Source organism: Leptodactylus fuscus, chromosome 8 (genome assembly GCF_031893055.1).
Source record: "Leptodactylus fuscus isolate aLepFus1 chromosome 8, aLepFus1.hap2, whole genome shotgun sequence".
NCBI lineage: Eukaryota > Metazoa > Chordata > Amphibia > Anura > Leptodactylidae > Leptodactylus > Leptodactylus fuscus.
Genome location: NC_134272.1, coordinates 20,763,379 through 20,835,467, shown reverse-complemented (window position 1 = coordinate 20,835,467; position 72,089 = coordinate 20,763,379). Strand labels below are relative to the sequence as shown.

The 72,089-nt window shown below is 41.5% G+C and overlaps 5 protein-coding genes across 5 annotated transcripts in view; all 5 read right to left on the bottom strand.

Moving 5' to 3' along the window:
* LOC142217564 (perforin-1-like) overlaps positions 1-2,822 on the bottom strand; it is a 6,842-nt gene extending 4,020 nt beyond the window's left edge. The window contains exons 1-2 of the mRNA XM_075285855.1: positions 2,785-2,822; positions 311-859 (exon numbers count right to left, since the gene is read on the bottom strand). Coding sequence (XP_075141956.1) covers positions 311-849 — 539 coding nt within the window. The 5' untranslated portion in view covers positions 850-859; positions 2,785-2,822. The remainder of the gene's footprint in view (positions 1-310; positions 860-2,784) is intronic.
* An 11,837-nt stretch (positions 2,823-14,659) lies between these two features.
* LOC142216748 (up-regulator of cell proliferation-like) lies at positions 14,660-21,392 on the bottom strand. The gene is made up of 2 exons (XM_075284781.1): positions 21,098-21,392; positions 14,660-19,353 (listed from the first exon to the last, which is right to left on the bottom strand). The coding sequence occupies exons 1-2, from the start codon at positions 21,390-21,392 to the stop codon at positions 14,660-14,662; spliced, it is 4,989 nt and encodes a 1,662-aa protein (XP_075140882.1).
* A 6,251-nt stretch (positions 21,393-27,643) lies between these two features.
* Positions 27,644-41,227, bottom strand: LOC142216747 (interferon-induced very large GTPase 1-like). The gene is made up of 2 exons (XM_075284779.1): positions 40,933-41,227; positions 27,644-32,355 (listed from the first exon to the last, which is right to left on the bottom strand). The coding sequence occupies exons 1-2, from the start codon at positions 41,225-41,227 to the stop codon at positions 27,644-27,646; spliced, it is 5,007 nt and encodes a 1,668-aa protein (XP_075140880.1).
* A 7,649-nt stretch (positions 41,228-48,876) lies between these two features.
* LOC142216745 (up-regulator of cell proliferation-like) lies at positions 48,877-57,611 on the bottom strand. Its single transcript, XM_075284777.1, has 2 exons — positions 57,329-57,611; positions 48,877-53,594 (listed from the first exon to the last, which is right to left on the bottom strand). Exons 1-2 carry the CDS (start codon positions 57,609-57,611, stop codon positions 48,877-48,879), a joined length of 5,001 nt encoding a protein of 1,666 aa, XP_075140878.1.
* Positions 57,612-68,356: 10,745 nt separating this feature from the next.
* Positions 68,357-72,089, bottom strand: part of LOC142217544 (interferon-induced very large GTPase 1-like) — a 6,291-nt gene continuing 2,558 nt past the window's right edge. The window contains exon 2 of the mRNA XM_075285829.1: positions 68,357-72,089. This exon is cut by the window's right edge and continues 982 nt beyond it. Within this exon, the coding sequence (XP_075141930.1) occupies positions 68,357-72,089 (3,733 nt within the window).

Sequence of the window (72,089 nt, the reverse complement as noted above, 5' to 3'; positions counted from 1 at the left end):
AGCATCAGTCACTGTGATAAATCTGTACAGTATAAGACTGTCTAGTGTAAGGTTGTACTGTCTAATACTACACATGGTTAGTAATCTGTACAATGTATCATCCAGCATCAGTCACTGTGATAAATCTGTACAGTATAAGACTGTCTAGTCTAAGGTTACACTGTAGATTAGACAGTTTTAGTAAATCTGACCCATTTAATTTAGATATTCTGAAATATCAGATTTTGTTTTTGCTGTTGTCAACTGTTGGCTTGGTCAGGCTCCATATTTGTCTGTCTACTACAGTTATAGTCCTGCAAGAATTTCTTACCCATAGTAGATACAGCTCAATTGATGCCTGAGGAAGGTATATCGATCTCCACTGCTCTTACTTTGACCAAATTGTGCCAACTGTGATTGAGATCCGGCCAACACCACCTTGGCATCTGCCTTTGCGTGATGGAGCTCCAGCCCAACCTCCCAATTATTCTCAATACTGGAGGCAGATTCTTGAGCCAGTGAAGAAGTGGTCCGAGATGTCTCCCCGCTAATCTTCTTGACACAACTTGACTGGGGCTTCCAATCCACCACTCCCACCGGCAGCTTCTGCCATTCTGTGTTCATGTAAGGGTTTCTACAGACTGTGCAGGTTTTCTCAGGCGTCATAAACTTCTGTAGGTTCAATACATAGGCCCCTTTCTTTTTCATTGTCACAATGTCAAGGCCCTCGCCTAGAAGAGTGTGACCTGGTACAAAGTGGAGTTTATTGCACTCTTCACTCTTTGCTGCTCGGCAGGCATAAGTCAGCGGAGGTGGACTTTGGGTTGACACACAGAAAACAGAAATGAGAAGAATGAAGATCAAGAACATGTTCCCAGATCTGAAAAAATAAAAAATGGAAAAAGTTTACTCACTACGGATCTAGTCTATTGGTTGGTGACAACGTGGGCCTTAGATGTGCTAGTCATGTTTGGAGTATACACACCACATTATTAGTTTACTATTGTCTACCTATCCAAGGTTGTTCAGGCTCTACATCTTCCAAGTAGGTGAGTCGGTGACCAAGTGGAGAGTCCATCATCAAGTAAAGAACTTACAATGTGTAGTAGGTTACATTGTACCAACTTAGAGTCCACAGAAGCTACCAGAACCATCAATTTGTTAAACAAACCTTGTATTATAAACCAAGAACGGCAAAACTGTGTTGTCTTATTCAACTGCCAATGGATACGACCATGAATGCAGGAACTTTACATGGTCTGGGACTTCTCATACACCCAGCTAGGATGTCCTTATTATGGACAGGCTATCTTCTCTATGTTCGTTAGAAACCCCGATGGAGGATATGACTATTCACACTTCACCACAGAAATTGTTCTTACTTACTTCAGGTGTGAAAAGCGTCATCTTGTTGAGGCTTCTGAGAAAACATGACACCAGTTTGGGTTTTAGGTGGAAATTCTGTTCTTGTTTACTGATATAACATTGGGCAACCACAGAGCAGGACACCTATTACTATATACATGAGTATATACCAGCAGACACCTATCACTATATACATGAGTATATACCAGCAGACATCTATCACTATATACATGAGTATATACCAGCAGACACCTATCACTATATACATGAGTATATACCAGCAGACACCTATCACTATATACATGAGTATATACCAGCAGACACCTATCACTATATACATGAGTATATACCAGCAGACACCTATTACTATGTACATGAGTATACACCAGCAGACACCTATCACTATCTACTTGAGTATATACAAGCAGACACCTATCACTATATACATGAGTATATACCAGCAGACACCTATCACTATATACATGAGTATATACCAGCAGACACCTATTGCTATAGACATGAGTATACACCAGCAGACACCTATCACTATCTACTTGAGTATATACCAGCAGACACCTATCACTATATACATGAGTATATACCAGCAGACACCTATTGCTATAGACATGAGTATACACCAGCAGACACCTATCAGTATATACCAGCAGACACCTATTACTATCTACATCAGTATATATCAGCAGACACCTATTGCTATAGACATGAGTATACACCAGCAGACACCTATCAGTATATACCAGCAGACACCTATTACTATCTACATCAGTATATACCAGCAGACACCTATTACTATCTACATCAGTATATATCAGTAGACACCTATTACTATGTACATCAGTATATATCAGCAGACTATCCCTTTATGGGTTAAAAATACTGTAAAATGTAAAAAAAAATAATAATAATCCAGGCGTAGAGGCCGCGTACAGACACCAGTGGTCACCTTTAAAAACCCATTCAAATGAATGGAATCTAAAGTTGACCGCCGGAAAGCTGTACCCTGTCCAGTTTCCCCGGGGTTTCTCCTGGACAGCAGCAGTAGTGTTAACCCAGCCTTAGGAAAATCAGCATTGAAAGAGTTAATTGTACAGCGCTGTGGAATATATTGGCGCTATATAAATAAAATGTATTATTATTATTATTATTATTATTATTATTAATTGTGAATTTATTTATTTTTTTATTTCTGAGTGGGGTTCTATGTACCTTCAGCGTTCACTCTGCTCCTGTGCCCCCCCCCCCCCCTCCCCCCCGGTGGTTACTACAGACTGACACTCATCATCATGTAAAAAGGAATTCTCAGAGAATTTAAGACAGAATTGAAAGGAAATGTGAAAAAATCTTTAGGTTTGTGCCCCTCCCCCCCTGCACCCCTGAACAAGTATATTTGTATAAATACAATACAGAAGACATCTTTACCTTGTATAGATTCTGGAGGAGAGTTCAGAGATGTTATCTGTACAGTGGAGGGACTTGTACAGGATGTGGCGGGAGCTGATGAGTATTATATGTGCACTGTGCGGAGGAGGGAAGGTATTGTGATGAGTGATGACCATATTGTGTGACGCTACAGAAAATTATAAAGGGTAAATACATCTGTGACATTCTGTGGAGATAAACTGCAATACCAGGTTCAACCCATGGACAGATGTGGCGCTGTTTCTGGCGTTGTTTTAATAACCAAAGACCAGTAATGTAATATCCTGTTATCTGCAAATGACAAGGCCAGACAAATAAATACAAATATTTATATTCACGTTATACAAACTACACCACATGGAGCAATAGATTGTATTCACCTCCCCTACAGTCGGCCTCTCCCCTCCTGACATGGCTGATAACAGAGAATAATAGATTGTATTCACCTCCCCTACAGTCGGCCTCTCCCCTCCTGACATGGCTGATAACAGGGAGCAATAGATTGTATTCACCTCCCCTACAGTCCCCTCCTGACATGGCTGATAACAGAGAATAGATTGTAGTCACCTCCCCTACAGTCAGCCTCTCCCCTCCTGACATGGCTGATAACAGAGAACAATAGCTTGTATTCACCTCTCCTACAGTCAGCCTCTCCCCTCCTGACATGGCTGATAACATAGAGTAATAGATTGTATTCACTTCTTCTACATTCGGCCTCTCCTCTCCTGACATGGCTGATCACCTGGTCATATAACATATTTACTGCAGGTGTATACTTTCACTGAAAGTGAAAGTAAGAAGGAAAGAAAAAAGCGCCAAAAGAGACGTCCACAGTCCAGTCCCTGGAGGGTGCAGGTAAAGCAGCACAAGGACAGCATGTCAGATCCTATACGGTCAGCTCGGTGTTATGGTGAGGCGCTCCCTACCCAGACACTGTTATATAGTCAGTAGTAAAGACTAAAGAGCAGCCCCACAGGATCAAGCCTGGAGTGTAGAGATTCGGGGTATAAGATAATGTATGTACAGATGAAGCAGAGCTGACCTGGACATTGAAAACCTTCTGCAGGGCGACATCTTGTCTCAGGACACAGGAGGACGCTGACTTGAAGGTGATGTAGAAGTAATGCATGAACAATGTACCCATCTTTCCCAGGTGTCATGGCTCTGTGAATAGTCATCATTATCTATTCTTATATCTCAGCTTCTCAGAATATTCCAGGTTTTCCACCTCTATTGCTTGGGCAGTGGGCATAAAACGTGGCAGGATAGAGATCAGTATAGATGGAGAACTACAATACTGCATAGTTCGGTGACATACTCACATTGTATGGAAGAGGCCACACTATGCAACAGAGATCGAGCAATAGGGTGAACCCAGCCGTAGTTATAATACTTAGTATGGTTTTGTTCTGCTGCATTCTCAGATGTTCTTCTTCTTGTTTAATGCCTCTGTCCAAAAAAAAACATCAAAAAAACTATAGTAGTCCTTGCAGTGGTGTTACTAGGATGTCCAATCTGCTCTGTATTTCTCATTTTCTCAGTGATTCAGTCTAGAAGATTCCACCTGGAGAATACCCGTGAGGACCAGGAGGGTCTCTCATAGTGACCGTGACCAACTCTCGAGAGGTGAGTAATTCTTCTTTACCTTTGATCTTTCTCCATCTCCCGTCTGTTGAAGGTTGTAGCACACATCCTGAGGTCCAACAGATCCTGAGGTCCTTTAACTGCAGTATGGACTGAGGGTTGAATTATAGAGATGGTATTTGGGGTATCCACCACTTTGGGGACCTCCATGTAGCCGTTTAGTCCTCCTATCCAGTGGAGAGAATGCAGACATCTTCATCTTTCTTAAGGTGTTAGACCCATTTTTCTTTGGGAGAGAGTTGTGGGCATGCTCAGTGATATGTATAGAGGTGCTGACAGAGGAGGAGCTGAGGTGTCCCCATCACCTGTGATCAGTGGTGCGTTATCTTCTTCCAGGTCCATATTAGAGATACAACCCTTTCATTATATCCCTGATGATAAGAAGATGACCGATGACCCTGCCCTTTGTGTACACAGCCCAAGCTGAAAAGTGACTAGAATAGAGGTCCTATTTGGAAAGGTCAAAACTATGAAACCAAATTCAGTTAGAATCATTTCTGTAAGATCATGCCCCGATATCATCTCCTCCTCTAAGGGGCTGTGAATTTATTGAACTAACTACATACCTTAAAGGTTGTCCATCCAACATCTATGAAGCCCATGAAGAAAGGCAGTTCCTTCCATTGTTAGGCTCCAACTAGAGCAGTTCTAGATATTGTGGAGTCTCCACCACTTTTGGGTCAACAACCAACAAGCTCCCTCCACCTTTCTGTCCTACAAAGGATGAGATCTTCTTCGTCCTACATCACCCTGTACTTTTTGTACCCTACATATGTTATAAGTATATTGAAATATATTGTGTCTTTGTAACAGGATATACAGACCCCTGATAATGGATATAATGGTACCAATAACAAAATTCATGACCGATGCGCTGCAAAACATAAACAGTGAGTCGCTAAAGAGCTTCAAGAGGAGCCTGTCCTCACATAAGAAGATACCATCAAGCGTATTGGATGGAAAATCAGCAGAAGAAGTAGTTGACTGCATTATACGTTATTATACCATCAACGATGGACCTCAGATAACTGTGGAGGTTCTACGAGACATCAATGAGTGTCAGATCAGCCACGACCTGGATCAAAAAATACAGAGAGGTAAGAATGACCTAAGATCTGTCCTGGACTTTCATATAGTTGAGGAACATTGGCACCATGGCACATGTTCTCTAGAAGTGAGAGAACCCAATATCTGTGCTAACAAATTGGTGTCTGAAGCCGGAATCGAGACCAATACAATGGGCAAACCTCAATCTATTGCAATCTTCCAGCTACACCTATGAAGAACGTTAAACTAGGAACATCTCTTGCCAAAACTTAGTCATTATTTTTAGCACTAAACCCACTCTAAAGATACATATCCTCCAAGACGAGATCCACCATGCAGGATAAATCAAGGATAAGTCTTATTTATGAGACGCCCATCAATCTGAGTGGTGAAACGTTTGCAACTTTTTGAAAGTTGAGAAAGAATCTTTATGTAGATACAGTAGTTTTCTGAACAGTGCCTTGAGGGTATCAATAATCTAAACCTTGGATTTTTAACTACTTGTCTGAGATATGACACATTTATGGGGTCACCATGTCCGTAAAAGATCAATGTCCTTGGGTTTTAGTCCTGTTAATGCTATATATTAAACACATTCACATTGGTAATCTCATAAATAGGTGATACTTTGTGTTTTATTTTTCATTTAGAATTTGCAAAGAAGCTGCAACTGGGAGAAAAGACACCGAGGAAAGGTAAGGAAGTGATGTGTAAGGTCCTGCTGTAGAAAATCAGAAATGAGTGAAAGTGATGACCATGGAAATAGATTGTTTTCATTTTAGGATCAACCTCTGGTTCACTCCAACATTTGAAAAAGTTTACTTATTTTTTTGTTTTTTATCTGGGGTCTCAATTTCAAAGTCAACAGGACCTGTTTGTCTAACCACTTTATATGGCCCTTGCCATCTGGCCAACAACTTATTCTGATCATACCATTTCTTTTGGACATTATCATGGGCGACCTTAATCAATTTCACTAACCTCTCTATCATTTCCAATACATGTTCCACCACATTTTTCTGATGACCATCTCTAACTTCCGGCAAAGTCAGCGTCACATGTGTTTCCATTCATTTCTATGGGTGCGTGCTGTTCGGATCGGCTGATCCGAACAGTGTTCGCTCATCTCTAACAACTAACTGTTGCACTTGTCCTCCTGTTTTTGGGTGACTACACACTCTATATAAAATATTGTTTTCAATCAGATAATAGGGTGTAGCCAGCTGCTTACCAGTTTCTGCAACCATTTTACAGTTAGTTAAACCTTGTTCATACAATGCATATGTCAATGTCCTGTTTTTGTTCAAATGTAATATCAGTGTCCCACAAGTCAGCATTTTTATACTTGCCATCCAGGGAAAGTCTTCTCCTAGAGACATCCTGCTGTCCTGGAACTCTCTTTGGCTTTGATGATGGCGGCTCCATGATGTCCTCATGAAATGGAAAAATGTCCTCCAAAGTCTTATCTCCTTGATGTGCCTTTGCTTTAGCTCTGGTAGTCACAGCAGATAATTGGCTTTTCCCCACTAGCAAAGTCTCAGAGTATATTAATCGGAGACCCAGGGAAGGTGAGGGAACATAAAAAAAACACTATTACTTATCTCTCCTGCACTCCAGCAGGTATCAGGCCTATTTGGTGACATCCCAAATGTCACGTGGGTCGGGCCTGTGTCATTATGTGTTGCGAGGCCTGGCTCATGTGACGTCTGTACCAATATTGAAGATGGCTGAAATCACTGGGAGTGTGCCGGAGTGCAGGAGAGGTAAGTAACATTGTTTTTTATGTTTGTATCCTCCCTTGGGTCTCCAATCATTATACTCTGAGATCTGAAAAGACCCCAGACTATAATAATTGTTCATGGGTGGTCTAAAATGGGGCATAATAGTGTGTACAAGGGCCACTATGGGGCATAATTCTGTGTGAATGGGCCAATGTGGGGCATAATAGTGTGTGCAGGGGTCATTATGGGGCATAATAGTGTGTGCAGGGGTCAAATAGTGTGTACAGGGGCCACTGTGGGGCATAATTGTGTGTGCAGGAGTCACTATGGGGCATAATAGTGTGTGCAAGGGCCAATATGGGGCATAATAGTGTGTGCAGGGGGCCACTATGGGGCATAATATTGTGTGCAGGGGCCACTATGGGGCATAATAGTGTGTGCAGGAATACGGTTTGTGCAGGTGGAGGGGTCAGTTTTGGGTCCTATGTCAAATGTTCACCTTAGGGCCCAGCCAATTTTAGTAATGTCACTGGGGTGTTCTATATAGTAAAGATTCAGAGGAAACCCCATTAATGCTGTTAGGCATTTGGGATGGGTAACTGAGCATAATATTTGGGTGACTCAATGAAAGGACTTACATTTTGAGGTACAAAACAAATATACTGAAAGTGAAATCCTAAAAAATTGGGGAAATGTTGGATGTCTTCTTTTTTCCTCACATAATGGTTAATGGTTCCCCATCTCTTGTTGTTTCATCAGTAGCCAGCAAGCTCACAGACGTAACAAACAGAATCTCTTCTCGACCTCATCATAGACAACGCCAGAGACGAGAAAATGAGAGTGAGAATCTTCAGGAATTCGGGGAAACATCAAAATCTAGAAATGGAAGGAGGCTTTTCAACCTGAGCATTGCTGTGAGAAAGAAGCCCAGGGGACAATGTCTGCCCGATATACAACTGAGGGACCTGACCGAGACTGACATTGCATGTATGACTGAGAACCATGAACAAAAGGCTCACAGATTTGCCTGTCTTCTCTTTAAACACTTTGTCCCCTTTGAAACATACCAAACATGGACTAACAAAACCAACTTCGATGGACATGGAGGGAAAGACGCTCTGCCAAATAACGTACGACATGTTATACTGAAGGAGGTGCGGAAAAAATTTGAATTGACTCCAAAAGATAAACAACAAATTAGACATGCATTAAATGAACTTTTGAGTAAACCAAGGCGGAGTGGATGGCCCATATTGATATGAGCGCCCTCACGGGTCCTTGTGCAGTACAAAGACGTAGTATCAACACGGCCCAATAACCAGGGCAATCATCATGGACAATCGATTGTCACCAATAATTGCACTGCTGATCACCCAACCAAGGAGCAAACATTCAATGGCCAACCAATTGCATCTTTTATGGATTATAAAAAGTGTAAGATTATCACTAGCACCCCACTCCTCCTATATCTGGGTTCTGTAAATGGGCCCTGCAAATGAGAACCAATCCATGGGTTTCTAGTCGATCAGCTGTCGATGCTTGTCCTCAACAGGATCGGACTGTGTAAATCTAGCCTAACAAAGACAGTATGGGGATTTATGGAAAACTTTCCAAGTAACCGGTTGGTGGGAATTTGCATTTGTTGAGCTGGGTGCTTCTGACAGATGAGGTGTCACAATATTTGCCGCTCTACCAATAGCCTTTGGGGTGGCCTTACTGCCCCTCTTAGAGCTAAGCTACATACAAACCTCTTCCTCTTTGTGGCAAGACAGTCCCCCTGCCACAAACCCAGCCACCATTCCTTAAGTTGAGTTTTCAAGGATGGTGCTTCCATAGCTTCACTTCTTCTGTGCCCCTCTAGCAATAGGCTTGGGGATGGACTTTTTGACCCTTAAAAAACTAAGTTGCCCCCAAACCTCTACCTCTTTGGATCCCCCCACAGCTATGAATGTTCCCTCCCCAAATCCTTTTTATCTTGTGATTTTTTTTTATTGTTTGACATATCAGTCGATGTATTGTTGGTTTTTAATTTTTCTCTCTTTCGAGATGTCATAGCTCGCAGTTTTGGAAGATCTTGTCCCGTTCTGTTCTGAGTGACCTAAACTATCTAATGTTTCATTAATGTAATGGACAATAAATTGTGATTCTGGTTACAATGATCTCCCCAAGTATATAAGAATATATAGAAAAATCAGATATTATTATACAGAGTGTAAGAGGAGTGTATCCAAAATGAATCATACAGAATGTGGCCCCTGGGCATCATGCACACAACCGTGTGTGTAAATTGCGTTCCACTCAGTGTTCAGTTTTTGAGGTCCGTGTCTCATCAGTGTGTCTTCAGCATCTGTACTGTATATCTGTAAAAACAGTCCGTATTGCATCAGTGTCTCATCCGAATTTGCGAATCTACAAGAAAAATCCCATCAGTAGTTAGGGAACTGTTTTGCAAATATGGATGTCACCCAGATGTAATCCAATAGTGGCTGTTGTTTTCTGTCTCCCATAGGCTTCTTACGGGCTTGTCCATGTCTCAAACACTGAGCAGAATACGATATGCTCTCACTTTTGTGAGACAGACTCTAGGCTCACACATGGACCTGTGGAAAACACAGTAATGTGCATGGGCCCATTGAAATGATTGGGTCAGTGTGCTAACCAGGATAGCACACGGTCGCACACGGTCTCCTCAGGATTGCCCTCAAGACTTCTTCAGGGTAATTTTTTGAGTTGCTGTAAGGTTTCTTAATGTAAAGAAAAATAATATTTTTTTTAAGAGGTGGCTCTGTCTTAAAGGGGTTGTCAAACACTAGATAGTTAAGGCCTAGCTACTTCAATATCATATGAGTTGAGGACTGATCAGCTGATTTCTATACTCCTACCCTTCCCACGTGTCATCAAGGCTGTGGAATCAAAAGGCCAAATCACCGACTCCAACTCCTGAACTGATTCCGACTCCACAGCCCTGTGTGTCAAAGAGGAGTCACCTTTTATAGAATATAATAGAACACAATGCTTTATTAGTCCCCTTGGGGAAATTTTTGTATTCTGTAGATCCAGAGTATGACAACCAGGAGGGTAACTGGCACATCAGACATTAGCATTATATTATTATGGCAATAGGGAATGTAGGAGAACGAGATTGCAGAAGGTAGAAAGGACTTTCCAAGCCTATCTTTTCGGCAGCTCAACTGGATGAACCTTTGACTGAAGGAGATCTCTTATTTCATGATGGCATCCTACAAGAGATACAAGAGGTTCCTACAAATGACTAGAAAATTCTTTGAGGTCCCTTTCTCTACTGTGGTTTCCCAATCACTGACTTCCTAATCAGTACGTTGATTTTTGTGGTGTCCCTTTTTTTGATATTGTCCCCTAAACTGTGACCCCTTAGATTAAGGTTCCAGCTATCACTGATGGGAAGAAGACTTGATAGCCAGATCTTTATTCTATGGGGCCATGGATTGGGGGAAAAAAACAGAAAAAGGGACACTTGGAGCCGGAGAATGTGCTTTTAATACTGTTTTATTTATTGAGCATGTTTGTAATCAAAAATGATACCAACATAATACATTTTGATGTCATTATTCCTTTTTCCCTACTAGTACAACTAGGATCACAAATCACAAATATGGTATTATTAAAGACAGACCTTAACGGCTACAGACCTGTAGCATTGACATCCCACCTGATGAAGGTCCTAGAAGGACTGGTTCTGAGACATCTCCCCCCCTCTAGTAAGCTTTGCCTAGCTTCTCCCCCCCCCCCCCCCTCCAGTTTGCCTAGCGGACGGGCATCGGGGTTCTTTGGTTTCTCCAGTGCTTTTAACACCATTCAGCCAGGGCTACTGAGAGACAATCTAGACATTGTTGGAGTGGACCATCACCTATCCAATTGGATCCTAGACTACCTCAAAAACCGACCCCAGTATGTGAGAGCCTGGGGTTGTGTGTCTGACACTGTGATCTGTAGTACAGGGGCACCACAAGGAACAGTTCTTGCCCCATTCCTCTTCACACTGTACACTGCTGACTTTAGATGCAACTCATCCAGCTGTCACTTGCAAAAGTACTCCGACGACTCTGCAGTAGTAGGCCTCATCACTGACAGAGACAACAGGGAGTACAGAGACTTAAACCGGAATTTGTGGAATGATGCCAGCAGAACCACCTCAGGATTAATGCTGGGAAGACCAAGGAGATAGTGGTGGACTTTAGTAAGCGGAAATGTGCCCCGAATCCAGTGCACGTCCAGGGGACACGCATTGAGATCATCAAGACCTATAAGTACCTGGGTGTGCTCCTCAATAATAAACTAGTCTGGGCTGATCACCTGGAGGCGCTGCACAGAAAGGGCCACAGCAGACTCTACCTGCTCAGGAGGCTGAGGGGCTTTAGAGTCCATGGCGCACTTCTTAGGGAATTTTTCAACTCTGTGGTAGCATCAGCCATATTCTTTGGAGTGGCTTGCTGGGGGAGTAGCATACCAGCCAGGGACAGAAGTAGACTTGACAGACTGATTAGAAGGGCCAGCTCTGTCCTGGGGAGCCCCCTGGACCCAGTACATGTGGCGGGTGACAGAAGGATACTGTCCATGGTGACCTCCACGCTGGAGAACAACTCCCATCCCATGTATGAGACCGTGATAGCACTGGGCAGTACTGTCAGTGACCGACTGCTTCACCCCAAGTGTGAGAAGGAGCTATCGGAGATCCTTCTTCCCAACTGCAGTCAGGCTGTATAATCTACATCAGGCTAAGCGAAGATCACTCCACACAGAGAACTGAAGTTTTTTTCTTTCTTTACTATGACTTCTTTTTATCTTCTATTCTGAGCTTTGTATGTGTTTTTGTTTCTTGTACTATTATTGTATTATCATGCTGCTGTAACAAACTGAATTTCCCCATGGTGGGACTAATAAAGGATTATCTTATCTTATATACAGTGAAACCTTTTTCAAATGATAACTCACAATTGCATTAAAAATGGTCTTCTAGGCAGTTTGTCTTTTCGAATAAGAGACAAGGATGCAAAGGTTATTGTGGAACTGAAAGTCTGTCACAGGAACTCAGGGATGGTCAAAGAGGTGGTTTTTTGGAAAGGCTTTACTGTCCAGTAAGTTACACATACAAGAAAGAGTCTCAGTTATGATGGGACAACTGATTGGGCAAGGCCAGTGGGTGGACAGAGGTTATACAGAATTACAGGGAGGGATTTAAATTTCCAAATTTAGATTTTTTTATATAAAAAAGATTTGCATATACAAATATGTATTGAAGACCATTGAGGTTTGATCACCAATGTTTGAGGAACACTACTGTCTACGATTCTATGACCATTGCTACGTGGTGATGATTGGGATGGACGATGAACATGAATGATGGAGACACTGGTATTTAGTAGTGATATTGATGATATTTATTAAGTAGCGGCAGTGATGATGATTAAGATGATGATTAAAATGACATGAATAATTTCTATACACAGTTGTAAATTTAGAATTTTCTTGCAAAGATGATCTGGTTCTGATTTTCAGCCCCGGGTCATTTCAATGATTACATTTATGATCAAAGTGAAAATTTAGCTTTTTCCTTCTTGGAGGAATCATGCGATTTCTCTCTAGTAGGGTTGAGGGATCGGAAAAGATCGGATTCCGATCGTCGAACGAGTAAATAACAATCGGAATTCTGATCGACCTCTTTTTAGGTGGGATCGAGGTCGGAGGTTATTTCCCACAATGCTTTGCTACTGGCCAAGCATTGTGGGAAAAGCTAACAATGTTAGCTAAGTGTCATAGGAATGAAATGATGCAGCGGGCACACAGCCTGTTCCGGCGCCCGGCCACTTAACCCCCTGTGCCGGCTGCATCCATTCATTCTAATGGGAGATTAGCTAACATCTCTAGTAGCTAACACTTACCTTCACAGATCGCTGGTCCGGTCCCCGCTGTTCTCGCCTCGCTCTCCCCACCTCCCAGGTTAGTGTTACAGACCTAGGAAGAAGGCGGGGCTTGTGGCTTAAGAGAGTGTGGGCGGGTACTGGGAGGGGAGACGTGAGTGATGCACTCATAGACTATAATGTGATCTGTGTGGTTTCCAACACGAAACATGCGGAGAGAAAAGTCCTGTAAAACCATGCGGAAACCGAATGGAAACCACACAGACCCCATTATACAGTAGTCTATGGGGTCCGCAAGTTTTCCCTTTCTATATATATAGGTTTCCGTTCGGGGACCCTCAACAAAAACCTGAATGCAGATGTGAACCAGGCCTAAATCTGGGAATCCATAATGGAAACAGGAAGCCAGTAGAATAAATGGAGAAGATCATATAATTAAACAGCAGTATAAGGTAAGGCAAGCGAAAAATCTACTAGGTCTTCGTTTTATGTAAATTAAAATCAGATCTCCAAAGCCAATGCTGGTCACATGACAGCTACTGAAATATCTTAGATCATTGTGACCATTGTACAATCTCTATATATGGAGGGAAAAACTGCAAAAGAGATTTTATGTTATTGTTGCTCACATTTTGCCCTAACATAAAACCTTGGGTGGTTCCACTCACATCCAGTTCACCACAGGCAGTAACTTGAGGAACCTGGCTTGATCCACCTGGTTCATGGAGATGTCTGGAATATTGCAGACGTGTAAATGAAAACTCCTTGGAGCCTCATAAACTGTAGACTAGTTAGGATTAGAGATGAGCAAGTAGTACTCGATCGAGTAGGTATTCGATCAAATACTACGGTATTCTAAATACTCGTACTCGATCGAGTACCACTCGCTGTTCGAATGTAAAAGTTCAATGCAGAACCAGCATTGATTGGCCGAATGCTATACAGTCGGCCAATCAATGCTGGTTCTTCTCCTACCTTTAGAAGTCTTCTCCGTGCAGCTTCTCCGCGGCGTCTTCCAGCTCTGAATTCACTCTGCCAGTCATCGGGCCTGGGCAGAGCCGACTGCGCATGTCCACTTGTAGTGCGGGCATGCGCAGTCGGCTCTGCCCAGGCCCGATGCCTGTCAGAGTGAATGAAGAGCCAGAAGATGCCGCGGGGACGCTGCACGGAGAAGACTTCTCGGAGGATCCAGCCCGACCCTCACTTGTGGACTTGGTAAGTATAATTTGATCGAACGTTGCCTACCCCTGAAATGAGCATTTTCCCCCCCATAAACTATAATAGGGTTCGATATTCGATTCGAGTAGTCGAATATTGAGGGGCTACTCAAAACGAATATTGAACCTCGAACATTTTAATGTTCGCTCATCTCTAGTTAGGATGTATTTAGCAATTCTGACGTGTTTCTGGCAGATACTGCCCTTAGTTATCCTCACATAGTTCTGATGAGTGAGTTCTGATCATGGGCAAAACAACTGAGAATCCAACAAAACTTGTGTACTAGTGTACAGTCCTGACCTTCAACTACATAGGCCATGTAAAAGTGAAGCTTTCCTTGAAATCTCTTTACTCTTCATTCACATTATATTGCTGCTGAAGGCTTCTCAAAGCATCTTCCTCTGTGACGTGCTTCCAGTCTTCTGAAAACTGAGCCACTTCTGCAGTATATGCATCCGCAAACTTCCTATTAAACTCTCTGAAAACATATTTCCAGTAATGGCAGGAATCGTTGACGTCGGGTTGAATATTCCAGTCTGGGTAAATCGTGCGGTACTCCCTGTAAGGTTGTTGCTCACCATCAGTATCTGTATTCTCAAAGAGCCTATCAGAGTTGACATCTAAGGAACATGTTGATGTTACTAAACCCCCACCTATTTTCCAGGAACATTTTGCTAGTCCTTTGGGTCGATGGACAGATGCAAAGTGTTCCTTATGTTCCCCGCCCGCTGCCTCACAGGGAACTTTGCAAAAGGGACATTTCTTTCCACATCCAAAAACTTTCTTGAACAATTCATTCTGAGGCTTGAGCGCCACCCTCGAAAGGACTACATCAAAACTTAAAGACTTAAACTCTTCCTTAATTTGTTCCTTTGTATCCACAAGAAACATTTCAACGTCTTTGGAAAACTGGCAGATATCTGCCTTGTTGTGAAACACGATCATGCGGGTTACACTTTGCGGAATCACCAAGTCGTTCTCTAACATTTGGCAAATAGTGTTTAAAAAACTTTCAATGTTTTCACTCTGTAAAGATTCGGGATTGTTAAGAGCATGCCCAGTTTTCTTGATGATAGAGGACAGAATGTTTTGATGTAAGTCTTCCAGGTCTTTGGAGCCACCATACTTGGTCTGCAAGTCTTCATAGATCCATGTTTTAACAAACTGCTCGTAGGAATTAATGTATTTGACATACTTGCCAAAATCCTTTTCCAGAAGTAACTTCTTAAGTACGGAATACTGGAAGAAACTTCGACTGCCGTATAGTTTGGCGTTGTCCCCATTTAGAAAATGGTTAACTATTTCTGTGCCGAGGTGCTGGTAGATACATTCATTTAACGCAGGCTTTAACCCGAGTTCACAGAATTCTTTGGCGCGATGTTGGGACTCATCTTTTTGCTGGAAGATATTTGTAAAGATAAGAAAATAGTGAGGTTTCAATTTTTCGAGGCAGAGAAATGGATCATTCTCTTGAAGGAACTGATCGTGCATGGTTTGAAAGCTTTCTACTGAGTTACCCATGATCTTCAGTTTGATGTCCAGTTCGAAGTCAAGTGTTACGTGAAGCTTCGTAACACCGGAGTCAGTGAGAGATCTCTTAATGATATTTAGCAGTTCCCAGGTGTATGTTTTATCATAGTCTTCTTTTTTGCTTATCTTCTCTTCCACAAATTCGCTGCACCTCTGCATCAATGAGATGGCAAGATCTTGTACACCGTGGTAGCATTCATGCTTTAGCATCTCCTTCGAGTCTTGACCCAGGTCCCAGACCTCAAAATATTTTTCATTCATTTTAAAGTCATTTCCTTTATAATCCCGCAAAGCTTCGATACTAAGCAGCTGTTCTTTTATGAAGCCTCCTTTCGTGTCCATATCTTGCATCAACTGCTGGAGCATTTCTTGGTTGATGTTGCGTTTCGACATCTTATACCTTGAAAACTCCGATGAAGATGCATTCCACATTAATTCAAATTCCTCCATGAGACTTTCATTCTTTAGAGGACTTTTTTCCTTTCTGCATTTCTCTAGGAGACTTGTGACTTTTTCTTCTAACATTTTTTGATATGTTCCTTGGATATTTTGTATTTCGTATTTCCCTTCTTGGATTCTTATGGCATCATCGAGTTTCTTGCATGCATAATTCTTTAGGTCTCGGCTAAGGCATTTCACATCTAAATAGAAATTCTCTCTGTACCTTTCCAGTAGGTGTACATTTGCAGACTTGCTATCGTAGTATTTTTGCAGCATTTCTTGCATGACACGTTCACCTTTCTGCACAACGATCTCCAGGTCTTTTTTAAAGGCCATACGTATCTCATCATTCATTTTGTCCAAAGGAATATTTTTAATGGTTGTTTCCGTTTTAATGAGCCAGTCGTGGACTTGTTTTCGAAACTGCCAATCCCACTGAGAGTACCCTATGCACAATTTGTTATAAGCTTCAGCCACAAGGCTGTTTCTGAAACTGAAGATGAAGTTTTCATGTTTAACAGCGCTCCACAACGTGTTTATCCACTCGAGGAATTCCCAGATATGTCGGGCATTGTGGTCTAATTTATGCTCCCTGATATAATTCAGCAAATATGTCTTTAGATTGTTAACCATCTCACTGTAGCCGGAGTTTACTGTGACCATTGGGTGGACCCCTTGCCAGAGGCCAGGAATATACCAACTGTGTTCTTTCAGATCATACACCATGATGTCACTAAATATGACTTTTCTTTTTTTCTCCATTTTAGCGGCCAACTCTGTGATTTCATTGAGTTGTTCCAAGAACTGTTTTCTGTCTCTCGTGTTCATAGCATGGGCGGACACGTCACTCACATTCTGATGGACGAAATGACAGTTGGGTTTCTTACCCACATCTTTCATCCTTAAAAATGCATGGACCACAATTTGTAAAATATCTTTCATTTCTGCTGTATTTTCCATGGACATGTTGACTATGGTGATGTCGCTCAACCCAACAACTAAGGTGGCCAATTCATTGTCGTGTTCATAGCTGTCATCAAGAGAAGCCAATTCGGGAGCTTTTAACCCTTCAGTGTCGATAACCAGAATAAACTCACAACCTAATTCTTCCTGGAAGTTCTCCTTCACTCTAATAAGGGTCATGAAGGCTCCTCGTGTGCATCGTCCACTGGCCACGGGGAACTGTAGACCAAACATGGTGTTCAGAAGGGTGGACTTCCCCGTACTCTGCACTCCCAGCACAGTTATCACTCTCATCCTACATTGTCCTCCGGTCTTCTTATCCAGCTCAGTCAGAACATCAGTTATCCATTGTAATGGGATGTTGGAGGCCTCTCCATCTATCAGCTCCAATGGGAACCCATCTAGAAAAAGTTCTGCAGCTATTCCTGGGAGATTACTGAATTTACCCTGATTTATTTTCTCATTCTTTAACATAAAACATTCTGCACCATAAAGTTGCCCCAACTCCCGCAAAAAGTGCTCAGTTCCCAAAGTGCTGTCACATAATTTCTTATCTAACTGCTTTAACTCCTTAAGATTGTCTGATGATAAGCTCAAACAAATCTCTTCATATTTAGCTTGTAAGTCGGATAGGTTTTTTCTGGCAATTGGATCAAGTTCATATTTCAACCACTTGAGGAAGTACCATCGGCCTCTCTGAGACAGTGTCGTGACTGCAGATATGAATTTTATCATTCCCTCTGGAAGTTTGTGCTCATTTTGTTTCTTTAGAAGATCATGACGTTCCTCAGTCAAGCGAGTCTTATAGTTCTCTAGATCTTCCAGACCTTGCTGCTTCATTCTGCACAGTTCTTTCTCCAGAACCGTTAATCGTTTCCATAGATCTCCTTGTAACTTTAGCGTTTCTTTCTTATATTCTACAACCTCGGAAATTTCACTGGTAATTTCCAGAGCCAGCTGTTTCGCCATCGAGCATTCCTCGCATATCTCATCCACCTTGAATCCAAATTCACAAGCTATTTCTGAGATGCTTTCCAGATTTTCTTTCCGGGGATATTTTTCTAGACAATTTTTCATAGCATATCTTATCTTGCTGACAAGCCGTGCATTGTTATCAGTAGCGGTTTTTGGGATGATATTTTTTTGGTCAATGTTCAGAACTGGAAATAGCATTTTTAGGAATTTTTCAGAGTCTCTGTAACACTGGTTTGTTGCATCTATAATAAAGTAGAACTTTGTCTCTTTGGTGCTGCATCTGGATAACTGATTGAACTGTTCCTCGTCGAGACCTTCAGTAAATGCGAATACTGCTGTCGATATCTGTGATAGGAAACTAAACTGAGCCCAGTTGGTCTGAAGGTCTCCACACAGATTGATGACTGTAATAGGTTCTGGGAAGATGTCTGAGCTCTTACTGCCAGTGGGAAAATACCAGGCCGCCTCTACTAACCCGTCTGAAATTTCTCGATCAATATTTCCACATTCCATTTCCCCATGGACAAAAAAGGCATTGTGTTGATTAGTTGTGTTGAGAATCTCATTCAATATCTTAGACTTGGACATCTTTGGTCTCCCAAGTCTGACGAAAGAGAAGATAGGCATCGATATATTCACCAATCGGTCTTCTTTAAACCCTTTAGAGTCAGCTAAGGCTTGAGGTCTCCACTTTTTAACAATGTCTCTCATTGCCCATAACATGTAAGTACAGGAAGGACCGCTACTGTCAGGGAGTAGCAGAGGAACCGCAAACTGGCACATCGACATTTTGGTTATGATCTCTTGTTGGAGGAAACTGTCAGAACAATGAAGGAGAAGACAGAGAACATCTGAAGGGTGGAGGGCATCTGGATCTTCTAATTCACAATCAGTATAAAGGTCCACATACAGATTTTCCTGTGGATCATCACAGTAGTCCTTTTGCATAGCTTGTGTGTTCCTTGCTGTGCTGTTTAACTTCATAATCTTTTTTAGGAAAGTCATTGGGATCTCTTCAAGAGTTAGGGGGTCAATTGTATTTAAATGGTCTGGTCCAATATCTAGGACATTTCTTATGGTGAGTTTTGACGTCTCATGATAGTTTAACATTTTCAGCAAGGTTTGTCTTCTTTCTGCAAAAGCAAAAAAAATATAAATTACCGTCTACTCGTCTTTTCAGAAATGAGTATTATAAGACTGTGTTCATATGTGGTAGCTACTCCCTACTGTCAAAAGATAGAGGGACTGAATGTGTGCGCTGCACGTAGAATGCTGATGAAAATTCAGCTCCTCCCACTTTTACTTAGACCCGCCTATTCACATTTATTTCTGTTTTGCGCCCCCACACAGTATAATGCCCCTACAGTCACCTTAACACAATATGCCCTCACATTATAAGAAGAATACAGGAAATGAGGAAAAAAAGATAACAGGCAATTTGCTGAGAGAAGGAGATGTGGAAAAAACCTTAAATGGATGAATGATTTGCCAAAAATGCACCAAAATTGTGTCCTATGATTTTGACTCAAAAAGTAAGGCAAACAAAAGGTGGTATAAACGTAGACTAGGCAGTGTATAGATACAGAAGATTTATCACAGTAGCATCAGACACTATGATAAATCTGGTATCAGGTTGTCAGTCTAAGTTGGCACCGTGTAACTTTCAGTATATTTGGGCAATAAAATTACTAAGACAAAGGTCAGAGTTTAGCAGATTTTGTGGAAGTAAAAGTAGCGATTCAACAAAGTTTCCAGAAGTGGAAGTAGCGAGGTAGCTGACATAGAAATAATATGGCTGACTCTGACAAGTCCTCTGTCTCTTATATGGACAACTAGTGAAGAAATAGTTTGCGGGAAGAAAGACTGCTGTCTTCTGGGGAAAAGGGAGAGGCCCTCCTGGAATTACTGGGGAGAAGACGAGGGCCTTGGTCTCACTACTGGGTAATGTACGGCAATGTTGTGACTTACCAAAGGGGAAGACTATGTAAACCTATTGGGATTATTGGGGGACATTGGACTGTATGAGATAATATATAGCTGCATCATTCAGCTGTGTATTCCTATTTGTTGTTTTAGTAGAATAATAAGGAACAGAAGTCTTGGAGGAAAGGTCAACATCCTCCATCTGCTACATCTCCCATCCACTACTGATGATGATATTACTGGAGGACTTTTTGGTGACTATCAGTGTAGTTATGGCAGGAGAGTAGGGGGTGAGCTGGTTTTATTATAAGGTTCTTTAATGGTTGCCAATGATTGAGATCAGCCTGAATGACACTCTTGGGGGGAGGGGGTTGTTTATTCTTGTGGAGACCATCAGGTGTTGTGAGGCTTGACAAAAAGGCTCCCTTGGACAAGACATGTAAAATAGCTCTCCTCCAGAAGAAAGAAGAAGATCCTTCTAGGTTCCATTAGACAGCTTTCCTTCTTCTGGAGAAAGTTAGGGCTGGCCATACACATTAGATTTGCAATGGCCGCCATGTTGTTGTTGGATAGATGGGATTATTCATACAAACAGGCCAACCATCAACAACCATCAGTTTAGCTATTAACAAAAGGAGCCCAGTGAGTCTGTGCAAGTTGCTGGATGATGGACCAAAAGCGCCTGCTCAAGCCAAACACTGGTCTTTTTGGTCAACAGCCGACTGAACATTTCCAGCATGGCCAATATGTTTTTTGGCAAAGTCTGCCTTTGGCAAACCATGAACAACCATCTGCAGCAACTACATGTCAGATAGCCGGATGTTTATCTGCCAAAATGGTTATCTACAACTTTAGACAACAAAAATTGAATGCACAAGGCGGCTAGATCTGCGAACCTGGATGATAACATGAGATATGGCGAAACAAGAGGAGAATTCATTATAAAATACTCACTGCTAAATAAGTTGTGTTTAAGGTTGTTCAGTCCTGGAAACCTGGGAATCATGTTCTCGAGATGATCAAGAAACTTCTCGCAGGCCTTTTCTCCTTTGTGAAGAATTAAGTTGATCAGATCGTGCGTCATCTCTCGGGGGTCTTCGGTCTTCTGTAGATCTGTTAAATCCTCAGATGTTAGAAACTGGAGAGAGTCCATTTCATCCACAAAACCCTCCACGTTCTCTTCAAATGTCTCAATAAATGTAGGTCTCAGGAGGTCAATGGTCTTTGATGCTTTCCCAAGAAATGCCATGATGGACTTTATCTGGAAGAGATGTCAATATATCACTGTGTGTTATCTGTGGTGTTACATAGGACTGCAGGTGACATCTACTACATAATCTGTACTCAGAGAGTTATCACTGTGTTATCTGTGGTGTTACATAGGACTGCAGGTGACATCTACTACATTATCTGTATATAGAGAGTTATCACTGTGTTATCTGTGGTGTTACATAGGACTGCAGGTGACATCTACTACATTATCTGTATATAGAGAGTTATCACTGTGTTATCTGTGGTGTTACATAGGACTGCAGGTGACATCTACTACATAATCTGTACTCAGAGAGTTATCACTGTGTTATCTGTGGTGTTACATAGGACTGCAGGTGACATCTACTACATTATCTGTACTCAGAGAGTTATCACTGTGTTATCTGTGGTGTTACATAGGACTGCAGGTGACATCTACTACATTATCTGTACAGAGAGAGTTATCACTGTGTTATCTGTGCTGTTACATAGGACTGCAGGTGACATCTACTACATAATCTGTACAGAGAGAGTTATCACTGTGTTATCTGTGGTGTTACATAGGACTGCAGGTGACATCTACTACATTATCTGTACAGAGAGAGTTATCACTGTGTTATCTGTGCTGTTACATAGGACTGCAGGTGACATCTACTACATTATCTGTATATAGAGAGTTATCACTGTGTTATCTGTGGTGTTACATAGGACTGCAGGTGACATCTACTACATTATCTGTACTCGGAGAGTTATCACTGTGTTATCTGTGGTGTTACATAGGACTGCAGGTGACATCTACTACATAATCTGTACAGAGAGATATCACTGTGTTATCTGTGGTGTTACATAGGACTGCAGGTGACATCTACTACATTATCTGTACTCAGAGAGTTATCACTGTGTTATCTGTGGTGTTACATAGGACTGCAGGTGACATCTACTACATTATCTGTACTCAGAGAGATATCACTGTGTTATCTGTGGTGTTACATAGGACTGCAGGTGACATCTACTACATTATCTGTATATAGAGAGTTATCACTGTGTTATCTGTGGTGTTACATGGGACTGCAGGTGACATCTACTACATTACCTGTACTCAGAGAGTTATCCCTGTGTGTTATCTGTGGTGTTACATAGGACTGCAGGTGACATCTACTACATTATCTGTACTCAGAGAGATATCACTGTGTTATCTGTGGTGTTACATAGGACTGCAGGTGACATCTACTACATTATCTGTACTCAGAGAGTTATCACTGTGTTATCTGCGGTGTTACATAGGACTGCAGGTGACATCTACTACATTATCTGTATATAGAGAGTTATCACTGTGTTATCTGTGGTGTTACATAGGACTGCAGGTGACATCTACTACATTATCTGTACTCAGAGAGTTATCACTGTGTTAGGGTGCATTCACACTAAGGGAGCGTTCACACTACCGTCGGTGTCCGACAGGTAGTGTCCGCTCTTAGTGTCCGCTCAAAATCTGGCACGGACATTAGGAGCGGACACTAGCTGTGTCCGTGACACCTGTCATTCATTTCAATGGGCATCGGGTGCGTTCTTTTGCACTCCGTGCCCTTCCTTCCCTGTCCGCATGTAAAGATGTCCGACTTCTCAAGCGGACAGAAAAACCCGAAATGTGGGGTTTTTCTGTCCACTTGAGAAGTCGGACATCTTTACATGCGGACAGGGAAGGAAGGGCACGGAGTGCAAAAGAACGCACCCGATTGCCATTTAAATAAATGACAGGTGTCATGGACACAGCTAGTGTCCGCTCCTAATGTCCGTGCCAGATTTTGAACGGACACTAGGAGCGAACACTACCTGTTGGACACAGGCGGTAGTGTGAACGCTCCCTAAGTATACGCTGAGCTGATTCTGAATGTAAAGCACGTTCAGAATCAGTGTGTACAAAGCAGATCCCTTTCATTTCAATGGGAGCCGGCATACGAGCGCTCCCCATTGAAATGAATGGGTTGCTTTTTTCCCTATTGGTTTCAATGTGATACACGCGTATCTAACAATTACTATATTATGTACCACATATCATGACTATATACAGTTAGTTGTATCTATAAACACACAATGGCTCATATATAACTCACCTCCGACCTCGGCTGCTCCAGTATATGTTTCCCACAGTTGATTCTCTCCAGGCTTTATACAAGTTCAGATCAGCTGGACACGTCCGGATTCCTCTTTTCTTTTCCTCTTTCACTTTCTCTTCATTGTGCATATTGGCTGCAATTGGTTGTTTGTTTCGCCATCGCCCTCTGTACACAGATATTTTTCTATTTGGTCCCTGCCACTTGAATTATCTTTCACCTCCCCTCACCCACCACCACTTTTTCACTTTTTATGGTCTTATTTATCACTTATTATTTTGGTTAGATTTTTGCTGTTTTTATACTTTCTGTCTCCAGGTCATTGCTCACAGTTTTGCAGCATCTCAGCGCCGCACCTCCCATGAGGCGACCTGAAGCGACCGCTTCAGGCGGCGCTATGCCAGGGCCTCGGGAGGGCGGCATTTTTGCTGACCTAAGCCAGTCCAGGACAAGCTGTCTGCAGCCCAACACGGGAAGCGAGCGGTGTATTGGGGCGGCCCTGCTGGATGCAGCGCTGCTCCAGCGGCCGCCCCTCACACTCAGGCAGAGAGCAGGTCCTCTCCCTGCCTGCTCTCTGCCTGCGAACGCCGCTCGCTCTGCTCGGCCATGCCCCCTTTTCGCTGGAACCCGCCCCTTCCACACAGCCCCGCCCCTTTCTTGCGACCCCGCCCCCCTCAGCTCCTCCCCTCCTCCGGTGGGGGGCGGCTTTCTGACGCCGCTTCAGGCGGCAAAAAGCCCAGGTTCACCCCTGCAGCATCTTGTCCGGCTCTATTTTTGGTGGCTGCCATGGTCGGACATCCCAGGTGACCTAAACTATGACATTAATGTTTCATTAACAAGTCGTACAAGGTTCTCTAAGTCTATGTAATAAAGCTGTGGCTGTATTTGGTGGGGACAAAAGATTCTTGATCAGTTTTTATCACTTTTTGTTCTTGAGAGGTGAGATCAGATCAGAAAACATCAATTCTGGCGTCTGAAGGATAAGGTATAGGGCATGTATCATGTAGAATACATAAAGTACTCATTCCAGCTTAGAGATTGTTACGGATGTGCTGATACCTAGTCTGTGTTTATTTTTTATTTATTAACTGCACCCTAGACTGTAATGTGTTAACATTAACCTGTTAGGATTACAGACAGAGGGTGGCGCTCTCTCTGAGAGTGAACACTTTTTATATCAGTGGGTAGTAGTCATTGAGACCTTTTGCTTTTTGGGCATCCATGTTCTGAATGAGCCTGAGCATTGGACTCAGATGTGTTTTGCAGGAACCCACAGCATAGAAAAGACTACTTACCTTTGACGTCGTAGTTAGAGATGAGCGAGTAGTTAAATGTTCAATATTCGATATTCGTTTTGAGCAGCCGCTCAATTTTCGACTACTCAAATCGAATATCGAATCCTATTATACTCTATGGGGGAAAAATGCTCGTTTCAGGGGTAGGCAACATTCGATCAAATTACACTTACCAAGTCCACGAGTGAGGGTCGGGCTGGATCCTCCGAGAAGTCTTCTCCGTGCAGCATCCCCGCGGCATCTTCCGGCTCTGAATTCACTCTGCCAGGCATCGGGCCTGGGCAGAGCTGACTGCGCATGCCCGCACTACAAGAAAATGGCCGCTTACAGTGAAAGCGGCCATTTTCTTGTAGCGCGGGAATGCACAGTCGGTTCTATCCAGGCCCGATGCCTGGCAGAGTGAATTCAGAGCCGGAAGACGCCGCGGGGAAGCTGCACGAAGAAGACTTCTAAAGGTAGGAGAAGAACCAGCGTTGATTGGCCGACTGTATAGCATTCGGCCAATCAATGCTGGTTCTGCATCGAATTTTTCCATTCGAATAGCGAGTGGTACTCAATCGAGTACGAGTATTTTGAATATCGTAGTATTCGATCGAATACTACTCGCTCATCTCTAGTCGTAGTGACTTGTATCCTATCACACTATGACACATGGAGTTTGTCGTCCATTTGTTTTAACTGAATTATCAATAAAAAAGTTATATTTTAGTATTTTTTGAGGGCACCCACTTCTTTGTTTATATTTGATCTCTGGTAGTCCCTTATCCAGTGTCTTACTTTATAACTTTATTAATTTTTTTTTCACTTTTTTTTACTTTTTCATGTGTCCCTTTAGGACACTTGATTCAGCAATACTTTGATTTCTAATACAGTATTATACTGTCTTGCAGTATATACAGGAAGCCAGCCTATGCAGATACTAGGACGACCTCCTGAAGCTCATCAAGAGAATGCCAAGAGTGTGCAAAGCAGGAACCAAAGCAAAAGGTGGCGACTACCTAGAATATAAGACAGATTTTCAGTTGTTTCACACTTTTTTGTTAAGTATATAATTCCACATGTGTTAATTCATAGTATTGATACCTTCAGTGAGAATCTACAATTCTCATAGTCATGAAAATACAGAAAACTCTTTGAATGAGAAGGTGAGTCCAAACTTTTGGTCTGCGCTGTATATATATATATATATATATATATATATATATATATATATATACACAATATATATATATATATATATATATATATATATATATATAGACAGAATATAATTTCATATTTTCTGTTAGGCTGGCTGCTTTTTATTTTGCTGGTCAATGCTGGTGTCAGAATCCTGTTGCATTTGTCTAATCAACCACCAGTGGCCGCTGTTTCACTCACTTTGAATTATTACACTTCCACTCTTCACCACTGGAGGCTGCTGTGCTTGTCTTAGGATATGCTTTTAACTAAGATGACCAATGTGTGATAACTATGAATAAAAATATGCAAATCTATTCTCCAGGATGTAATTAGGAGAACAGTGCACTCTGTACGCCGCCCTCTAGAGGGCAACCTCCTTAACATCATACACGACAAAAAGTCTAATATCATGATGCGGATTTAATTGCCAAATTAGTATTTCTATTCCAAAAGGAACAGATTCCCAGCTATGGACAGCGCTGTTTCGGCCTATTGGGCCTCCTCAGCATAGCGTAGGGATTACATCCTGGGATTACATCCTGGAGAACAGATTTGCATATTTTTTACCCAGAATCCCTAGCGGAGCAGGAATGACTTGTAAGTCTCCGTACTGCCTATGTAGGCACACACTCTCCCTGATGTGTACAATTATCCCCTGACCCTGGTCTATAGTCCCTCACTCTGCCAAATCAGTATCCCTACGCTATGCTGAGGAGGCCCAATAGGCCGAAACAGCGCTATCCATAGCTGGGTATCTGTTCCTTTTGGAATAGAAATACTAATTTGGCAATTAAATCTGCATCATGATATTAGACTTTTTAACTGAGTCATGCATGATGTTAAGGATGCTGCCCTCTAGAGGATGTCGTACAGAGGCACTGTTCTCCTAATTACATCCTGGAGAATAGATTTGCATATTTTTTACCCAGAATCCCTAGCGGAGCAGGAATGACTTGTAAGTCTCCGTACTACCTATGTAGGCACACACTCTCCCTGATGTGTACGATTACCCCCTGACTCTGATAACTATGAAGCCATTTTGTTTCCTGTTTGGGCCTATTTATACCCAAGAGGCAATTCAATCATTGCTCGAGTATTGTGACTTGTTCCAGTTTTCAGCTTTCCCAGACTGTTTCTTGTCCTCGCTGTATTATCCTTGCGATCTACACTTCAAGCTACTACTACTCTACAATATCTATTGCGCCTGGTTTTCTTCCATCTGGCCACTGGATTCCAGCCATGTATGCCAGTATTGCAACAGCTGGATGATGTGAAGGACCAAGTTGGAAATCTCAGAGTGTACCTATGCTAAATCATAATTGGTAGAGCTTATACTTGTGGCAAAAGTCCAAGTGTTTATATATTTTTCAATTGAAAAATTTACACAAAATTATAATTATGTAGGAAAGTTTTATTATTGAGCACAATACATTCTATTGAAGGTAGAAACTGATTCTAGATTCTAATAAGAAATAGGTTTACGCATAGTAGATATCAGAGATATAGTGTAATAGTATAGAAATTATGGTTATATATTGTATTAGGTAAAGCTTGGAATGGTTTAATCGGATGGATTTTTTTAGACTGATCAAAATATAAAATGGTGATGGAAAAAGGATTACTGCGAAGATCAGAACCAAAGATTCCCACATATTTGTTCAGTGCACATTGAAAACCTTCTGAAGACTCTCAAGAGCCTGAGATTCTGAAATTTGGCGCCAGTCATCAGGCAACTCAGCTGGTTTGGCTTTATATTTTTTAGCAAATTCTTCATTAAATTGGGCAAAAATGTATTTCCAGTAATCTGAGGACTCAATGCTGGGATCTGGTTGGATGGCCCAGTCTGGATAGTAAGTGCGATATTCTTTGTATGGATGCCATTTACCATCTGTGTCTGTACTTCTAAAAGTATGGCTAGACACAACAGAATAGGTGCAAATGTCCATGCACAAATGTCTACTTTCATGCCAATGTACTCTTCCAAGTCCTTGAGGTCTGTGGACAGATGCAAAGTGCTCCTTGTGGTCACCACCTCCAGCCTCACAGGGGACTTTACAGAATGGACATTGATGTCCACATCCAATCACTTTCCTGAATAATTCCTCTTCAGGTTTCATGGTGACCCTGAAAAGCACAGAGTAAAGACTCATACACGTCAGATCTAATAGGATTTCTTCTTTCATATCTGTGAGGAACTCCTGAATCTTGGAGGACAACTGTTCCACCTGTGCCGTGTTATGGAAGGTGAAGACTTTGACGTCACGCTTTGACATTACTAATTCTCCGTTCAATTTCTTACAAACATTTTCCAAAAATAACAAAACGTTTTTGCTCTGAAGACAAGTTGTATGTTGAAGAACATTTAGAACTTTTACACAAATGGAAGAAAGAAGGTCGTTGTAGATTCTTTCTAAACTTTCAGGGACTTGATATTTTTCTAGGATGTAATTGAGTATCCAGGTTTTTGAGAATGCTTCATATGAATTGATGTACTGTACATACTTCTCGAAAGACATTTCATTGAGTAAACTTGTTAGTATGTTACACTGAAAGAAGCTCCTGCTACTGAATGTCATACTATCGACGCCATTTAGAACACCATCCACCATTTTTTCTCCCAGATGTTTGAATATGTAGTCTGTGATGGCTGGCTTCAGACATCTCTCGCAAAATTGCTTAGCTCTACTCCAACATTCATCCTTCTCTCTCAGGATGCTGACAAATGTTGACAAATAGTGAGGTTTCAGGTCTTCTAGACACATTTTAGGGTCATTCTTTTGAATGAAGGTCTCGTGCATCTTCTGAAACTTTTCTGATGCTTTTGCAAAGATGAAAAGTTTGATATCCAACTCAAACTGTGTAGAAAACGGAAGTTTTGTGGTCGTACTCTGAAGTTTGTTATTGATCATATATAGTAGTTCCTGACAGTAGGCATCATCGTAGTCTTCTGTCGTACTTATCTTCTCCGCGACATACTTATCACACATGTCTATCAATGAGGTGGCAAGATCTCTAACCTTGTCATAAGGTTCATTGCTGATCCCCAACATTGTTCCTAAGCAGTAAATAATAGACTGATCGACGTGTTTTATGTCCATTGAAAAGGCTAGATTTGCATATGATTCTAAGTTATTTAGGTGGACTAGTGTCTCGTTTACGGCGGATCCTCTACTGTATAGGTCACTCTTCACCTGCTGTAGCACTGCTTTGCTGACATTTTTCTGTGGCAATGTCTCTATCTGTAACTGCGACAACGTCTCTTCCCACATGGCCTCAAATTCCTGTTTTATTTCTTGATCGCTCAGTTTCAGGTTCTTCTTTTTCCCAGTGTCCAGAATTTGAGAGATCTTTTCTTCTATTACTTGTTGATACTTATTCTGGATTCTTTGAATCTCAAATTTCCCCTTTTGGATACAAATGGCCTCATTACATCTGCTGAGGGCATTTCTTTCAAGTTCATTTTTTAAGAACTTCACACTCTGAGTAAAATCTTCTCGGTATCTTTCTACAAGATTCACATTTTCCAGCTTATCCTCATAATATTTTTCCAGTTGTCCCAGCATGTTATTCTCTTCTGCGATGAGAAGCTCTTGAAGATCCCCCATGTACTGTGACAGAGTGTGTCTACCCAGGTTCTCAGAAGACTGATTTTTTACTTTGTTTTCTGTGCTAATGATCCAGTTGTTGACTTTTTTGCGGAATTCCCATTCCCAATGAGAGAAACTCACAGATAAGTTACTATAAGCTTCCGCCACCAGACTGTTTACGAAGCTAAAGATGAATTTCTCATGTTTAACGGCTTTCCACAAACTTTCTATCCATGAGATAAATGCATCAATCCTGGAAGGTCCTTGATTGGATTTTATGAAGTCAAGCAGATCCTGTTTTAACTTGTGGACATTTTCACTGTAACTAGTATTCACGGAAGCCATTGGTGGGACTCCGTGCCACAGGCCATGAATGTACCAGTTGTGTTTCTCAATATCATAGTCCATCACTTCAGTAAAACGTGTGATTCCCCTTTTCTTTTCCATTTTTGCAGCAACTTTTGTCATTTCATCTAATTGTTCTAGAAGTCTCTTCCTGTCTCTCATGTTGTTTTCATGGGCAGACACATCACTCACATTCTGATGGACAAACTGACAATTGGGTTTCTTTCCAAGCTCTTTCATTCTTAGAAATGCATGGACCACTATTTGCAAAATATCTTTCATTTCACCTGCATTTTCCATGGCCATGTTGACTATGGTGATGTCACTCAACCCAATCACTAATGTGGCCAACTCATTGTCATGTTCATAACTGTCATCTAGAGAAGACAATTCAGGAGCTTTTAACCCTTCAGTATCAATCACTATTAAACATGAACAACCAATCTCACTCTGGAAGTTCTCCTTTACTTTAATAAGAGTCATGAAGGCTCCTCGTGTGCATCGTCCACTGGCCACAGGGAACTGTAGACCAAACATGGTGTTCAGAAGGGTGGACTTCCCCGTACTCTGCACTCCCAGCACAGTTATCACCCTCATATTACATTTTAGGCCAATTTTATCTCTTAATTCAGTCAGGACATCAGTTATCCATTTCATGGGAATGTTAGAGGCATCTCCATCAATTAACTCCAATGGAAAACCATCTAGAAGTAAGTCTGCAGCTATTCCTGGAAGTCTCTTAAATTGTCTTCTGTGTTCTGGAATTATTTCTGCTTTTATCATGGAACACTCAGCCTCGTAAAATTGTCCCAACTCACGAAGGAAATGTTCTATTCCTAAAGAACTATCGGATAGTTTCTGATCTATCTTCTTAAGCTCTGCTGAATCTTTGGATTCTTTGAATTTTTTCTTATATTCCTCTTGTAGTTTAGATAGATGTTCTCTAGCAGTTGAATCAAGTTCAAATTTCATCCACTTTAAAAAATAGCGTTTCTCAATCTGAGACAAATGGGTGATAGCATTGATAAATAACATGATACTATCAGGTAAGTCATGCTGGTTCTGCTCCCTGTGTAATGAAAATCTTTGCTGTTTCAATTCTGATTGATATGTTTGTGTGTCTTTCCCCCCTTGTTTTGTCATTCTACATAATTCTTTTTCCACTTTAGACAATTGTTTCCAAAGTTCCCCTTGAAGTTTCAGATTCTTCCTTTTATATTGTTCCACATCATTAATGACTGAAGTAATGTTACATGCATATGCTCTCGCTTTCTGACATTCTGGAAAGTTCTCGTCTACATCAATATGAAGATCATGTGTATGGTTTTTCAGATTTTCGAGAGATGAAGTTGGAGGATCTGACTTCAAAACACCTTCAAGTTTCACCTGCACCCGTTTTACAAATTCAGCATCGTTGGAATTTCTCCCTTTCATTATAATGTGTTTATTACTAGTTTGTAACTTTCTCATTAAGATTTTAAGATGTTTCTGTGTCTCTGAGTCAACAACCTTGTGATTACCTGGAGTGACAATGAAGTAAAACTTGGTGTCAGATGGACGGCAGGATGATAATAACCTGAATTGTCTATCACACATACTCTCGATAAATATAAAGGTGGCCGATGAGATTCTGGTGAGAAATGTGAACTGTTCCAAGTTGGACTCCAGGTCTCCACGTAGGTTGGCCACAGCAATAGGCTCTGGAAAAACATTAGATTTTTCCACACAAGGAAAGTACCAGGACATCTCCACCAGTCCATCAGATATCTTCCTTTCAATGTTCCCTCCTTCCATGTTGTTATGTATGAAGAAGTCATGATATTGTTCCGGGTTCAGAATCTGGTTTAGTAGTTTAGATTTAGACAATTTATTTGGCCCCAGCCTGACAAAAGAGAAGATCGGCATTTCAATATTCACCACATTGTCTTCTCTGAAGCCTTTACTTTCTACTAGTGACTGAGGTCTCCATTTCTTCACAATGTCTCTCATTGCCCAAAGCATAAAGGTGCAGCCTGAACCATCACCAGCGGGAAGCAGAAGAGGAACAGCAAACTGGCACATGGACATTTTAGTTACAATTTCTTGCTGGAGAAAGTTATCTGAACAATGAAGGAGAACACAAACAACATCCAGTGGGTTGATGGGGCATGACTGATGTATTCGGACAGAATCATCAAATATATCTCTATAGTCCTCATCATCATCATCATTTGGTTCCTCTGCAGATAGGTCTTTCTGCAGTTCTATATTCCGTGCCGTTTGGTTTAGATCCATAAGCTTTCTTAAGAAATGCCACATGATATCCTCAAAGTGTTGTGGTTGAACATTGTTTATGTTCTCTGGACCGATACTTAGAACATCTCTCAAAAACAGCTTTGTAGTTAAATGTGCTTTTACATTCAACTGTTCCACCAGTTCATGAAAAGCATTGGGTTTATCTGTGGAGATGAAAACGAATAGTTGAAATATTATTAAAGATATCTTCCTATGATGCAGTTATATAAAAGCAATAAGGATATATACAAGAAAATAACTACTGTAATTGATAAGATCCATCAGGAAATAATGTTATTGATCCCCACACCTACCATAGTACTGATCCCCTCACCAACCACACTTCAGACTGTCCATTCTCATCTTTTGAACCTGTTACAGAAGAGGAAGCATCTCAGCTACTTTCTTCTTCTCACCCTATGACCTGCAGTAGTAACCCGTTCCCCTCACACCTTCTCCAATCTCTGTCGCCTGCTGTCACGACTCACCTTACTAAAATATTTAACTTCTCTCTTATCTGGAATTTTCCCATCCTCCTTCAAACATGCTGTCATAACCCTGCTATTGCAGAAATTCTCCCTTGACCCATCCTGTGCTGCCAACTACCAACCTGTCTCTAACCTTCCCTTCATCTCTAAAATCTTGGAATGCTTGGAAAGTCTATACTCGTTTAATCTGCTATCTTTCCACTAACTCTCTTCTTGACCCCTTACAATCTGGTTTCCGCACTCTGCACTCTATTGAAATGGCATTTGCAGGCTCTGTCTCTTCCTCTCTTCCCCTTGCCTTTGGGTTCAGTCCTAGACCCCCTGCTCTTCTCTCTCTGCACAGTCAACAGATTCGGCTTCCGGTATCATCTTTATGCTGATGACACTCAATTATATATGTCATCCCATGACATCACCTTTGCACTAATACAGAACACCAGACAGAGACTGTCTCTCTGCTGTCTCAAATATCATGTCTTCACTTTATCTGAAATTGAATCTCTCAAAGACTGAACTACTACTGTTTCCAGCATCTCATATATCTATCCCTGATATATCCATTGCACTCCCATGATATATCCATAGCACTCTCAGGCCTTACTATAACTCCTAGCCAGTATGCCCGCTGCCTTGGGGTTACATTTGACCTTTCCTTCACCCCCCCACCCACCCCCGTATCCAATCACTCACAAGCTCATATCATCTCCACCTTGCCCTGATTCACTATCGCCTTGACTACTGTAACTCCTTACTAATTGGTTTTCCCCTTACTAAACTCTCCCCTCTACAGTCTACAATTTCTACAGATAGACATAAACTCTGTTTAAAAGGTGAAGACCACAAACCCTAAGTGCAAAGGCTTATATGACCACAGGCTGAATGCACTTAGCTTACAACTGGCTGATGTGGTAAAACAGACTGTGTCTTGGAGAGGATGGGGCCCCTGGCCAAGTCCCTCTGGAACCAGGAACGTTTTACCCGGTACCAGCAGAACATTTGGTCTGAGTCCATGTCTTCTAAAGCTATATCACAGTCAGATACCATCCCATATGTGCCTTGGGCAGGTGACCAAACCAGTCCTACAACCTGCACCATTTTACTGGTTGCATGATGAATGCCGTAAAAACGAAGCCTCCAAGTACATTGTACAGAATTATTAATGGTAGTATCATGAAGAACAATTTGTCCTGCAAACATTAAGACTCATATGGCTCTGAGAGTGGAAAAATAAAAAAGTTATGGGGTTTGGAAAGGGGAAGTCAAAAACAAAAATCAACAAATGCCCATGGTGGGAAGGGGTTAAAGGGGTATTCCCACGTCGCATACTCACCAGTCTTCACTGCTGTAAAATCTTCTTTCTTCCTGGTTTCTTGCGTCATTTGGTGGGCGGGGTTTCATGCAACCTGCAGTTTAGCTCCGCCACAAAATTAGTGTGTAGCTCCGCCCACCACATAGCGTGATCCTATGGGGCGGCTGAAGGGCCTGTGATGTCATCAAATGTCCTCAAACAACACAATATGCACAATACTGCCTGTCTCTGCCATAATTAACACAATTGAATTAGCTAACCTGATAAATGGGAGAACAGAAGACGAGTTCAGAAATGCAAGCAGCTCCCCTCCTCTATCCGAGAGCAGGAAGCTAGGTCACATGTGGTGTAGACACAGGAATAGCTAGAAACACAGGCTAGCTCCCTGCACTTAGCCCCTCCTCCCTCCCCCCTGAGAGCAGGCAGATACATCTGAGTTTTGAGCAGATAAGTCAGGGCTGTGTCAACAATGAATTGAATAAAGTAAGATAGTGGACAAACAAAGCAGTTTTGCAGAAGCAATGTATTTAGGAAAAGTCTTAAAACCACATTAACAAGCAGTATAGATAGGATCCTTGTGATGGGACAACCCCTTTAACATCAAGTTCCCTTTAACATAAAGTCACAAGCCAAAGGAGAAACAAGTGAGATGAAAACAAGCATTCTCTTACGGATGAAAAGTAGGAATAAGGAAATAGCAGTGCAGTAAAGGAGGAGGGAAGCATTCATGGTATGAGTCCATATGGTCACTAAAGAACTCACAAGGAAGTACACAAATCTGAAAATGTAAATCATAAATCATAGAGATGGTTATAAAGAAACCAACCAAATAAAATCACTCAACATGATTTCCAAAGTTCATAATGTCTGTTATCTATTCTATGGAAAGGAAAGTTCAGGCTGGATATTGTAAATAATTGGGTTACTAAGGCTACGAGGCAAGAATATATAGTAGTCCTAAGGTCATGAGTAGATAAGAGTTAATAGATATGGGTATATAGCAGTCCCTACTATATACCCATATCTATTAACCCTTACCTACTCAAGACCTGGGCTACTATATACCGTATCTATTAACCCTTATCCACTCATGATCTGGGCTAATATATACCGTATCTACTAACCCCTATCCACTCATGATCTGGGCTAATATATACCCACCTCTATTAACCTTTAAGGTCATGAATAGTTAAGGGCTCACAGACAGGGCATAACTTAAGGTTCACAGGACTTGGAGTAAAAAGTCAGCTCGGGCCACCTCCGCCACGTCTCCTCACAACCATCAGCCACATCCCAACTGTACATTTTAGCGGCATTTATATTTCCCTTTCCTTCTCTATCTGGCCCAGACCACCAAGAAGACTTGTTCATAACATGTCTGTACACACAAGCGTCCCATCATTCTCATCCCCTGTCAGTGCCCCCTACATAGTAACCTTGTCCCTTTTGTGTAACAGCTTCACCCACAGAATCCTGCCTGGGCTATATGCTCCTGACCAACTCACTTTATTGGCAAAAATCTAATTTTCTCCTTTCTGACGGTGGAAGGCTGTGTATCATACATCTTCTCCCTCCAGTGCACTAAAGAGCAGGGGGAATAAATGTACTATGCACAGACTGCCAAACATCAAAGGAAACCAGGGAAGTTTATCCAGCCCTTGTATGGTGTTGGTGACCTGTGGACCCCTGGATTATGGGCCTGGTCACATCTGCTAACAATGTGACCCCTATAGTTACGCCAGTACTAGTAGCCATGGATATACAGTATAACAGCTCTAGAGTCTCCTGATAGAGAGAGATATATATGGGGTATAGGGCTATGGGTAAATAAAGACTCGTAAACATTTGTATACTAAAGCCCAAGGGACTCCTGGCACATAATATACATTTATTAGTATCCTCCTTCCACTTTCCCCACGTGTGTCTTTGCCAGGATGACCTAAGAGGTGACTTGCCCAGTGGGGTAAAGCTTTATAAAAGTCTCACGATATGGTAGGTCTATAGTCTACTTACATTTCACAAAGGACCGAGACAGATTAGGCAATGCTGGAAACCTGAGAACCAAGCTTTCTATGTGATCGAGGAATTTTTCACAGGCTGATTCTCCTTTCTGAAGTATAAGGTCTATGAGCTTTTCAGTCCTGACTCTTGGGTCTTCATCATACCGGACATCAATGTATTCCTCCATGGAGATGAGAAGGAAAGAATCTATTTCATCCAACAAACGGTCCACATCTTCTTCCAAAGCTTCTATTAATTCTGCCCTCCGATTTTTAATAGTCCAGGATGCTCCTGTTCCTGACGTCATGGTGCATGACTTTCACGATCTGGATGCAAAAGCACAAAACTCATCAATATAAGGACAGTATAAATATACCAAAGATCTCCAGCATGATAGGCAGTCCTTATTGGTGAGCCTGGAATTGTTGGGACGTAAAAAGGTCCGATAAAGTCTACAGTAACCAATTGACAATATGGTACTCAGATCTCTATACAACAGTCCACAGCGAAACAAGATCTCCATATACTTCACCTAAAACCGGCCCCTATGGAGTAAGGTCACGAAAAAAGGAGAACTGAAACCTGTACACAAGGCAGATGGTTGGACTGACATTACATGTTCATTAATGTGGGAAACAAAGAAAAGAGAGACACCGAGCGCACGAAGTGTTGTATTTTACCATGTTGAGGTGAGTCAATGTGCATACGTGATGGATTGTCCAGATGGCCTCTCACCTTACGGGGTTGGGAAACAGTCACAACACCTTTAGTCATGTGTAGACAATAGGAGTTCCAGGTGGGAGTGGCATCAGTTCAGCCTGCAAACACCGGTGGACCGGGGTATATAATGGGCAGCACAAGGATTGAAGGTCCATAGCAGGGAATCTGCGCTCTCTGGTTATATAGGCAAGACATATCCAAGGGTTCCGGTTGAAAACCACTGTGTCTAGCCTATATAACCAGAGAGTGCAGATTCCCTGCTACGGACCTTCGGTCCTTGTGCTGCCCATTACATGTTCATTATCTTGGAAAAAACTAATATTAAGGAGAGATGGATCTGAATCTTTACTTCCTTGTGTAACAATGTATAGAGGAGACGTCTTCCCCAACCATCGCTGCACACTTCACCACAGGGACAACGTACAATACATACCTCTAGTCAGTTCAGATACAGTGCAGATAGCAGTGAACAACGCATAGCAATGAACTGAAAATCTAGATCTTTCTTACCTTGGGATCAGACAGTGTAAGACGAGCAGCAAAACTGGAGACCGAATGTAAGAACAAATCTCAACCATCTGAGGAGGTGGAAAAAATTACACAAAAGCAATGTCAAAAACCTGGGATGGAATAATGATGTCAAGATCAAAAAGTGAAAGTATAGCTCTGTATTTCTATTACCTGTACATCGTGATACTTACACAATATTCACAAGACTGGATTTATATGTAGCAGGGTGGAGTGAAGCTGTTACTCATTATACAAAGGGAGGATTGGAAACTTACAAGGTCCATGGAAAAAAATATAAAAGTGGCCCCATGTTTTAGATGGGATCAAATTGGCAGTGAAGCCAACATAAGTCGGAGGGATGCATTAGCTTCACCCACATTGGGGGGTAGGTGGGCCAATGCAACAAGGCACATGAGGAACGTCAGAAATTGTCTCTTCTAACCCCATATCTATGGCTATAGTGGTGCCTTCGACAACTGTCACCCACTATGTTTATTGATTTTTTCCATATAACAACCTATTTAGTAAATTAAAGTTATAAGAAACAGTATATAGCTACAGAAGTGTCCATTTTGTAACTTAGTTAAATGTGTTAAGGACTCCAATTTTTCATGAAATCAATTGAATAGGCCCCCCCCCCACCCCAAAATAAGCTGGAATCCTGCTCTTACAGCAAAGATCCTGCTCCTAATGCAACACTTCCACTCATCCACAGCTCTTATAGTAAGGAACCAGCTCTTGGGGTAGGCTATTCCATAGATTGACACTTGATTTGGTGAATCTTTTTTCTCTAGACGAATGTGCACCCTTGTCTTTCAAAAGCTGTAGGAACGATCCAGGATCCATAAGGGCCCCTTCACACGGCGTAAGCGCTCTGCTCATTCTGAGCTGTACACGCGAGCGCTTCTAAACACTTCCCATTCACTACAATGGGAGCGCCTGTAAAGCCGGCTTTACGAGCGCTCCCATTGAAGTGAATGGGAAGTGTTTAAAAGCGCTCGCGTGTACGGCTCGGAATGAGCAGAGCGCTTACACCATGTGAAGTGGCCCTGACGCTCCAATGCGCCAGGCCAACCATGGCAGTCTAAAACCTAACCAAATCTATGTGTTTTTGCATTACCTAGGGAAGATGTGAGATGATGTTCCTTTAAGAACTGCTCAATGTAATTCTGAATGTTCTTAACATATTCTGCATCATTTGCTTTGCTTCTCTTTACCATTAAATTTTTTAAAAGATTCTGTGTCTCAAAGTTGACAACTTTTCCAGGGCCTGGGGTGAAAATGAAGTAAAACTTGGTGTCAGATGGACTGCAGGATGATAATAACCTGAATTGTCTCTCACACATACTCTCGATAAATATAAAGGTGGCCGATTAAATTTTGGTGAGAAATGTGAACTGTTCCCAGTTGGACTCCAGGTCTCCACGTAGGTTGGCCACAGCAATAGGCTCGGAGAAGACATCTGATTTCCCACAAGGAAAGTACCAGGACATCTCCACCAGCCCATCAGATATCTTCCTCTCAATGTTTCCTCCTTCCATGTATGAAGAAGTCATGATGTTGTTGAGCCGGGTTCAGAATCTGGTTTAGTAGTTTAGATTTTGATAATTTATTTGGCCCCAGCCTGACGAAGGAGAAGATCGGCATTTCAATATTCACCACATTGTCTTCTCTGAATCCTTTACTGTCTACTAGTGACTGAGGTCTCCATTTCTTCACAATGTCTCTCATTGCCCAAAGCATGAAGGTGCAGCCTGAACCATCACCAGCGGGAAGCAGAAGAGGAACAGCAAACTGGCACATGGACATTTTTGTTAAGATTTCTTGCTGTAAAAATGGGTCTGAGCAATGAAGGAGAACACAGAGAACATCTAGTGGATGGACAGAACATGAGGAATCTTCTACTTCATTCACAGAAGAAAAGAGTTCACCATCTGCTAATTGTCCTTTAGATGACTGTTTCTGGAATTGAACATTTCGTGCCGTTCTGTTCAGTCCTTTAATTTTGGTCAAGCAATACCAGGGGGTGTCTTCAATATTCTGGGGTTCATTAATGAAAAGGTTATCTTTTCCTATGCTAAGAACATCCCCCAATGTCAGCTTTGAACCCAGATGTTTTTCAAAGTTGAGCTGTTGCACTAGATCCAGAAAATTCTTAAGTCGTTTTGTGAAAGAAATACAAAAATATGACTTCAGAATAATTTGAAATAATAAATAATAATGTACTATTTTTTTAATAAGTTTCATACTATAAATTAATAACTGTCCTAATCATGAGAAACTTTAAGAAGGTATTTGAGAAAACCACAGATAGTGGCAGAACATTCACCAGCAAGCTTTAGTTTACAGCGATACAGTGAAAAAACAGCAGTTTTACAATATAATATACTCCCCAGAGGCCCCCCATTATAATACACCACAGTGCCCCTACACAATAAAACATATTCCCCAGCAGCCCCACACAGTATATTAAGTTACCCAAAGTACATAAAAATAAGTCTCACAGTATAATATGCTTACTAGAGATGAGCGAACACTAAAATGTCCGGCAGTTGGCTCTGCCTAGGCCGGATGCCTAGGCAGAGTGAATTCCAGCCAGAAGACGCCGCGGGGACACTGCACGGAGAAGACTTCTAAAGGTAAGAGAAGAACCAGCATTGATTGGCAGACTGTATAGCATTCTGCCAATCAACGCTGGTTCAGCATTGAACCTTAAACTTCGAACAGCTAGTAGTGTTCGATCGAGTACGAGTATTTCGAATACCATAGTATTTGATTGAACACCTACTCGATCGAACACTACTCGCACATCTCTAATGCTTACCCCACTGCCCCAACAGTATAATGTCTCAGTGTCCCCACACAATATAATATACTACTTAGTAGCGCCACATAGTAAAATAGGCTCCACAGAGTACCCCCCAGTATAATGGCCTACACAAAATAATATGCTCCCCAGAAGGTTCTCCCCCCCAGTATAATACTCCACAGCGGCTCCATACAGTATCAAACGCTCCCAAGAATCTCAAGCCACTTCAGGCGGACCCTTCAAAATTCGTTTTGAAGAATATTCATGAGATTCGGCCCTCCAGTTCATTTCGCTGCTATTATTATACATACTCGGTGGTTAATAATAAGATGATAGATAAGTTGATAGAGAATATTAAACAGTGATACTCTCCTTGCCTCATCTCTCCTGGGCATTCTTGTGTTGTTCCACTGGCTTCGTCTTCAGGTATGTAGCTGACATCACGCGGTGCAGAAACCATTGCTGAGGCTTGTGATTGGGCACACCAACGTTATGATGCCAGTGCGCCCCACGTAAATGCTGTGACCCAATCACAGGCCTCACTGGTGACATCAACCACAGGCCAGGAGATACAGTAATGGAGGAGGTGAGCATAAATGTTTGTAATTTTCCTCTGGGCAGGCTTCTAATGAGGTGGCCATGGCCCTGTCTGGACCCACTGGAGAATACACCAGTGGGCCAATCTGACTCTGCTTATAAGCAATGCTTTATTTATATCTTTCACAAAATGACATATGTTATAACATACCACATTTTCTTACTGTAGAATATATACAGAATGCAACAATAAACTCTGCCTAAAACCAGAGATTTACTAGAGGCCTCAAAGACCTCTACTACGGCTCCGTATAAAACTACAGTATGTCATGTGTATGAATCCTAATGGCACAGAGAAGTTGCTCACCTTCGAAAAATGATGGTGCCAAACCAGACAAAGCAGGAAACCTGAGAACCAAGTTCTCAAGGTGGTTGAGGAATTTCTCACATGCCAGCTCTCCATTCTGGAGTATGAGGTTTATCAACTCAATAGTTTTCTCTGTCTGAGAATCTTTCAGACAAAAATCAAAAAATTCCTCCAATGATACGAGGTCCAGTGAGCCCAGTTCATCCAGTAAATCGTCCGCATGATCCTCAAATATTTCTACCAGTTTCCATATTAGATGTTTGACAATCCATGAAGCTTTTCTGGTCGTATCCATGGTGTTTATATGTCACCTGCAAATAAATAGATTCTTAGTAACATCTTCAATTTATTAAGTTGTTATATATTTTACCCAAGCTTTCAAGCGCCACTTAATTCTTAATTTAGAGGGTTGTTCTTGGATAATCTTTGCCATGACAGATATAGCTGGCCACAAGTCATGACCACAAACGCTTGACTTATACATACAGCAGAACAGCATGGATCTATAATGTTTCCCATACAGGTGAATGGGAATTATGGAAGTAGTATAGAAAAGTTGAGCTGCCCAACAGCTGTCCAGTTGTGGAAAAAGTGTAGTTACATTTGTTACCATATATCCTATTTACTTCTATTAGTTACAGAAACAGCGTAGAGTAATGGCACTCAACTGTTTCCCTTCTTGCCTATGATTGACCAAGATGGGAATAATCATTTAACCCTTTCCTTGCCACCCACATATTTATACATCCTCCCAGAGTGGCATTCTTCTAGCTGAGGATGTATCTAATAAGTGCTTACTACTAATGCCCATATCTCAGGAATGGTTAGGGCTATGTAGATGATCTTAGATTCATTCTAATAAAAAAAAGAGAACCTCATCTTTAAAATGATACCATTTTAGAGTCCCATAAAATTATACCAAGAACATCATTATAGCCCTTACAGATCTGGAGCAAATTGCTGGTGAAAATGCATCCCAATACAGATCTCAATTCCCAACAGTGTTTTTAACAGCAGATCACTCCGAATCAGTAAGGGCTATAATGATGTTCTTGTTTATGTAAATATTGTGTTTATGTAACTGGTTAATGTTCTATTTAGTTTCACTACAATGCCTCTACGTATCTCTGCCATACCAGTTTGTCATTTTTGTATGTTTTTTTTTAATTAAAAAAAATCAATAAATAAATAAAGATTGAAAGTCAGAGGAGTGAAAAATCTGAAAAACCCTGGCAGTGAAAGGGTTAAAGCGTATCTCTAACTATAAAACTACTTTCTATGCTTTGTGGTCAGGCTATCTTCTCATACATGTAGTGTCCCTTCCGATAACCCAGTCATGATGTCCTTATTGTGGTCAGGTTATCAGGAGGGACATTCCATGTAAGAGAAGATAACCTGACCACAATAAGGACATCATGGTTGGTTATCAGGAGGGACACTCCATGTAAGAGAAGATAATCTGACCACAATAAGGACATCATGGCTGGTTATCAAGAGGACACTACATGTAAGAGAAGATAATCTGACCACAATAAGGACATCATGGCTGGGTTTCTGACAAGTCCTACAAAGTTCCTGGATTCATGGTCATATCTACTGGTAACCGATCAAGACAACAGATTATCACCACTAAGATGGTTAGAGGAAATCTATAAAACTCTATATAACTCTCTATATAACTATTTAGATTTTAATTAGAACTTTTAATTACCATATATACTCGAGTATAAGCCTAGTTTTTAAGCACAGTTTTTGTGCTGAAAAAGCCCCCCTCGAGTCAAGCAAAAAAAATTTATTTATTTTTTTTTGGGTGGGAGGTCTATGACAAGCCGAAATAGTAATGTATAGAATCTCCCATAAAATAGTGGGGGAAAAAAGAAGCTTTAGAAAAATATAATAAAAAAATTAAAAAAATAAAAGTTGTAAATCCCTCCTTTCCCTAGAATACATATAAAAGTAGAAAATGACTGTGAAACACATACACATTAGGTATCCCTGTGTCTGAAAGTACCCGGTCTACTGAATATAGGGTACTTGCAGTGCTCCTATTCCGTTGGGAAGGGGTTAATAGGAGCACTGCAGATCCCCTATATTCAGCCAGGCTGAGTTCCAAGTGGGGAAAAAAAAAAAAAAAAAACAGTCCTCAAGCTCAGGGAAGGGGCAGACAGACAACCAAAACACCCCCTCCCCTTCCCCAGCAACTACTGCACCCAAAAACTCCGACCATTTTAATTTTTGAAATTTTCCAGTAGCTTCTGCATTTCCCCCCTCTGCTTATACTCAAGTCAATAAGTTTTCCCAGTTTTTTGTGGTAAAATTAGGGGCTTCGACTTATATTCAGGTTGGCTTATACTCGAGTATATACGGTATCTACAAACTTATTAGTTATGTTCTTGGGAATACCCCTCGAAATATGTTCTAACTGAGCATTTCTAAGTTCCATTTTGTACACAGCATTTATAGTATATACGATACACACTGTGTATTGAACAGACTCTACTTACCCTTGTTCAGAGACTTTACATCCTGTTTTTTTACTAAAAGGAAGCCAAACCTGCTTTGTAAAGTATATTACAAAAATGACACAACATTCCCTACACAATAGAAAAAAAATATTTACAGCAATTATACTTTAACATTTTGCCAGCAGCCAAACACAAAGCCATATTAGGTTCCAAGATGGAACCACAAAGGGCACCACCCAACCTAAGCCTTGTTAGCCTTTACAACTGTCCCCACTTCTGAAGTACAACAACATGTCCCATAACCTCAGAACTAGAACATACCTCCATCACATCTAAAGTAGAACATGCTTCCGTTACCTCAGAACTAGAATATGATCCCAACACCTCTAGAGCAGAACGTCACCTGAGATAGAACACACCCTATCATATGGCTGGGCAATTATGATCCAAATCAAAACCGCAATTAATCGGGCATTTTACCTTGATTATGATGCATTTTTAAGCCTTGCCCTTTTTAAACTATATTCTTTGGACAAACCTCGCAAACATGTCCAAACCAGAACTGCTGTTATTATACTGTGTGGTCTCTTCGGACCCCAGAGTATAATATACTGATGCCTAGAGGAGGTGAGCAAATATTTTTAAAAAACAGTGTACTCACTACCTGCTTTTTTTGGACCTTGTGACTGATGACAGGAACTACTGAGGCCTACGATTGGGCCTCATCAGAGGGAGTAGTCACGTGGGTCATGTGGCACTGGGACGCTTGTGTCTATGCGTCACAATGCTATCCTACCCGATCACCTCTGACGTCGAACAAACCCATCACTTCTTGAGTTTTACCTTCTTCACCTCTGAAGTAGAACATATCCCCATAACATCAGAATACGAATACACCCCATCACCTCTGAAGAAAAGCATAGCCCCAAGACCTATTGGATAGAACATGACCTTGTAGGGATGCCTTGTCATATTTGCTGGCGTCCTGTTTCTGCCCAGTGCAACATTCGCTTGGCCTGTGCTCCAGTCCTTGCTTTACAATCAATTTGCTGCACCTACAGTATGGCCGTTTCTTCCTTCACAGAAATGTGACTGTGCAAAGGTTCCTAGCTTGGCCGTTTCTATGTAATGTGGGTCTACTGCTTTGTGATTCCTGATCTCCTGTGATTTGACCTTGGCATGTTTATTGGACAGAAACCTGTTCTGTCTGTCCTGATTTGGGCCTCAATACTTGACTTTGATCTGCCATCAGTCCTGAACTGTGGTTAGATACCTTACTCTGAAACTGTGCTACCAGCCCTGACCTTGGTCTGTCTCTGACTTTGCATCTTGTGTGATCATTTGATACCATGCACCAGGGTATCTTGACGTGCCAGGCTCAGCTGTTACTAACAGTGGACTATTTCTAGAGTTAGTAACCTGGTGGTTTCCTGCAGCAAAGTCCAAATCCCATAGGATGAATAACAGGGGGCCACTTAGATAATGTCCTGAGGCATAGACCAAAGCCAAATTGGTTTAGTGACACAGTGGGACAACATCCACTGAATAGTGGCACCTCTAATGTAGAACAAGTCCCTTTCACCTCTAGAATATTTAATGATTTGATTTTTAACTTTCCATGTGACTATCTACAGTATATACAGTTGGGAAGAAAAGTGTTTAGTCAGCCACCAATTGTGAAAGTTCTCCAACTTAAAAAGATGAGGTCGGCCTAGAATTGACATTATCATAGATAGACCTCAACTATGAGAGACAAAATGAGAAAAATCCAGAAAATCACATTGTCTGATTTGGAAAGAATTTATTTGCAAATTTTGGTGGAAAATAAGTATTTGGTCACCTACAAACAAGCAAGATTTCTGGCTCTCACAGACCTGTAACTTCTCCTTTAAGAGGCTCCTCTGTCCTCCACTCCTTACCTGTAGTAATGGCTCCTGTATGAATTTGTTATCAGTATAATAGACATCTGTCCACAACCTCAGTCACACTCCAAACTCCACTGTGGTGAAGACCAAAGAGCTGTCATAGGACACCAGAAACAAAATTGTAGCCCTGCACCAGGCTGGGAAGACTGAATCTGCAATAGGCAACCAGCTTGGTGTGAAGAAATCAACCATCAATGATCTCACCCTGTCGGGTCAAAACGATCACAAGAAAGGTGAGCAAAAATCCCAGAACCACATGAGGGGACCTTGTGAATGTCCTGCGGAGAGCTGTGGCCAACGTAACAAAGGCTCCCATCAGTAACACAATGCCGCCAGAAACTCAGGCTGTGTTCACACAGTGCTTTCTTTTATCAGTAACTGCGTTACTGCTATTAAACTGCATGCAGTTCTGATTTAAAAAGCACAGTGTGAACCCAGTCTGATGCAGGAGACTGGAGATCAATGCAGAGGTGGCAGCTTTTGTCACTTACCTTATACTCAGGGATATTCTGCAGGAGACTGATGACCAGTATAGGAGAATGGTGACCAGTGTAGGAGTGTAGTGACCGGTACAGGAGGCAGAGACAGCTCTCATGTGCTGAATACTCAGGAACCTACTGCAGAGAGTTATTACCACTACAGGAAGCAGAAGCAGCTCTCATATATTGTATACTCAGGGACCTGCTATAGAAGAGTGATGACCAGTGCAGAAAAGTGGTGATCAGTGCAGGAGGCAGTAGCTGTTGTCACTTACCTTATACTTAAGGATATGCTGCAGGAGAGTGATGACCAGTGCAGAGACATCTCCTGAGATAGGGAGAAATTTGTTTCGTCTCTGAGTATCCCAGTTTCATCCGGAGATAGCCCGAGATAGGGAGAAAGTTTGGTGTGTCTTCCGTGCCAGTAGGAGCAGTAGGAGCAGAGTGATGGGGAGGGAAAAATGAGTGTGATAGAAAGCCTTTAGATGCCACCGTCATGTTTGACTTCTAAGAAGTTAAAAACCCTGATCGGAGCTCAGCAATAAACTTTTAGCTGTTGCAATAGTAAGCCATTTGTCTTAATGCACTGACAGCCAGAACGTGCTATTACATCCTGTGTTGCTAAGGGGTTAATATAGGATTCCCATCAAGAAATACAAGCAAACACTTTTATAACTGGAAAGCAAGGGGTGCTAAAACTGTGGGACAAATTCTACGTATAGCAGTACAGGTATATAAAACATTCGTGGGGTTATCTGCAGAGTTTCGAATCCTTACTTCACACTTCTTGCAGTATACGCACATTTTTTTTGTTCAAGACGAACAACATTGACTTTTGTGCGACAAACAGATCATATTAGACGTGTCTCAGTTTTATACCAAGATATCAGTCAGTTCAGGTATTAGAGATACATGTTAAAAATCCCCAAAAAATCATACCAATCTTAATGGATAACTGGTGACTGGTTCAGAAGCATGGCACCAAGGGAACACCACATTTTGCACCACCCCATGGTGTTATATATGCTTTCAACCTCCATCATGACCCATAGCGCCCAGACAGGCTTCATCACTGTCCAAAATATCAGTTTCAAAATGTCAGTCTTGGAGTATACAGAATAGGGTTTGGAGGGTCAATTATAGATGGCTTCCTTACCCCTATTTCCCCATTCGTTGGCACTACAAGACCTAATGGGTGAAATAACAGCCCCGATACACATCTTAATAATGGTCAGAAAAAGGTGCAAATAATCCCATGAAGGTTATTTCTAGTACATAATTTTCCCCAGGAAGAGCTATGCAAGTCTATAACAATATTCCAGTGTACCATGTGGTACCTATTAGAGGAACAGATTGGGGGTACTTTAGGTAGGCTCAGTGGTGTAGCTATAGGGGTCACAGTGGTTGCACTAGCACCTGGATCCCTAAGTCTGGGGGGGGACGACGACTATAGGCCCCCTCTCAACGTACTACTGATATCTGCTCTGATGCAGTATGTGGGAGTCTATGTGTCTTCTATTTTCTGTTCACCAAATGGTTGTGGACTATATGGAGCATTTTCTTTCATTACCAAATTTTACAAATTGTAAGGTTCAAGTAGATTTTCAGAGATACATTACAGAGTTATAGTCATACAATGGGACTAAGGGCCCTGCTCGCAAGAGCTTACGATCTATGAGGTAGAGGGGGTGACACTGGAGGTAGCAGGGGTGGCATTGCTTATACAGTGGTCCAGACATTTTTGTGATATAGGTTACTGTCATTACACATATATATATCTGTAAGAGCCATCACCAGTCCTATCCTATAATGTGAAAATGGTGCCTGGACATAAAAAGTTACAGTCTGATACGGCATCGTATCGTGTGGAGTAATACAGGAGCCTGAACAGAGGTGGGTTCATTTTAAAGATTCTAACAGTGGTAGGGTTTACATTGGGATTTGTGATAGGCCTGTCTAAAAAGATGTGTCTTTAGTTTTCGCTTTAAGCTGTAGAAATTGGGAGTTAATCTGATTGTCTGGGGTAGAGCATTCCAGAGAAGTGGTGCAACTCAGGAGAAGTTTTGTATACGAGCGTGGGAGGTTATGATTATAGAGGATGTTCGTCTTAGGTCATTGAGAGAACAGAGATAAATAGACAGAGATGAGGGAGGAAATGTAGGGAGGTGCAGCATTATGGAGAGCCTTGTGGATGAGGGTGATAACTTTATATTGTATTCTGTAATAGGCAGCCAATGTAGTGACTGACACAAACCGGAGAACTTTTTTAATTAAGAATAGGCAAAAACATCATGCAAACAACTTTTTCAGTGCCTATTAGATTCTTAAGTGAAAAAAATCAAGACCCTGGAGCTTATAGTACTTGTAGTGTATGTTTATTACATTGGTAGTAAAGTGTACATTAACATGAACAGCTTACAAATCTCAGACTATACAAAGACCTTTAGTCATATCAATACATCAAGAGTAAAGCTTATAATAGAAATACAAGGAAAGAGAAGTTCAATCTGAATTGAAATAGATAAAGTAAGGAGCAAGTGCACAGAAGACGTGATAAATGGACGGTTATTACACAAACATGGTGGAATCAATGATACTGCAACCCAACCAGACACTGTATCACTGTTCAGACAACACCTCAACTAGAACCAGACCTAGGACATTTACTAAGAAGACAAAACACACAACAGTAATAAGGAACCTCAGAAGATCTGATCTGTGGGTGACATATCAATGCGCTATGCGCAATGGCAAGTCAAGAATGTCAGAAGTCCAGGTGAAAAGATCATATCATCGATGAGTCCAAGGGGTGCAGAAGAATAATAATGGCAGATCGGTAGGATGTATGGAGTATATGGCATCTAGAACAGAAGATACTTTAATCAAGACCCATTTAATGATACAGAATTTACAAGTCAGTCCCTGGATTACTACTTGGGGACTACAAAATGATTGGGGAGAGGGAAAGTCACTGAGCTCGGGGGTATATAAGGTGGCCTTCCTGATATATTACAGTATATATGTATAGTTGTATAGCTCCGGACATATCTCACAGCTCTTCTGTTCCTGCTCTTGTTACTCGTTTATATTGAATTCTTTCCTTATGCTGCTGAGGGCGTCTTCTTGTTTAATTTTTTTCCAGTCTTCAGGCAGATCAGCTGCTTTTGCGTTATATTCTTTAGCAAAGTCTTCATTAAATTTGGCAAAAATGTATTTCCAGTAATCTGAGGACTCGATGCTGCTGTCAGGTAGGATGCTCCAGTCTGGATAGATAGTGCGGTAATCTTTGAATGGGTGACTCACACCATTTGTGTCTAAATTTCTAAAACGAACATCCGACTTAACAGATGTAGTACAGATGTCTGTGGATAACTTGTTACTAAATGACCATCTCCATCGTCCCAAACCATCAGGTCTGTGGAGTGATGCAGAGTGCTCTGTATGACCAAGACCTCCGGCCTCACAAGGGACTTTACAGAACGGACACTGCTTTCCACATCCAGTCACTTTTTTGAACAACTCATCCTGAGGCTTCATTTTGGTTTTGGAAAGTATAGAATCAAGACTCAAAGACTTCAGATCTGCCAGAGCCTTTTCTTTTGTTAAATCAAGGAAAAGCTGAATATCAGATGAGAACTGAGGAACATTAACTTCGTTACTGGAAGCAATGATATTTATTTCCATCTGGGAAATAACAATTTTTTCTTTTAGCTTCTCCTGAACATTTTCTAAGAACTGGGGAATGTCTTTACTCTTCAGAATTGCTTCTTCTCTAAGAACATCTTTCACGTCTTTCATGATAGAGCTGATGAGATCTTCCTGTAATGGCTCTAGGGCTCCCGGCTTCTGATAGATTTCTGATATTTTATTTTGGATCCAGTCCTTTGAAAACTTTTCATAATGATTAATAAATTGAACGTATTTCTCGAAAGACATTTCATCCAGTAAGTTCTTAAGGAGATTGTACTGGAAACGGGGTCTAAGTTTAAATATCTGGTTGTCTGAGCCTTGTAAAATGTCATCGACCATCGTTCTCCCAAAATTATCAAGAACATAATCAGTTATTGCTGGGGTCAGGCATGTCTCACAGAACTGCTTAGCTCGGGTTTGAGATTGATCTTTTGCTTTAAAATCATTGAGAAATATAGCCAAGTAATTTGGCTTCAGGTTGTCCATACAGGTTCTTGGGTCATTCCTTGTAATAAACCTCTCATGCATCTGCTGAAAACGTTTACATGCTTTTCTCAAAATGAAGATCTTGATGTCTAACTCAAAATGTACGGTGAAGTGAAGAGACTTAGATTGATCAGACTCAAGTTTTGTATTGATCATCTGCAGAATTTCCTGGCAGTAAGTGTCATCGTAGTCCTCGGTGGTTTTCTCCTTCTCGGCGACGTATCTGTCACACATCTCTATCAGTGAAGCAGCAAAGTCTCCGAGCTTTTCATATGGTTCATTAATTGTTCTCCATATCTGTTTCCATATTTTTTCCACCAAATACATGTTTATATGTTTTTTTTTATCAATAATAAACTCCGCACAGGGTTCTGTTAACTTTTTCACAGCCAATAATGTTTCATTTATAACCGATCCTTTGTTCCTCATGTCTTGTCTAAGCTGTCGGAGAATTGCTTGGCTCACATTACGTCTGTCCAATTTCTCAATCTGTAAATCTGACAGGGTCTTCTCCCACATGGCATTGAATACATCTTCTACTTCCCCATCACTTAGCTCATTGTTCTTCTCTCTGCAGATTCTCAAGAGTTCATTGATTTTCTCTTGAATTATCGTCTGATATTTTTCCTGAATCTCCTGAATCTTTAGGTTTCCTTTCTGTATAGAAATAGTTCTTTCATACTTGTCAATAGCATTTCTCCTGAGCTCTTTTCTTAGACTTGTAACGCTCTTTATAAAATCCTCACGATATCTTTCTATCAGATTAATGTTTTCTGATTCACTTTCAAAATATTTCTTTATCAGGTCAATCATTTTATTCTCTTCTTCAATCAGAAGACAATCAAGATCTCTGTATGTCTTACCTCTGGTTTTGTCAAAATTGTGAGTTTTCTGATTTCTAATGACGGTTTCTTTCCTCACTACCCATTCATGGATCTTTTTGGTAAAATTCCATTCCCACATAGAGAACTGCATTGATAACTTATTATAAGCTTCCGCCACCAGACTGTTTCTAAAGCTGAAGATAAATTTCTCATGTTTGATGGCCGTCCACAAACTCCTCACCCATTCACAAAATTCAGGTATTGTTGAAGCTCTGCCTTGAAGTTTCTGTTTTATTAGAAATTGTAATAGATATTTCTTAAGCTCAGAAACATGTTCGCTGTATCCTGAGCTTACAGGAGCCATTGGTGGGACCCCCTGCCACAGTCCTGGAATGTACCAGTTGTGATTTTTCAGGTCATAGTCCATGACATCACTGAATTTCTCAAAGCCAATTTTCTTTTCCATTTTTGCAGCCACTTTTGTCATTTCATCTAATTGTTCTAGAAGTTTCTTTCTATCTCTCATATTCTTATCATGGGCGGACACATCACTCACATTCTGATGGACAAACTGACAATTTGGTTTCTTCCCAATCTCTTTCATCCTTAGAAATGCATGGACTACAATCTGTAAAATATCTTTCATCTCTGTGGTATTCTCCATGGCCATGTTGACTATGGTGATGTCACTCAACCCAACCACTAATGTGGCCAACTCATTGTCATGTTCATAACTGTAATCGAGTGAAGACAATTCAGGAGCTTTTAACCCTTCAGTATCAATCACCAGAATAAATTCACAGCCTAGTTCTTTCTGGAAGTTTTCCTTCACTATTATAAGTGTCATGAAGGCTCCTCGTGTGCATCGTCCACTGGCCACAGGGAACTGTAGACCAAACATGGTGTTCAGAAGGGTGGACTTCCCTGTACTCTGCACTCCGAGTACAGTTATCACTCTCATCCGACATTGTCCTCCCGTCTTCTTATCCAGCTCAGTCAGGACATCAGTTATCCATTGTAAGGGAATGTTGGAGGCATCTCCATCCATCAGCTCCAATGGGAACCCATCCAGCAGGAGATCGGCAGCAGTGCCTGGGAGGTGGCTGAACTGTTTGTCAGGTTGATTTTTTACAGTGGAATATTCGGCTTCATAGAACTGTCCTAACTCACGGAGGAAATGCTCAATTCCTAAAGAACTCTCAGAAATTCTCATATCAAGCTGCTTAAGTTCTTCGGGGTTGGTTGATGCATTGGGTTTATTACACTTCTCTTTATACTCCGTCTGCAATTGGGATAAATTTTTTCGTGCAATGGAATCAAGATCAAATTTCATCCATTTCAAAAAATGTTGTTTCTCCACTTTAGATAAACGAGTAATTGCATTAATAAATAACGCCATAGCTTTTGGGAGATCATGTGAATTTTGTTTTTTGAGGAGTGAATGCCGTTTCTCTTTTAGCTTTGACACATATTGTCCTTGATCTTCTCCACCTTGCTTTGTCATTCTGCAAAATTCCTTTTCTAATTTAGACAATTGTCTCCAGAGATCTCCTTGTAACATCAAGTTCTGATTCTTAAACATTTCTACATCTTTTATCACTGAGGTGATGTTCTGGGCATGTTCTCTTGTGGTCTGTAACTCAGGAGAAGTTTCATCTATATTGATGTTAAGATCAGAACTTTGTTTACTGATATTCTTAAGTATTACCATTTTAGGATTATTTTTTACTTGACCATCTATAATTTTTTGTATCTTGTTCATGAATTCGGCATCATTCAAGTTAGAGGATCTTCCTACAATATTAGTTTTCTCAATATTTAGATTTGAAATGAGATCTAGCATGTATTCCTTTGTCTTTGAGTCAATAGGATGGTCTTTACCTGGAGTGACAATGAAAAAAAACTTGGTATCAGACGGACTGCAGGATGATAATAACCTGAATTGTCTCTCACACATACTCTCAATAAATATAAAGGTGGTCGATGAGATTCTGGTGAGAAATGTGAACTGTTCCCAGTTGGACTCCAGGTCTCCACGTAGGTTGGCCACAGCAATAGGCTCTGAGAAAACATCTGATTTCCCACAAGGAAAGTACCAGGACATCTCCACCAGTCCATCAGATATCTTCCTTTCAATGTTTCCTCCTTCCATGTTGTTATGTATGAAGAATTCATGATGTTGTTGTGCCGGGTTCAGAATCTGGTTTAGTAGCTTAGATTTAGATAATTTATTTGGCCCAAGCCTGATGAAAGAGAAGATCGGCATTTCAATATTCACCACATTGTCTTCTCTGAATCCTTTACTTTCTTCTAGTGACTGAGGTCTCCATTTCTTCACAATGTCTCTCATTGCCCAAAGCATGAAGGTGCCGCCTGATCCATCACCACTGGGAAGCAGGAGAGGAACAGCAAACTGGCACATGGACATTTTTGATATAATCTCTTGCTGCAGACTTTTATCTGAACAGTTCAGGACAGCGCACAGAACATCTAATGGATTAATGGATTTTGACCTATTATTTTCTATTGTTTTACTGTCAAATACATTAAATGGGTCGTCATCTACACTTGATCCCATGATTGACAAATCATCAAGTTCCATTTTTCTTGCACCTCTGTCCAAGGCTATAATATTTAGTAAGAAGTGCTCAGGGAGATCTGCTATTTTTTGGGGATTAAACTTATTTAAATTTTCCAGACCAATACTCAAAACATTCCTCAGGGTCAGCGTCGAGTTTCTATACATCTTCATTCCTAAGTCATCTAAGAGGTCCTCAAAAGTTTTGGTTTTGCCTATGAAGAAAAAGATGAATAAAAAAAAAAAATATTGATATTGTTTGAAACATTTAAGGAACAAATATACAGGTGTTTTGTGTGCAGATAGTAACTTAGTTGATAAGATTGGATAAGGACATGCCCATCTTACCCTTTTGATCCCGAGGAAGACAGAAAACCCTCATGAGGCAGGTGCCAATTGCCTCATATAACGGGTAAATTCCTTCCCAACTCCAAATATGGCAGTTTTTTTTTATTTTTTACACTTCCACTGAGCCTCCACCCATTATAACTGAAAAGGGACTTTTATAATGTCGCCATTATACACTGATGAGCAAAAGGGTAACAATGTTTAAAACTTTTGACTTTCAGGCTCCATCTCACTATCCACTATAGCTTTAAATGGGAGTGTACCATCATTTTATAGAAAATCCTCTTGGTTATCTCATACATAAACGTGACTTGCAATTATTTGGCATATGATTACCACGTTTCTCCGAAAACAATACCAATCCCAAAAATAGGACCTAGCGTGGTTTTTCAGGAGTTTTGGAGTATGCTTGAAATATAAGCAACACGGTGGCTCAGTGGTTAGCCCTGCAGCCTTGCAGCGCTGGAGTCCTGGGTTCAAATCGCACCAGGAACAACATCTGCAAGGAGTTTGTATGTTCTCCCCGTGTTTGAATGGATTTTCTCCCATTCTGCAAAGACATACTGATAGGGAAAGAAAAAAATGTACAAGTACAAGAATCTCTATATAGGGCTTACAATCTACATAAAAAATATAAATAAGCCCTACCCCAAAAATAAGCTCAAGTTTCAGTTCATTAAAAAAAAAAAAAAAGTGTGCAGACAACTATACATGTAAAAAGTAAATAGAATACAGAAGACCATTCATCAATGAAAGCAGACATCCAAAAAGAATTGCACCCCCCAAGAGAATCACACATTGACTTTAAGGGAGCTATCTGCACAAGCTGATACTAGTGGCTGTCTCTGTTCACCAGAGGGAGCTAACTGTTACACTTGCCTATAGTGGCACACTGATGCAATGGTAAGGTGCCGGAGACAGGAATGACACAGATCTGTGTGGGAGAAACCATCCACCATTAGCACTTGCCAAATTGTTTTGAGTAAAAGGGAGTCTAGTGGATTGTTGTTCATAAAAAAATATAAGACAATCCCTGAAAATAAGCCCTAACCTATCTTTTGGAGCAAAAAATAATATAAGACCCTGTCTTATTTTCGGAGAAACTCGGAAGTTATGCACAGACATCCATGCAAGCACTATGCACATTATACAAGTTCGGAACGGTTGCCAGAAAAAGGGTGAAGAAGCCTCGACTTCAATAATGTCATAAGTAGTATTAGCTCAGGTTTGCAAGAAAGTACAAAAATTCGACAGTAGAAGATTAAAAACGGGTGAGAGGTGAAACGAAAGTCAATACACAAAAAAAAAAAAATGGAAAAAGGGAGCTAACAGGTCAAGAAATTGACAGAACTGTAAAGTTTGGTGGAGGAAGGCTGATGATATGGGGTTGTTTCACAGTCAAAAGAATTGGATACTTGACCAGAATCGATGGAGGTCTCAATGCTGAGCTATATGTGAGTATCCTACAAGACAGGTTACTTTCTACACCTAAGTACTATGGTTATGAAAAGGACGACATAGTGTTCTAGCAGGACAAGGACCTAAATCATACGTTGAGATTAGCAAAGAGATTGTTCCATCACAATGAAATAGAGGTGCTCAATTAACACACACCCCCCCCCCAGTCCCCAGTGCTCAACCAAAGACTTGTAGGTATAGTTGAAGAAAAAGCTCATTTATACCCAAGTAAGGGCAGGTTCACACCAGCGTCCGATCTACATTTTGCAGGTTTCCGTTTCCTGCCCGAGAAACTGGACAGGAGACGGAAACCGGCAGGCGGTTTTCAAACCCATTCACCCAGGTGTGAACCCACCCTCACAGTTACTGTCCGTTATATGTCAGTTTCACATAGACTTCAATGTTAAAAATAAAGACTTGCTGTCCATTTTTTTTTTCCAACAGACAGAAAAGTCCGGCATGTAGGATTTTTTTTTGTCCATTGGGGGGACAACACGGTGGCTCAGTGGTTAGCAGTGCAGCCTTGCAGCGCTGGAGTCCTGGGTTCAAAACCTGCCAGGAACAACATCTCCAAGGAGTTTGTATGTTCTCCCCATATTTGCGTGGATTTCCTCATTCTACAAACACATACTCAGTTTTTACGGAATTAACTGTGCAAACACAATGACATGTCACCTGTAGTCTATGTTTCGGCACGATTCCAAATTTATATAGTTTTATTTACATTTTAACCCATTAACAAAAGTCCAAAACAGTGCCAAAATTATTTTTTTTTTCCTAAAAGTCGCCATATGCTGACACCCGTAACTTTTTTATACTTCCATGTACAAGGATGCATGGGGTGTCTTTTTGCGGGGCCGGGTGTACTTTTTAGCTTTACCATTTTGGAGAATTGCTATTGCTTTGATCACTTTTTGTTAAAATTTTTAGTGAAAACAGTGAAAAAATTGGCGGTTTGGCACTTTTGACTTTTTTTCCCCACTACGGTGTTTATCGTACGGGAAAAATATTTTTATAGAGCGAGAGTTTTTGGACACGGAGATACCTAACATGTATGTGTTTTACCGTATTTCAGTACTTTTATATGTGTTCTAGGGAAAGGGGGTGATTTGAATGTAATCTTTAACAATTTTTTATATTTACTTTTAAATTTTTTTTTTTTTTTTACATTTATTAGACCCCATAGGGGTCTTTTAACCCCAGGGGGTCTGATCACTAATGCAATGCATTAAAATGCTAATGCATTTCAAAATACCGGGGCTTCTATTGCAGGCTACATAGAGTAACCTGCATTAGAAGCCAGTGAATGACAGGCCAGGGAAACTTCACGAGGCTCCCGGCTGTCATAGCAACATGACGCTAGCCCATGTGCCGCCGGGAAAATGGCGTCTCGGTCAGCTTGGACTGAGGCACCAGAGGGGATAATGCCCACAATCGATGCAGGCACTGATAGTGGGCATTAGCGCTGGGTGTCTACTGTATAAAACAGTAGACACCTGGCAGCAATGGCGGCCGCCCAGTTCCCAGGTGGCCGCCATAGTTAAACATCCGGCATCTGCTGTACTAGTATGGCGGATGTCGGGAAGAGGTTGAAGGGTTGTGCCATTACGAACACTTATCCTCTATCCACAAGTCAGGGATTAAGTGTCTGATTATTGGGGCCTGAACACCGAGTCCCCCAGTGATCAGGAAATGGAGGACTAAAGGTCTCCCAAAAGGCCTCCTTATGAATGGAGCACCAGTGCACTTCTGTGATAGGCACGCCATTGACTTCAAATGGGATGCCAGGATTGTGACAGAAAAACACAGAAAAGTGTTGATAAATATGCCCCATGTTTCCTAGATGGGACTTGACCATGTAAATATGGCCTAAATGCTACGAGAGAGTCATCTTTTTCCTCTGAGCCCATGCACATAATCAGAAAGACCCTGACCTTACACTCACTTGTTATACACTTTTGTGAATTCTAGGGACATCGGCAGCAGAAATTCAACATGGCATTACAGAACAAAATTTCTCAGAAAACTGTCTGCAGTAAGATCTTATGTGTATAAGATGTTTCTTATATTCTTTTCTCCTCCCCACTCCAACCAAATCTGTGTGATCATACCCCTTGTCATACAATAGAGGCTGAATACTTACTGTCCTTGAAGTGTTGAGACACCTTAGACAATCCTGGAAATCTGGCAATCATGTTCTCTAGATGATCAAGGAACATCTTACAGGCCTCCTCTCCTTTGTGAAGGATCAGGTCAATCAGTCTGAGGGTTTTCTCTACAGGAACAATATCGCCAGAGAGATCTTTATACTCTTCAAATGTTATTAGCTGGAGAGAATCCACTTCATCCATGAAACCATCCACGTTCTCCTCAAACACCTCGGCAAGTTTCCATCTCAGACGTGTAATGGTGTTTGATGCTTCCATGACAAATGAATATCAACCTGGGAGAAACAACTGAAGATCAACCTGGAAAAATATATTGTATTGGTATTGATATTTTGGCCCTGAAAGGATCCATGTCAGATACGACAGAACAAATTTACTGAACCTATACCTGTACCCACAATGGTCCTGTGGTAAGTATATCTGTGCATCATTGTTTTAATTAGGTACTTAAAGAAGTATACCTACCAACATTCATTTATAAGTCTCCCCGGCCACACCCGAGCTGGAAACACATCAAACCTCCCCAGACAAGCCCAAACTTTGGACAGGAGTTTGTAAGCCCTTTTCAGACCATGACGTGTCCAAATCTCCCAGGATTGCTTCCAAAACTTTAGAACTGCCCCATTAAATTTGAGCCAGTTGACAACTAAGCAATGGAAAAAGACACCACTGAATGGACAAAATGAGGAGATACACATGGAGTGACGAGAGGAGGGCTGCATGGGAGGAGAAACAAGGGGAAAGCTACAGAGGAGGACACCTATCAAGGCAATGGCTGCAGATGAGACGGGCACACAGGAGGAAACTTTGGAACGCTGCACAGAAGGTGGACAGGTAGGAGAAACAAGGTGGAGGCTACACAGGAGAAGGACACAGGGAGGAATGAGGTAATGGTGCAGAGGCAGGCACCCAGGAAAGACAAGGGATAGGTAGGATGTTGAGGAGAAAGATAAACAGAAAGAGGAAGTTTGCAGAGAATGAGGAGACGCATGGATGGACAAGGAGAAGACTGCAGAGGAGGAAGACACACACATAGGCACAAGAGGAAGCCTGCAGAGGAACAGCATGAGCTGTCTTTTAGATAGTATTTAGATGCAGTATTTTGCAGGAAAAAAGTGTTTAACAAATGCCGAGCAAAATGCTACAAAAACACAACACATTAAATAAAAATCAAAACTGCATCATAAACTTCCTGTGTGATTGTAGCCTAAGAGAAATGGCTAACAGAAAAGGCAACCTTTTAACAAGTGAAACATGAACAAGCGATAGCATTGCTGCAGTGTACCAACCTAATACGTGTCACGTCCACCACACACAGACTCTCTGCCTCCTAATTCTGAGAGGACTCGCAGGTTATAAGAGCAGGATGCAAGAGGAGGGGGGCAACTAGAACACAGCTGATTTACAAGAAAAGGGAGAGGTTCATTTTACTTTCATTTTCAGATTAAAGGCTGAAGGCTCTAAACAGTTCAATCCGGATCATGTAAAAGCAGAGCAATCATATATACAACATTAAGGTTATGTTCATGCAGAGAAACCCGCCTGCAAAAAATGACTTGGGAGTTTCTCCCTTTTTTTTCCTGCTAGTGATTTTTTTTCAGCTAGTGGAAAAAAGAAGCGACATGCCCTATATTCCCACAGACTGGGTCAGCCGTGGCGTCTGCAGCTCGAGACTCCCTCCTGATTAGGCCCATTCATCTGGGCCTAATCAGGAGCGGGATGCTGCTATGGGATTTGGATGTACCGCATCGGCATCCCGTTGTGGCTAGCCGTGCAGAGAACTCACTCGGTGGAAAAGGTTTCCGTCGTGTGACGGGCCATAATGGGGTTGTCGAAGATAAACTTTTTTTTTGTATTAGACCGGGGAAAGTGAAAGAAAAAAAAAAACTCACCTGTCCCCGGGGCTCCAGTGACTGCCATTCTGTACACACAACTAATGCTAACATACAGCACACATAATAAGAATTCCATACTGTATACGTGACTAATATGACACTGCTAAATTTGCAAATGCCTGAAGAAGAAGCCTCTGTGCTTTGAACTCTTGCAAACGTTATTTCTATGGTTAGGTATCATACCTATAATACTTTGACTTTTTGACACAAAAGTATCAAATATTTCATGATTTTTTCTGACTAAGGCTATGTTCACACTTGCGCCATGCTCTCTGTCGTTCGTATCCACCGTGCAGGAGTGAACCTAGCCTTTTTGCCGCCTGAGGCAGTAAAAGGCGCTCCCCCCCCCAAAGCCCCGGCATAGCGCTGCCTGAAGCGGTCGCTTCAGGTCGCCTCATGAGACGTGCGGCGCTGCCACCGTGGACCCAAAAAGACTATAAAAGTGTAGTACTTTTCTCTCCACCGATTCAGCAGAATTTGCAATGAAGTCTCTTATGGAGACTCCGACACAGATGTGAACAAAGCCTTACACAGTAATACACTAGTTGTACGTGGGTACCTGGTACTGTTGGGGCTATAAGTATGTCTGGAAGGAGAGATGTCGGCGTTCAGACTTCTGATGTTATTCTAAAGACACCCCTTGAGCCATGAACAAAAGGAGACATGACTTTGGGATGGGGGAACTAATAAATCCTGCAAATTCTTCTTTGTGTAGTAGTTGTGTGGATATATACATGCTGGTTCAGCTTTATAGAGGACCTTTCATCAGTTGGGGCACATGCGGTTTTATATACTGCTAGAAAGCCGACAGTGCGCTGAATTCGCAATGTTTTCACGATCTGTGCCCCAGGTGAAGAGATATCGGTGCCGGTACCGTAGCTCTTCACCTTAGAAGGGCGTTCCTAACAGTCAGTCAGGGACGCCCTTCCTCACAGCAGCGCCTATCGCTCTGTATAGTGAAACGGGGGAGGAATGCCCCCTCCCCTCCTGATAGTGCTTGTCTATGGACGAGTACTGTCGCACTGTCTGATTTCTAGCGGCATATAAAACAACATGCGCCCCAACTGATGAAAGGTCCTCTTTAAGAGTATATGTGTGTATATTCAGCTTTAGGAGAATATATATGTGTGTATATTCAGCTTTAGGAGCAGTGGCGTAAATAGGAATGGCGGGGCCCCGTGGCGAACCTTTGACATGAGGCCCCCCCTCCAAAGACCCCAGCCGACCTCCCCTTTTCCCTCGCGTTCCTGGCTGCACTATTATGCCCCATACACTGTACACAGTATTATACCCTATAGTGGCCCCTGTACACAGTATTATACCCTATAGTGGCTCCTGTATACAGTATTATACCTTATAGTGGCCCCTGCACACAGTATTATCCCCCATAGTGGCCCCTGTAGCACAGTATTATGTACTGTACTAACCCCTTCATCCCTAGGCAGCAGGCAACTGTACTGTGTGCTGACAGTCTGCCCTGCACACAAGGGTTAAACTCATCAGTCTGCTGCACTCACTCAGCTCTGCTCACTCCATCTCCATATATGGTGGTCTCTCCCTAAGGAGTGACAATATCCCCCGAACCCTGTCTAAGCCTCTCACCTCTACCAGGTTATAGTCCTCTCTACATCGGGCTGATGAGATCCAACCAGATCGAAACAGCTGTCCTCGATTGAGAGACTATAACCTGGTAATAATCCCAGCGTCATTGCTAAACAAAGGCCTCTTGGAAGGTCGGGCATGAGGCTAAAGGGAGCAGCCATTATTGCGTTATTTCACTGGAATCCTGTCTTAAGACAGGCTTGCACATTCCAGTGAGCGCCCTCTATTGGTTTGCAACAATGAGGCAGCAACTGTCTTCCTAATTACATCATGGAAGGCGGATTTGCATATTCTTCCCATAGTTCCTTGCAAAGTGGAGTGCTAAAGGCTTAACAAGTCTCCACACACCTATATGGTGGTCTCTCCCTAAGGAGTGACAATATCCCCCGAACCCACTCCATCCCCAGCATAGCTATCTTCCTGCAGGATGTCTCCTGCCCTCCCCCACTGTCAGGACAAACACTGCTGAAGCTCTCCAAGCCTGGAACCTGTCACCTCAGGTGGCCTCTGGCCTCAAAAAGTAGAATTTATTGTTTGTTTATTTTTTTTGTCATATTAACTAGTGAGGGGGCCGGGCCCCTGATGTCCCGGGCCCTGTGGCAGCTGCCTCTGCTGCTATGGTGGTAGTTACACCACTGTTTAGGAGTATATAGCGCTTAGTGTGTTACTGTAGGGAGGGAGGAGTTTAGGAATAGTTGTCATTTCCTGTCTCATCCATCTTCTCTTCATCTGACCACAAGGAAGAAACATGTCTGCTGTATCAGGGAGTATAATACTGGGGTCTATCACCTCACACAGCACTGCTGTGACCACATTCACATTAGACATTACTACCGTACTAGGTTAGTATCATCATTTTACATCATACTGTATATACTGCAGTATTACCTCAGGATATATACAGTCACAAAGTCCCCTCATGTATTCACCACAGACACTGCAGACATGGCTGATATATCATATATACTACAGTATTACCTCAGGATATATACAGTCACAGAGTCTCCTCATGAATTTACCTCACACATGGCTGATATATCATATATACTGCAGTATTACCTTAGGATATATACAGTCACAGAATCCCCTCATGAATTTACCTCACACATGGCTGATATATCATATATACTGCAGTATTACCTCAGGATATATACAGTCACAGAATCCCCTCATGAATTTACCTCACACATGGCTGATATATCATATATACTGCAGTATTACCTCAGGATATATACAGTCATAGAGTCCTCTCATGTATTTACCTCACACATGGCTGATATATCATATATACTGCAGTATTACCTCAGAATATATACAGTCACAGAGTCCCCTCATGTATTTACCTCACACATGGCTGATATAACATAGATTACTGCTGTATAATGCAGGTTGTTCATGATTCCTGGGGACTGAGGGTCTCTCTATGGTGGAGCTGGGAGGTGACATGTAATGGAGACTCTGTGGTGAGAGAGAGACAGCCTGATATCAGATTTACAGTGAGGTGATGTTAATGGAGACTGCACTGTCTCCTACCCATACCATATACAGGTTATTTTAATTGGCAGGGTGGGGGTCCTTGGAGTTGGTTGAAATTTTCGGAGGTGCGGAAACATGGTGGTTAGTTCCCCTAGGATTAAGTTTCCCTAGGATTTGGTCTGACTGGTCTTTGGGCTCCTGCTGGGGGTGTCCTGGGGAGTGGGTTATTATATGTGGTAAAACTGCCATTCTGTGTGTTATGGTGCCCCTGAGCCTGTGCTTGTGGCTGTGGTGTAATTTGGTTTGGTGGAACAGATTGGCGGCCAGACTTTTGTAGCTCCAAGAACCTGCCCCTCAAGAGGAGGAGCATTAGGAGGATTTACACTCTGTATCTGGAAAAATTAATTGCTGCTGTTATTATTCTCTCTTCCTTTATATGGAGTCTAATAATCTATTTATGACCTCCGTATTAGGGCCCAACACATTTAGACAATGGATATCAGTTAAACACTGCATTGGATTATTGCATTTCGTAGTCTTTATGTGTAGCCGGTGATTTAGGAACATTTACAGTCTGTATCCAAATAAGTATATGGATTACCATTATTATATGTTACAACGTATAATGCAGCCTGTGGTTGAATGGCACATGGATGATGTCCGAGTGCTGATTGTACCTCTGGTCTGAATGAAAGCAGGCAAGTATAGGACTTGTCTTGAATTTTACCCTGGGGTCATGGCTCCATACACAAGGATATTATAATACACATCTAATGGAGACATAGAATATAATGGCTCAGATCAGAGGATAGGTCATCAGTATGTGATTTGTGGAGTTCTGACACCCAGATCCTGTACAGATCAGCTGCTCTGGAAACCTCTAGGTGCTGGAAACTGCAGTGGATGGGAAGCGCATTCAGCCTGTTACTATTCACGTAATAGGATCTGTAGATCCACTACTATTATTTGCCAAAACGGTACTATTCCGTTATCGGGCCAGCAGCAGCGCATTTCAGCACCAGCTTTCGGGACAGCAGTTCAGTTCAGCAGCGGGAATTACAATGACATCCGAGGACTGCTGGCCCGATGCTTGTGCCCAGTAGCCAGTACATCAATGACCCCCCCTCCATCTCCTCCTCCTTCCAGTGCTGCCCCCCAGCTCTCCTTACATCTACCCCGTACCCTCTCCCCGCCACATGACTAAGCCGATGCTGGCCCGATGATAGAGGCCGTGCTTGTGTGTAGTAGGCAGTACATCGATCGATGCCCTCATCCTCCTCTTCCTTCCAGTGCTGCCCCCCAGCTCTTCTTACATCTGCCCCGTACCCTCTCCCTGTAATAGGCCTCACCGTAAATCTTGAGCAATGAATGCTACTAGATAGCCGCCGGACGCTGCAGAAAGTTTGTCCCTCCGGCTCGCTGTAGCTCACCGTTCCTATAGTCGGCGTGTTTCTTGTCAGGGCCTGGATTGAGCCCCGGTGTCTTTCCTTTCGGTCTCGGTACTAGCGCTGAGGTGAGGCCTAGTCGTGTGGCGGGGAGAGGGTACGGGGAAGATGTAAGGAGAGCTGGGGGGCAGCACTGGCAGGAGGAGAAGGATGGGGGAGGGGGGTCATCGATGTACTGGTTACTGGGCACAAGCATCGGGCCAGCAGTCCTCGGATGTCATTGTAATTCCCGCTGCTGAACTGCTGTCCCGAAAGCTGCTGCTGAACTGCGCTGCTGCTGGCCCGATAACGGAATAGTACCGCCAAAACAGTTGATCTGTGCAGGGTGTGGATGTTCGACCCCACAGAACACAGACATGTTTCTCTAACTTTTTAGCAGCTCTTTAGATTTCTTTAGATCAAGTTCGCCATAAGCCACGGCCTCTCACTTAAGCCAAATCCATTGTGTTTATTTGGCACAAATTAAGCCAGACTTCAGTATATCTGATGGTATTCCTTACTATGAACCTCATGTGATTGGTTGAATGAATATTTTCAGTTTGCTGGAGAGATATGTTATGGATTGAAAGTTCATAGTATTGTCAAAGCGTGATAATATCGCTACCCCAAATTACTGGGCTTCAGCAATGACTAGTTTTGGTACATGGTAGTATTTCCTTGTTAGTGATGAGTGAACCTTGGGAGACTCAGTTAAAAACTGTAAAACACATACATGTTAAGTATCCCGTCCGAAATCGCCTGCTCTACAAATCTATAAAAATATTTTTCCTGTTCGGTAAATGCCGTAGCGGGAAAAATAGTCAAAAGTGCCAAACCGACGTTTTTTTACTGTTTTGATTCTGATAACAATTTGAATAAAAAGTGATCAAACCAATAGCATTTCCCGAAAATGGTAGAACTAAAAAGTACACCCCACCCTGCAAAAAAAGACGCCGTATACATCCCCGTACACTAACGTATAAAAAAGTTACGGCTGTCAGAATATGGTGACTTTTAGAAAAAAATTTTTTTAACACAGTTTTGGATTTTTTTTAAGGGGTCAAAATGTAAATAAAACCATATAAATTTGGTATCCCTGGAATCGTACCGAAACACAGAATACAGGGGACATGTCATTTTGGCTGCACAGTGAACGCCATAAAACCAAAGTCCGTAAGAAAGTCGCAGAAATGCATTTTTTCTTCAAATCCAACCTATTCTGAATTTTTTTCCAGGTTCCCAGTACATCCTACAGAATAATTAATGGTGGCATCATGAAGAAAAATTTGTCCCGCAAAAATTAAGACCTCATATGGCTCTGTGAGCAGAGAAATAAAAAAGTTATGGGGTTTAGAAGGAGGGGAGTCAAAAACGAAAATCAAAAAATGCCATCGGCGGGAAGGAGTTAATGTGATCCACACTTTTTCAGGAAAAAAGAGCTGCGGAAAAGCTACATGTTCAAAAATGCAAAGCACTGCACCTTGCTATGTGGGACCTTAGCCTGAAATTGGTGAAAAATAGATGACAAATTTTCCTCACCGTCCGCTAGTGATGAGGCCAGCACGACGCTAAATACCCAGAAAATAAAAATCTAAGAACCAGGGACAGATCTGCCACTCTTTATACAAATGAATTCTCACTATTTCCATAAAATGCCCGACTCAGCACCTGACAAACTTGGGTGTCAGTGCTCCAAGGTACTGAATGGGCCTACTCGACTATCAGATGCTGACCACCAGGATTGTTGAACAGTGTGTTGCTCTCCTGGCGCTTGACTTTGACACATCACGGATCAGGTTGATAGATTACCGTATATACTCGAGTATAAGCCGACCCGAATATAAGCCGAGGCCCTTAATTTTACCACAAAAAACTGGAAAAATTTATTGACTCGAGTATAAGCCAAGGGGGGGGAAATGCAGCAGCTACTGGAAAATTTCAAAAATTAAAATGGTGGGAGTTTTTGGATGTAGTAGTTGCTGGGGAGGGGGGGAGGGGGTGTTTTGGTTGTCTGTCTGCCCCTTCCCTGAGCTTGAGGACTGGGTTTTTTCCCCGACTTGGAATTCAGCCTGGCTAAATATAGGGTATCTGCAGTGCTCCTATTAACCCCTTCCCGAGGGAACAGGATCACTGCAGATCCCCTATATTCAGTAGACCGGGCACTTTCAGACACAGGGATACCTAATGTGTATGTGTATCACAGTCATTTTCTACTTTTATATGTATTCTAGGAAAAGGGGAAAAGGAGTGATTTAGAACTTTTATTTACTTTATTTTTTTTATTATATTTTTTTAAAGCTTCTTTTTTTTCACTATTTTATGGGAGATTCTATACATTACTTTTGTGGCTGTTCATACACCCCTTGACTCGAGTATAAGCCGAGGGGGGCTTTTTCAGCACAAAGACTGTGCTGAAAATTTCGGCTTATACTCGAGTATATACGGTACTTGGTGGTGCTGGTGAGGATCCATTGGTCATGGAGCACATTGACACAAATGACAAAACTAGAGGTAGATGGAAGGTCCTTAAAAATTATTTCAAGGTCCTAGGATGCAAGTTGAAGGCAAGGACCTGCAAGGTGGTATTTTCTGATATAGGACCAGTACCAGGGGCCACAAATGAGACACAGCGGGGGATATAAATTTGGAGGCAGAAAAGGGCAGGTCCAACAAAGGGAACAGGTTATTGTTGGAGGTGCCCAACAGTCAGGCTGGTCAAGCCAGCAGATTGACCTTTGGTTGGTCCTTGCACCACAGTATAAAGGATCGTCCCAGTATCTCAGTTTGGCTCATCTCAATCACTCACAGACACACGACAAAATATTGTAAAGGTACCTGAGTTTTCATGAACAATTGAAATATGTGCAGAGTCTTGCTGGGCAGTCTGTTCTACAACTGTATAAGTCTTCATACATGGTGTCCTATCATTTTTTCTGCTGCTAATAGCCTCATTATGGCTGCAGCACATTTCACTCTCAGGCTGTGGGCATGTACAATAAGAAACAGTTGTTTGGAATATTTAAGCACAAATGTAGCAGCAAAGAAACAAATCCTGATAGAACAGACACTGTACCCCAACTAAGGTCTCTGGAATCTATGATGATAACAACTGGAGACAATAAGCACACACACTAATGGCATACAGCAATGTTTGGCCAGGACTGGTCAAAATCCTTTATTGATAGTTTTGTAAAGCATCATTTGGCATAACACCAAATATAATATAACACAGGAAATAAAAGATTACTAAAATATGCATACATTAGTATAAATGTCGGAAATACATATATGGTTATACAAGTCATCACAGTTTTTAGTTTGCATCATTCTTACTGCACATGTCTAATTAACTGGGCTTCTAGCCATAGCTACAAATCAACACCATGATTTAATATAAGGCGCACCATGTTTAATTTCTAGTAGGCACCTGGACAACAATGAAACAAAAGGACATCAAAAGTCCATTTTCACAGTTGTGAAATTTTCTACACCTGAGGGGTACACATTTTGATAGTTCCCATATACATTTAAGTATATGGAGGGATAATTGAAAACAGGTAAAAATAGAACAATACCTATATTTTGATGGTTCATAACAACAGACCAGTCGGAATATCAGCCATATGAATAGTTCCTATGCACATACAATGAAATTAATGCAGCCATGTGACAGAACCACGGTCAAGTATTGGAGTGCATACCAGTTAGTAAACAATGGTAGAGCGGTGTTGTATGCGCCTTGGCTGGGAATTTTTCATAGTACGCTCTCTGGCTCCAGCAGTTTGAGAGGCTGGGCTTCTGCGGCACTGACGTGGTGACACGTGAGTGGAAACCACAGTGATTGGTTTAAACTAGAGATGAGCGAACAGTAAAATATTCAATATTTGTTTTGAATAGCCCCTCAATATTCGACTATTCGAACGAATATCGAACCCCATTATAGTCTATGGGGAAAAAATGCTCGTTTCAGGGGATTCCACTCTTCGACTCAGGAGAGTCACCAAGTCCACTATCACACCCCAGGAAATGATGCCAACACCCTGGAATACAACTGGGACAGCAGGGGAAGCATGTCTGGGGGCATCTAACATGCCCAAGTCACCATATTACGTCGGGATCCCTGTCAGCTTGCGATATGCGGGAGCTGACTTTTTCCCATAGGAATGCATTTACCGAGACCTGTAACCATGAGAATGGGGGATCCTTTACATCTAGAGGAATAAAGGTTCTACTCTTCCATATTCATTGGCATTGCTTCTTTATAGTAAGATCGGTGAGATTATGGAACTCACAAGATGTGATGATGACTTATAACTTGTACAAGTTCAAGAGGGGCCTGGATGTCTTTGTTGAAAGTAAAAAATATCATAGGCTATGAGAGCTAAAAAAATTTCAAATAGGATATTGATCCAGAGATTTAGTCCGATTGCCGTGTTTGGAGTTCCAAAGGAATTTTTTCCCCTGATTGTTCAAATTGGAATTGACCTTATGGAGGTTATTTGCCTTCATCTGGATAAACATGCTAGGATTACAGGTTGGACTTGATGGATTTGTGCCCTTATCCAATTGTTTCAACTATGAATTTATTCTGTTACCACTATTGATATTAGTTCACATTGAATGTTTTCTTTAAGCTGCTGAGGGCGTCATCTTCTGTTATCTCCTTCCAGTTATCAGGCAGATTAGCTGGTTCAGCATGATATTCTTCAGCAAATTCCTCATTAAATTGGACAAAAATGTATTTCCAGTAATCAGAGGACTCAATACTGGGGTCGGGTTGGATGGCCCAGTCTGGATAGTAAGTGCGATATTCTTTGTATGGATGAGATTTCCAATCTGTATCTGAGTTTATAAAACAAGTTTCAGACACAACAGATGTTGAACAAATATCTGAGACTAAAATTTCACTCAACATATTTCTGTATCGTCCCAAACCTTGAGGTCTGTGGATTGATGCAAAGTGCTCCTTATGGTCCCCACCTCCAGCCTCACAGGGGACTTTACAGAACGGACATTGATGTCCACATCCAATCACTTGTTTGAACAACTCATCCTGAGGCTTCAATTTGACTTTGTGAAGTAGGAACTCAACAGTCTTAGACCTCAGCTCTGACTGGACCTGCTGTTCTGTCTGATCAAGGAAAACCTGAATATCAGATGAGAATTGAGAAACATTCACTTTGTTATTGAACAAAATGACTTTCATTGCTGTTTGGGAAATAACTAACTTTTCATCTAACTTCTTCTGAACATTTTCTAAGAACTTGGGAATGTCTTTACTCTTCAGAATTGTCTCTTCTGTAAGAACGCCTCTCACGTCTTTGATGATGGAGCGGATGAGATCTGCCTGTAATGGCTCTAGGGCTCCCGGCTTCTGATAGATTCCTGATATTTTATCCAGGATCCAGTTCTTTGAAAATGTTTCATAATGATTAATGTATTTAATGTAGTTTTTGAAAGACATTTCTTCCAGTAAGATCTTCAGGAGATTGTACTGGAAGAAGCTCCTACTTTTCAACATCTGGTTGTCTGAACCATGTAAAATGTCATCGACCATCATTCTCCCCAGATGGTCATACACATATTCAGTTATTGCTGGGGTCAGGCACTTCTCACAGAACTGCTTACCTCGGCTTAAAGATTCATTTTTTATTTTAAAAACATCAAAAAAGACACTCAGATAATCCGGCTTCAAGTTGTCTATGCAGGTTCTTGGGTCATTTGCTTTAATAAACCTGTCATGTATCTGCTGAAATCTTTTAGATGCTTTTCCAAAAATGAAGATCTTGATGTCCAACTCAAACTGTACGGTGAAGTGAAGAGACTTAGACTGATCAGACTCAAGTTTTTTACTGATCATCTGCACAATTTCCTGGCAGTAAGTGTCATCATAGTCCTCAGTGGTTTTCTCCTTCTCAGTGACATATCTGTCACAAATCTCTATCAGTGAGGCAGCAAAATCTTCAAGCTTTTCACAAAATTTATCACTTTTTCCCCATAAGTTATCCCAAGCTTTTTTATACCAAACTCTGTCAACATGGCTTTCATTAACAATAAAACTGGTACAGGGCTCTATTAACTTTTTCACAGCCAATAATGTTTCATTTATATCAGGTCCTTTGTTGCTCATGTCTTGTCTAAGTTGCCGGAGAATTGCTTGGCTCACATTACGTCTCTCCAGTTTCTCAATCTGTAAATCTGACAGGGTCTTCTCCCACATGGCATTAAATACATCTTCTACTTCTCCATCACTTAGCTCATTGTTCTTCTCTCTGCAGATTCTCAAGAGTTCATTGATTTTCTCTTCAATTAAGATTTGGTATTTTTTCTTTATGTCCTGAATCTTTAGGTTTCCTTTTTGCATAGAAAGTATTATTTCATACTTGTCAATAGCATTTCTTCTGAGCTCATTTCTTAGACTTGTAACGCTCTTTATAAAATCCTCACGATATCTTTCTATCAGATTAATGTTTTCTGATTCACTTTCAAAATATTTCTCTATCAGGTCGATTATTTTCTTCTCTTCATCATTCAGAAGACGATCAAGATCTCTGTATGTCTCGTCTCTGTTTTCATCAAAATTGTGAGTTTTCTGATTTCTAATGACAGTTTCTTTCCTCACTACCCATTCATGGACCTCTTTGGTAAAATTCCATTCCCACATAGAGAACTGCATTGATAACTTATTATAAGTTTCCGCCACCAGACTGTTTCTGAAGCTGAAGATGAATTTCTCATGTTTGACAGCCGTCCACAAACTCCTCACCCATTCACAAAATTCAGGTATTGTTGAAGCTCTGCCTTGATGTTTCTGGTTTATTAGGAACTGTAATAGATATTTCTTAAGCTCAGAAACATGTTCACTGTATCCTGAGCTTACAGGAGCCATTGGTGGGACCCCCTGCCACAGTCCTGGAATGTACCAGTTGTGTTTGTCCAGGTCATAGTCCATGACATCACTGAATTTTAGAATGCCACTTTTCTTTTCCATTTTTGAAGCCACCTTTGTCATTTTATCTAATTGTTCTAGAAGTTTCTTTCTGTCTCTCATATTCTTGTCATGGGCGGACACATCACTCACATTCTGATGGACAAACTGACAGTTTGGTTTCTTCCCAATCTCTTTCATCCTTAGAAATGCATGGACCACAATCTGTAAAATATCTTTCATCTCTGTGGCATTCTCCATGGCCATGTTGACTATGGTGATGTCACTCAACCCGACCACTAATGTGGCCAACTCATTGTCATGTTCATAACTGTTATCAAGTGAAGACAATTCAGGAGCTTTTAATCCTTCAGTATCAATCACCAAAATAAATTCACAACCAAGTTCCTTCTGAAGGTTCTCCTTTACTCTAATAAGGGTCATGAAGGCTCCACAAGTGCATCGTCCACTGGCCACAGGGAACTGTAGACCAAACATGGTGTTCAGAAGGGTGGACTTCCCTGTACTCTGCACTCCGAGTACAGTTATCACTCTCATCCTACATTGTCCTCCAGTCTTCTTATCCAGCTCAGTCAGGACATCAGTTATCCATTGTAAGGGAATGTTGGAGGCATCTCCATCTATCAGCTCCAATGGGAACCCATCCAAGAGGAGATCGGCAGCAGTGCCTGGGAAGTGACTGAACTGTTTAGCAAATTCTTTTTTTACAGTGAAATATTCAGATTCATAGAACTGTCCTAACTCTCGGAGGAAATGCTCAATTCCTAATGAACTCTCAGAAATTCTCTTATCAAGCTGCTTAAGCTCTTCCAGGTTAGCTGATGCATCTGGCTTGTTACACTTCTCTTTATATTCAGTCTGTAAATGGGATAAATCTTTTCGTGCAATGGAATCAAGATCAAATTTCATCCATTTCAAAAAATGTTTTTTCTCATCCTTAGACAAATGAGAAATTGCACTAAGAAATAAACCCATAGCTTCAGGGAGATCATGGAAATTTTGTTTCCTGAGCAGCAGCTCACGTTTCTTTCTTAGCTTTGACACATATAATTCTTGATCGTCTCCACCTTGTTTTGTCATTCTACAAAATTCCTTTTCTAATTTAGACAATTGTTTCCATAGATCTCCTTGTAATGTCAAGTTCTGATTCTTAAATGTTTCTACATCTTTTATCATTGAGGTGATGGTCTGGGAATAATTTCTTGCTGTCTGAAACTCAAGAGAAGCTTCATCTATATTGATGTTAAGATCAGAAACTTCTTTCCTGATATCCTTCAGTATTACCAGATTTGGATTATTTTTTACTTGGCCATCTAAGATTTTTTGTATCTTGTTCATGAAATCAGCATCATTCATGTTAGATGATTTTAGGACTACATTTGTTTTCTCG

Coding starts and splice junctions, on each gene's coding strand:
- LOC142216747 (XM_075284779.1), bottom strand. CDS start 41,227: ATGGATACGACCAGAAAAGCTTCATGGATTGTCAAACATCTAATATGG. Junction 32,356..40,932: donor GGCACCATCATTTTTCGAAG/GTGAGCAACTTC, acceptor TCATCTCCACAG/ATAAACCCAATGCTTTTCAT.
- LOC142216745 (XM_075284777.1), bottom strand. CDS start 57,611: ATGGAAGCATCAAACACCATTACACGTCTGAGATGGAAACTTGCCGAG. Junction 53,595..57,328: donor GTCTCAACACTTCAAGGACA/GTAAGTATTCAG, acceptor TTTTCTTCATAG/GCAAAACCAAAACTTTTGAG.
- LOC142216748 (XM_075284781.1), bottom strand. CDS start 21,392: ATGGCATTTCTTGGGAAAGCATCAAAGACCATTGACCTCCTGAGACCT. Junction 19,354..21,097: donor TAAACACAACTTATTTAGCA/GTGAGTATTTTA, acceptor TTGCTTTTGCAG/AAAGAAGACAAACCTTGCTG.